We start from the raw sequence: 72,089 nt of genomic DNA on the forward strand, positions 1-72,089 counted from the left end.
TTGAATTGGTTTTAAAATGTTTATTGATATTATTTGATATGTTGATATTTATGTTTGATTGATTTGAAATATTTGGTAATACTTTGTAACCCTACTCCAGCGACAGATACGGGTTAGGGGTGTTACATTCCCATATCAGAGCGTCGTAGCATTTTGTCCAGCATTCTGAGCTCCTCAAGACTGTTGATTGCATGTAGAATTATTATAAGAGGTGCCATAGGAATTGTTACGGATGTTACTGACATAAAAGGCATTCTCTACATGTTGTGGACAATCTTCACAGCTGTGGTTGTCACTGCAAATCTCACAATAAAAGGTAGGAACATCAACTTGTTAAGCGACTTGTATAGGTGCAACGTCACTAGTCCATCGCATATTTTTTATCATATTTGCAAGAGCAGAAACTTGAGCACTGAGTGTAGATATTATGTCCAATTCAATAACTCCAAGAGTAGCTTTTGCTTGTGCAGCTTTAGAGATAGGATATTGATAATTATTTTGAGCAATTCTCTCTAAAATTCCATTAGCATAATTATAAGTACAATCTAGCAAAGGACCATTGGCTAATGCATCAACAAAATTCCTCGTGTGTGAATTCAGCCTATTATAGAAAATCTCAATTTGTGTTTCCTGTTGAATATCGTGCATGGGACAACGTCGAAGCAAAGAATTATAACGTTCCCATGTGGTGTGAAGATTTTCATCATCCAGCAAATGATAAGCTGTAATATAATTTTGGAGATTAGCATTCATTGTCGGCAGGTTAATTTGAAAACAAACTGTGTTGGTAGTGCATTCCAAGAAGTAATTGATTCTGCAGGTAGCCCAAGATACCAAGTACAAGCTCTTCCCTGCAAGGAATAAGGAAATAATTGCATCTTCAAAGCGTCATCAGGAACGCCTTGTTAACTAAAGAAAGCACAAATCAATGAAAATGATTTAAGATGTTCTCATGCATCTTCATGTAGCAGTCCAGCATATTGCTTATTAGAATTCAGCATTTGAAACATTACTGGCTTGAGTTCAAATTTTCTAGCTTGGATTGCTTGCCTAACAACTCCTGATTGTAAGTCATCCAAGATAGGTACTATAAAATCTCGTATAGTCTTGTTTTGTATTTAAGCATCTTGCGGCAACAGTGGGTCACTAGCATTTTGGTGTTGCATCGGGGGTATGACTTCATAGTTTCTTGGTAAACCCATATTCCTTTGTTCTCGAAGACTCCTCCAAATGGTTCTTTCAATTTTTGGATCAAAATCGGCAATAAACTCCAAATTGCTCCAGGTCATACAACACCTAAAATAAAATGTGAAAATAGAAACAAAAAGAAAACAATTTAGTAACAACTAAATATTATGAAATAAAAACAAACAAAAATAAACATCAAACAAACATCATCCCCTGTAACAATGCCAAAACTTGATCGGTTGTTTAACGTCACAGCAATAATGTGCAAGCGTACACTATTGATGCAAGTATAGTAGACAGATATGAGTTCGGAAGATATCGATCCCACGAGGATGGTTGTCTTTTGTCTATCAATGTCAGTGCAATAAATATATAGAAACGAGATAAATTGTTTGTCAAAGCAATAACTTGAAAACAATAAGATAAAATATGATAATGATAAACTGGGACCCCCAAACATGAATATTCAACAGAATACTAAGTGCTCAGAAGGTATAAAAGGATAGGTGATTGTCGATGCACTAAATTGTAATGAATATCTTACCAAGTTTAACTTCTGTATTTAATCTAAGACTTAAACATGCTCATTAACCACACCTTCTAGTGATGGAAATGGAACGCTGCTAAAGAACCTTTACTAAAGCTATGTTCTTATTTCTCAATTCTTTAAGCTCTCGAGCTAAAATTCTGATCAGTTCTTCGTTGTACGACATATAGGTTGAATCTCGACATCTACTGGTGAGATAACATATGAAGGGTCTGATCGGTACCGTCATAACATTGAAACATGAAAAACATTATGAATCTTTTCTAATTCTAACAGAAAAGCTAAATGATAAGCTACTAGCCCAACTTTTTCAATAATCTCATATAGCCCAATAAATTGCAGACTTAGCTTTCCTTTACGACCAAAACGAAGGACTTTCTTCCAGGGCGATACTTTCAAGAACACTTTATCGCGGACTTGAAATTCAATGTCTTTACGTTTTAAATCCGTATATGATTTATGTTGATCCGAAGCTGCTTTCAAACTATCACGGATTACATTCACTTTTTCTTCAGTCTCTCGAATCAAATCAACCCCATGAATCTTTTTCTCAGTGAGCTCATTCCAATACAACAGAGTTCGGCATTTATGACCATACGAAGCTTCATACGGTGCCATCCTTATGCTTGACTGATAACTGTTATTGTACACAAACTCAACCAAAGGTAAATATTTCTCCTAATTGCCTTCAAATTCTAACATACAACAATGAAGCATATACTCGAGTATCTGAATTACTTGCTCGGACTAACCATCAGTCTGTGGATGAAATGTAATGCTAAAATGCAAACACGTACCTAAAGCCTATTGTAACTTGCTCCAGAATCATGGTGTAAACTACAAATCTCTATTCGAAATAATAGAAACTGGTACACCGTGCAATCTAACAATCTCAGCAACATCTAGCTCAGCTAATCTCTCAAGAGAATAATCTATACGTACTGGAAGAAAATGTTCAGACTTTGTTAGGCGATCCACAACCACCCAAATTACATCTTTCTTTCTTAGAGACAGGGACAAACTCAATACGAATCTATTGTAACTCGTTCTCATTTCCATTCCGCTATCATCACTGGCTATAACAAACTAGAAGGTACCTAATGTTCAACTAAACATCTCGATACATAGTCGAAAATCTCTCGTTTCATACCTAGTCACCAGTACATCTGTTTTCAAATCACTATACACCTTATTGCTTCCAGGGTGAGCAAATAAGCTACTACTATAAGCTTCATGAAAAATCTTCCAAATGAGCTCTGAATTCTTCGGTACACAAATTCTTCCTCTAGAAAAGTAAAAATCATCAGATCCAATTTGAAATTATGAATCAAAAGTTGACTCACTCAGTTTTTGTTTAGCTAGCAACAAGTCATCACATTTCTGAGCCTCGCAGATCTGTTGAAAAAACATCAGTCTAGCTTTCAATTCGGCTAAAACTAAACCATCATCAAATAACGTCAGTCGCATATTCATCACTCGCAAAGCAAATAAAGACTTTCTACTTGAAGCATTAGCAACTACATTTGTTTTACCCAGATGATAATAAATAATCAAATCAGTCTTTCAATAGCTTGAGCCACCTACACTGCCTCAGATTCAAATCTTTCTGCTACATTAAATACTTTAAAATTTTATAATCTGTAAAGACGTGACATTTTTAATAATACAAATGGTGTCACTAAATCTTCAATGCAAACACAATAGCTGCTTGTTCTAAATCATGTGTTCAATAACTCTTTTCATGTAGCTTTAACTGTTTAGAAGCATAAGCTATCACTTTGTCTTCCTGTATCAAAACACAGCCTAAACCATTTAAAGATGCATTGCTGAAAAGCACAATTTTTTTACCTGATTCAGGCTAAACTAATATCGGTGCCTCAGTCAACAATGCTTTCAACTAATTAAAACTTTGCTAACATTTCTCAGACCATTCAAATTTCACATCTTTTTGTAGTAGTCTCTTCATCGATGTAACAATCATCGAGAATCCCTTGTTGAATCTTTTCTAGTAATCGGCTAATCCCAGAAAAGTTCTAACTTATGACACATTTCTTGTAGGTTTCCAATCAACAACAGTTGAAATTTTGCTCAGGTCAACTTTGATGCCCTCGGTTGATACAATGTCCTAGAAAGCCAACTTCCCAGAGCCAAAATTCACATTTGCTAAACTTGGTAAATAATTTCTTCTCACATAAGGTTTGCAATACAATTCTCAAATGTTCGGAATGCTCAGGCTCATCTCCAGAGTAAATCCAAATATCACCGATGAATACCACAACAAATTGATCTAAATATGATTTAAAAATTTTGTTTATCAAATCCGTAAATATTGCAGGTGCATTAGTTAAACCAAACGGCATCACAAGAAATTCATAATGTCCGTACCTAGTCTTCAACGCAGTTTTCGGCACATTAGAATTTTTAACTCGTAGATGATAGTAGCCAGAACGAATATCAATCTTTGAAAATACTATTGCACCTTTCAACTAGTCAAACAGGTCGCCAATTCATGGCAATGGATACTTATTCTTGATAGTAACTTTGTTAAGCTAGCGGTAGTCAGTACATAATCTCATTGATCGATCCTTTTTCTTTACAAATAAAATAGGTGTACCCCAAGGTGAAAAACTGGGTCGAGCAAAACCTTTATCTATCAACTCTTTCAACTCAGTAGAAGCCACTTTGTAAGGAGCTATCGATACCAGAAATGTTCCCAATACTAACTCAATGGCAAACTCAACCTCTTTGATCAATGATAATCTGGGTAACTCCTCTAGTAACATATCAGGATACTCACAAACCACTGGCACTGATTCTACCTTCAACTCAGAAATGCTAGAATCAAATACATATGCAAGGTATGCATCACAAGCTTTTCTCACATATCTCTGTGCTCATATAACCGAAATAATAATAGGCAACCCACTCAAAATATCTAATTCAATCTGAAGCTTCTCACCATTCTGAAATTTCAATACAATAAGCCATCTACAGTTCACAATAGCATCATTCAGAGTCAGCCAATCCATGCCCAAAATTACGTTAAACTCATCAAATGGCAATAGCATCAAATCAGCCAAAAAACTATAACCTTGAATCATCAAAAGACAGTTCTTGCAAACCTTATCAATTAGCACATACTGACCTAACGGGTTCAACACTTTAACCATGATTTCAATGGACTCAACAGGTAAATTCTTACTTGATACTAAATTCGTGCCTACATACGAATGGGTCGATCCTGGATCAATCAAAGCAATAACATCAGTATCAAATATAGAGAAAGTACCAGTAATAACATCTGGAGTAGAAGCTTCCTCCTATGCACGGATAGCTTAAGCTCTAGCTGTTGCTCATGCCTCAAATCTTATTGCAGACTCTTTTGTTCCAACACGGCTACTACTCACATTTCCAGGATTACGAGGTGATCTACCTCTCGCAGTAGTGTTGCTCGATCGTATAATCTAAACTTTTTTCTTTCTCTGACTTCTCTAGGCAATCTCTAAGATAATGTTCAAAAGAACCACACCTGAAACATGTCCCGTTCTTCAATATACATTCACTAAAGTGTTATCTTTTACAGTGTTTGCATTCAGTCCTATTACCCCTAACACTACCCACACCCGCTACAGACGTAACCTGAGGCTTTAGACTCCAATGCCGATTACATCTATCTCTACTAGAATACCCCACTGAAGCTATGGAACGATTGTGATGTTTCTTCAATCTCTTCAATGATGACTGATATGACTTCCCAGTTGATTTCTTTCTCGAATCTCTAGCTTCAAAATCAGCTTTTCTTTTTTCTTTGCTAAGCTCATCGACTTTATGTGCTCGATCAACTAAAACAACAAATTCTTTCAACTCAAGAATCCCAACTAGAAGTTTTATATCTTCATTTAACTCTTCCTCGAATCATTTACACATAGCAATCTCGGTTGGAATGCATTCCCGGGCATTTTACTCAATCAGACAAACTCTTTTTTATATTCTGACTCTGACATACGGCCCTATTTAAGCTCAAGAAATTCATTGTGTTTCTGATTATAATTTCTTTCAGAACTCAGTTTGGAAGAATTACCAACTTATACGCTCTTTCGGCATGACTGAAATCAATGTGTTCCACTATTGGTAAGCTAAGTCTTTCAACAGAGATACAACACATTTAACACACTTTATCGGTGAGCAAGATAATTCGTTGAAAACCCTAATCGTGTTTTCTAACCAGAATTACAATCTCTCAGGATCATCTTCAATAGTGGTTTTAAATTCTTCAGCCCCATACTTACGAATCTTATCAACGGGCGGCTTATTAACTAGCAAAGGTTCCAAACCTTGAGAAATAACGAGGACTGATTGGGGAATAGATAGGGGTGGAGGTCATTGAGCAGCCAAGTTCGTACGTACAAACTAGGTAAACAATTTGCTCATCATCTGGAAGAAGACTTCCTTAGCCTTTCCTCTCTGGCCCTCAGATATGGGCCTTGTACCGCTCAACACTGCTTCGTGAATGGAGGCTTGAGCATTACTCTCAACTTCATTGGAGCTAGCTCGGTTGGATGCCATTTCTATATGAAAACATATTTCAAAATGATCAAGAGTTATAACACTACCACAGGTTATATAATGGCATGTATTTCTAGACTCACACACGTTACGTTTAGTTTGAGAATCAGCTAAATCGTAGCTCTGATACCAATAAATGCATCCGTCACTAGAGTAGGGTTATGGAACATTACCGGAGTTTACAATTCAGAACTATCAAAAATTTAAAACATTTATATCACAACATTATTCATATCAAAATTAAGCAATGACATACATATTGTCCTTTGTATGAGCCTTCGAGGCCCTAAAAATACATTAGAAACAAATCAGGACTAAATCGAAAACATATAGAATTTTTAGGAAAAAGTTGAAAATTTTCATACTGCATGGGTCATACGGCCATGTGGCTAAACCGTGTGACTCACATGGCTAAGACATACGCCCGTGTCTTAGGCTGTGTGGGTATTCGAAGTAGGGACACACGCCCGTGTCTTAGGCCGTGTGGGCATTCGAAGTAGAGACACATGGTTGTGTCCCAGTCCGTGTCCGTGCCCGTGTAACTCTCTAACTTTGGTCACACGGCCAAGCCACACACCCGTGTGCCAGGCCATGTACCCTTCGAAATGGCCTCACATGCCCGTGTGCCAGGCTGTGTGCTAGGCCGTGCAACTGCCTAACTTGCAACCTTTTGTAAGCTATAAGGGACATTCAGCCGTGTCGCATGGCCATGTGTCACACACAGCTGAGACACACGCTCGTGTCTTTTGCCATGTGGACAAAAAATAGGTCATTTCCAAGCCATTTTTCTCACCCAAAGCATGCACATACCTACAACCATTTCTCCACATATTCAAGCATTCAAAGTGCCCCAAACCATACATTAACAAGCTAAACCAATAAGGTATTTTATAATACAACCAAGATGCCCAAAAGGCACCTCAATCACAACAACCAACATGTATAATACAATTGCATAATTTAGGCATAAGTTAGCCAACTTGTAACTATGTTTATGCCAAATTTTACCTCTATGTTCACATATCAAAGTCACACTCAATATACCAAAATGACCATATTCAAGCATATCAAAGAATAACTCATGGTATGCATTTTAATTACCATTCCAAACTCTCATCATTTAAGCACCATAAACACCATAATATCAATCATTATAAGGCCACATATACATGCCAACATAACAACTATTTCATTACCCAAAAGACCATAATTACAAGCCAAGTCAAATGGCTATATCATCAAACAAAAACACCTATACATGTCATTATAACCATGAATTAGAAACATCAAATTCTAGCAATTTAGCCGATGGATAGTGTGATAGGTCTCCGATAAGCTTCCAACCCGAACGAGCTTTCGATTCACTATAAAACATGGAAAATAACACGAAGTAAGCATGAATGCTTATTAAGTTCGTATAATGTAAAACTTAACTTACCATTTCATTACATAACATTTAAATTTAGCATGACAAAAATCCAACCAAAAGCTTGGCCAAAGCCTAAGCATCCACACAAACATGTTAGCAGACATGATATAAATCATAGGCAATTTAACATGGATAGCCATTAATCTCAACATGAATCATTTGAGTTTGTCACCTATTTCAACTTACACAATTTCCATGTATCACCATATCAAAGAAGTTCATATATGTACATGTCTTAGTTCATATTGTTCTCTTACCATTTCCTTTCCAAATCATGCCCGTTGAACCATTTAGAATACCGTTGGATACCCGAGATAGCTCACACAAAGTGTGCTAACATATAACCTTAGTTTGTCAATTCCTTTAATTATATGCTCACACGAGCTGTGGGTCGGAGCATAGCTACACAATACTGCTCACACAACCTGTGCAGTATCTACAACACATGCCAGACTTCAGCCATTGGTAGAACATTCAAGACTAGCACCCGAAACATGTAAACCCTAATGACATGTCATTTATATCCTATAGATTCTTAAGGTTCAAACAGGACTCAGTAGTCAATGTAATATCATTGGATATGCGACAATCATATACAAGGTAGTCCATAACACATATATCTTTCAAATAAAATCATATAAATAAAATATAATTACACGAACTTACCTCGATGATAAAACAAAGATACGGTGTCGATTAATACGAAACTTTATCTTTGCCTCGATCTAAAATCGTACGAGGTTTATCTTGATTTAAATGAATAAATTCAATTCAATTCAATAATTATTCCTTTCAATTCGATCCAAATTCATATTTTATCAAAATTGAATTTTTGCCCCTATAGTTTTTATTTTATTTCAATTTCGTCCTTAGCTCATGAAATGAAAATTAATGAATCTCCCATTAACCCATCATAGCCGAATTTCTATAGGTCCCTAGAAACCTATACATTTCATTATTTTCAATATTCCACCCTTATTTTTTTTCTATTTTTCCATTTAATCCCTAATTAACAAATTCATCAAAAATCACTTAACAGCAGTTGTTTATCTATCAACTGTCCATTTTCTTCCATAAAACATCAAAAACCACATATATTTATCATGGAAAAACCCTAACCTTTTAATAGTTTTGCAAATTAGTCGCCAAGCTAGTTAGATTAAGCTACAACGACTCCAAAAACATAAAAATAATTAAAAACGGGGCTTAAAAACTCACTATGAAAGCAAAGGAAGTTGACTAGATGCCCTGGCTTGGTTTAATGAAGTATTTTCAGTGGTGGTATGAAGAAATGAAGAAGATGAACATAATTTACTATGTTTAATTTAGTTTAATTACTCATTTACCTTTTTGCCCTTTTAAAACATTAAAAATTTCATTAATACCAAACTATATACATCCACTAACTTCATTAATGGTCTAACTACCACATAAGGACTCTTACATTAAATTTCTATAGCCATTTGGTACCTTTAGCTACTAGAACTCTACTTTTGCACCTTTTATGATTTAGTCCTTTTTATCGAATTAAGCATGCAAATGGTAAAATTTCTTAACAAAATTTTTATACGACAATACTAACATGCTGTCGACATTAAAATAATAATAAAATAAATATTTTTACGTCATATTTGTGGTCCTAAAACCACTATTTTGATTTCACTGAAAATGGGCTGTTACAACTCTCCCTTTAAATTTTTTACAGTTTTGAATTGTAAACTTCGATAATGCTCTGTAACCATACTTCAACAACGGATACAGGTTAAAGGTGTTGCATGCGTGAACCCATTTACCAAGACTTTACTAGCTAAGAGTTTTGAGAAACACGTAAAGAGTATGAAAATACGTAATATGACTCATCTACTTCACTAGGGCAAGCGGTAATACGAGCTCAATTCGGTGCTGATTCGAGTCGTTTAGATTGCCTGATCGTGAAATTAAGTAAATGTTGAGTTTTAACAAAGTAAGCTAGAAAAGATGAAAAGGTAGGTTCAAACAAGGTCTGAAAGATAATTAAATTGGCTAATGGAGTAATTCGGCCAAAGCCAAGAGTGAACCAATAATGAAGGGAATTGTTGACCCGATTCTTAGATGGCATTTAGATGGAAATGGATAAGAGATAATTTGACTAACCTCAACCGATAGTATGGTCGAACGCCACACTTTGGGAAGTGATAAGTTTGGATAACAAGGAAGAATGACGCCACAAGCTAAGCTTGATAAGTCTTTTCTATCCAAAAAGAACAATGAGAGTCGAATTCTCACAGAAAAAAAAAAAGTTCATATATTTGGTCCAAAAGCCCCTTCAACTATTTGAAAACAAAGTATTTATAGGCATGAGACAAACCCCAGCTGAATAGACATACACACTCAGCTTAATTGAGCTATTAATGAACTTAATTGAGCTAATTAAAAACTACAAGACCCTTGATGAACTCTAACATAAATAACAGCAATGGACAGCATGTTTGCTCTTCCTATTTAGCTAATAATTAACTCTAATGAGCTGAATAAACTTGATTAGAAGGTAAAGGCAATAAATCCATAGGAGTTAAGGGATTGAAACCATATTCCACTTTAAATGGAAAATACTTGGTAGCCGAGTGTACTGATCGGTTGTAAGCGAACTCAATCTGTGGTAGACACTCCTTCCAAGTTTTTAAGTTCTTTCGAATTATGGCACGTAGCAAGGTCGATAAAACTCGATTAACAACCTTCATTTGGCCGTCAGTTTGGGGATGGCAAGTTGTTGAGAACAAAAGGTTGGTGCCAAGCCTACCCCACAAAGTTCTCCAAAAATGGCTGAGAAACTTAGCGTCACGGCCCAAAAAAATGGTCCTTGGAATATCATGCAAACTCACGATTTCCTTAAAGAACAAATTAGCAACATTTAATGCGTTATCAGTTTTATTACATGCAATAAAGTGAGCCATCTTTGAAAATATATCTACTACCACAAATACAGAATCTTTGCCATTCTTTGTTCTAGGAAGGCCTAGAACAAAATCCATAGAGATATCCACCCATGGTGCTTTCAGAATTAGTAAAAGAGTGTATAGACCATGTGGTTGAATTTTTGACTTAGCCTTTTTGCAAGCTAAGCATTGCTCACACACTCTAACCACATTTCACTGCATCTTCGACCAATAAAAGAAAGTATTGGCTATACCAAAGTGGCAAACTAATCCCCAACTATGTGCTTCTTGAACCAGCACATCTCTAATTGATCCATGGGCTATACATAGCTTATTTTCTCGAAAGAGAAATCCATCTTGTTGGAAATACCTGTCATGGGCACCTTGAACACACAACTTGAACACCTCACCAAAATCAGAATCATTATCATATAAATCCTTCAAATATGCAAATCCAAGCAACTTAGCATCCAAATGATTAATTAAAGCATACCTATGTGATAACACATCTGCAACAACATTTTCTTTACCTTGTTTATACTTAATCACGTACGGAAAGGATTCAAGGAATTCCACCCACTTAGCATGGCATTTGTTTAACTTAGATTGACCCTTTAAATGCTTTAAGGCTTCATGATTCGTATGTATAACGAACTCTTTCGGCCTAAGGTAATGCTGCCATGTCTCCAATGTACATATCAAGGCGTACATCTCTTTATAATAGGTTGGATAATTGAGTGTAGCCCCATTGAATTTCTCACTAAAGTAGGCAATTGGTCAGCCATCTTGCGGCAAGACCGTACCGATACCTATCCCTAAAGCATCACACTCCACTTCGAAAGTTTTGTTAAAATCAGGTAGACACAACAGTGGAGCGTTAGTCAAGCAATATTTAATTTTATTAAAAGTAACTTCTTGCTCTTCAGTCCAAGTAAAAGGAGAGTTTTTCTTGGTAATACCTGTTAAAAGAGCAGGTATGGTGCTAAATTTCGGCATGAATCTCCTATAGAAGCTTGCAAGTCCGTGAAAGCTTCTAACTTGGCTAATGGTTGTCGGATGAGGCCATTCTTGGATCGCTTTGATCTTCTCTTGATCCACCTCTGGGCCACCTTTACTTACAACAAAACCTAAGAAAACAACTTTGTCAGTACAAAAACTACATTTGTAAAAATTCACATATAACATTTCCTTTCATAAAACCTCCAAAACAGCATGCAAATGTTCAATATGATTAGCCAATGATTTGCTATAGATTAAAATGTCATCAAAGTATACTACATAAAAACAGCCAATAAAAGATCATAAAACGTGATTTATCAATCGCATAAATGTGCTTGGGGCATTTGTGAGGCCGAATGGCATCACTAGCCACTCATACAAATCGTATTTTGTTTTAAAGGTCGTCTTCTACTCGTCTCCCTCTCACATGCGTATTTGGTGATATCCACTCTTCAAATCGATCTTAGAGAAGAGTTTGGCACCACTAAGCTCATCGAGCATGTCATTGAGTCTAGGAATAGGGTGACGATACTTGAAGGTGATTCTATTAATGTCTTGGCAGTCCACGAACATCCTCCATGAGCCATCCTTTTTGGGCACAAACAGAACGGGTACCACGTAAGGGCTTAAACTTTCCCGTATGTAGCCCTTCTCCATCAAGTCAGCCACTTGTTGTTACAACTCCTTAGTCTCCTTGTGGTTGCTTTGGTAGGCTGGACAGTTCAAGATAGTAGCTCTGGGCACAAAATTGATTTGATGTTCGGTACCACGAAGAGGAGGCAATCCGTTCAGCACTTCCTCCAGAAATACGTCATCGAATTCCTGAAGTAAAGTCACAACAGAAGAAGGCAAAATATTTTTAAGTTCATTAGCATCAAAAAGGAATTCTTTGTACATAAGTACAAGAATGGGTTGGTGCATCAATAAGGACTTTCTTACTTCTCTTTTTCTCGCAAACACATTTATTTTGTCACTCTCATCTTCTTTTCTTTTTCTTTTTCACCTCGTGTTTTTACCTCAATTTTCTCAATTTTCCTTTCTTTTTCTCGATTTTCTTTTCTTTTTCTTTTTATTTTTTTCTTGTTCTTTTTCTTTTACTTTTTCTACAGACTCTTTTAACTTGATTTGATCTTGATACACTTGTTTCGGGGTAAGAGGGGTTAGGGTTACATTTTTGCCTAGATACTTAAAGGTATAACAGTTGGTGTATCCATCATGGATTACACGTCAATCAAACTGCCATGGATGCCCCAAAATAAGGTGCCTCGTGTGCAAGGGAACCACGTCGCACACCATCTCGTCTTGGTATTTTCTTGTAACAGCCCGATTTAGACCCTAGTCGAAAATAATGGTTTTGGGACCACAAATCCAAGTCAAAAAATAATTTAATATCATTTTTTGTGTTTACAGCATGATATGTGTTATGTGTGAAAATTTCGTATGAAAATTTTATCGTTTGTGTGCTCAATTTTATAAAAGGACTTAATCGCGTAAAATGCAAAAGTGGCATTTTTTTGCTAAATGTGTTTAATTGCTATAGTTGATAAAATTAAAGGTCCGTAAGATGTAATTAGACCATTATAGGGTTATTGGATGATAATGGCTTGGTATAATTGTAATTATTAAAGTTCATTAAGGTTAAAATTATAAATTGGTTATTAAAGTTTAATTAAAATAAACAAACAAAATCATAAATTCTTTTCATCTTCCTAAATCGATTTTGAGCAAAAGAAATTAGTCATTTTTAGGGTTATATTCGGCCAAGCTTCATTTGTTGATTAAGGTACGGTTTAGCTCGATTTTTATTGATTTCTATATTTTTGAGCTCGTTGTAGCTTAATCTAGCTAGCCCATACCATCATTTTTGAGTTTGTTATAGATTTTGAATGATGCCATTGTCGAATGCTTCAGTATTTAAATGTTCGATGATGAATTATGAAATTTTAATGATAGATTTTGATGTTTTACAAAGTGATTTTGAGTAAAAATGCATATTAGGAGAAAAGTGTAAATTGAGGGATTGAAATGTGAAATAAATGAAAAATATGGGCTGCTAGGGAGATATAGAGAATTCGGCTAAGCATGGGCTATATTGAATTTTGTGAATTTCTTGTATTTGTGAAATAGGGACTAAATTGAATAAATGTGAAAGTTTAGTGGCTAAAGTGAAAAAATGCCCAAATGTATATTTTTGGATGAGATTAAATAAATAAGTTATTAAATGAGTTAATTTTGAATACATATAGATCAAGAAAAGAGGAACTGAGACTTAGATCGAGGCAAGAACAAAGTACTCAATTAATCGGCTAGTTTCGTTGTTTTTGCTACTGAGGTAAGTTCGTAGGTGTTCATTTCATTATAAATGAATGTGTATTGTATAAAATGTGTTTATGAGATTGCGGATAATGTTTGAATTGTGAATAAGAATATATTGCGGATAATACATTGGCTTCGGGCCATGATATCGGTACCTTGGGTGCGAATAATACCTTGATTTGGCTATGGGCCATGATATAGGTATTTTAAGAGGAGTTAGCTTGATTTGGCTATGGGCCATGGTATAGGTACTTATCGATTGTGATTCATGAGTGATTGATTTCTATCCCTAAGGGTTTAACGAATAAAAGAATGATTTGTTTGAGGAAGAGATTAGTATGACATGGTACAGGTACATACAGAACTTATTTGAGCATTGCATTGAGAAAGATCAATGAGATGTTAACGAATCATGTTTTGAGACATGATAGGAAGATTTGTGTTAATGAGATATTGTTTTGGTAATATGTATAAAATTGAATTATATTGATTTGATGGATTGAATTGCTTAATTACGAACTTACTAAGCTATGAAGCTTACTGTGTGTTATTTGTCTATGTTTTATAGATAATCAAAGCTAGCTTGGACTTGGGGATTGTCAGGAGCATCGTCACACTATCGATCATTTGTTGGTACTTTTGAAGCTTTTATGTATGGTATATGGCATGTATATGCTAGTGTCATTTTGGTATGTTTGAACTATGGTGTTAGCCATGTGATTTAGGCTTGTTAATGATGTAAATGTTGATATGTTTTAGCCAATTAAATTGGCTTAAGTTAAGTGCTTGATAAGTGATATATGTGATGCAAATAATGCCTTTATATGTTGACTTGTTTTGGTATGTTTGCCATAATGGTAGATATAGTTAAATGGATGATGTTTTAGTTAGTTATCAATGTTTGAGTAATGGTAAATTGTGATGATTTTGGCATAATAATTTGGTATAATTTGAATATGGTATGTTATGTATATGTTTTGGTGGGTTTTGGTTGCTTATAAATGACTTGAAATGGTACCAAATAAGTTGATTTATATGCATGATTGTAGGGTGGCAAATTGGCTTTTCAAATGGCCTATTTTTATCCACACGAGTGTGTGTCTCGGCCATATGCGACACACGGCTATTGTTATATGGCCATGTATCCCCTGGGGTAATCCTACAATTTAAAGTCAGTCTCGAGTAGGGCCTAGACACACAGGCGTGTCTGGTGGCCGTGTGAGGCACAAAACCTTGGCACATGGGTGTGTGTGGCCATTTTGAAGGGTACAAGGGTTAGACACACGGGCGTGTGGTTAGCCGTGTGACCCAAGTTAGTTTCGACCACAGCCAAGGTACACTAGCATGTCTTCAGCTGTGTGGTACAAGTCAATATGTATGCCCTGTTTTCACACGGCCTATGATACGAGCGTGTTTGATAATCATGTAAGACACATGGCCTGTTCACACGGGCGTGTGACCTATGATTGTATAATTTTTCTAAGTGTCTGAAAGCTTTTATATGTGATTGGTTTAGTCCCAAACCACTCTTATACATGTTTTAAGGTTTTGTATTACCTTGTAAGGGACAATGTAAATGTTTGTGAATAGTTTACTATAATGATTTCATAAATGTATATGATTGATGCGTAATATCAGGTAATGCCTTGTAACCTATTCTGGCAACGGAAACAAGTTAGAGGTGTTACATTTCTAATTGAGAATGCTACAACAGCTTGTTTGTCACTTTAATCTCTCTTTCGTCGTTCAACCATTGTAACTTGTACGAGTTCGGATGCTTGGTCGTGGTTAAACTAAGTTTTTCAACCAGCATATTACTTGCGATGTTGGTGTAGCTTCCTCCGTCAATAATCATGCTACACACCTTGCCTTAGAAGTGACACCAGGTGTGGAAAATATTTTCTCGTCATTGCTCGGTTTTGGCACTTTAAATGTTGAGGCTCCTTTTTACCACAACGATCTCGCTTTCAACCGGAAACTCAAAATTTTCTTCTTCATCATTGGTTGGTACTTCGAGCTCAAGTTCATTCTTTTCCTCGGATTCGATCTCTCTGTTAGCCTTTACCACCATGATTTACTGATTGGGGCATTGGCTGGCTATGTGTCCCCATCCTTGGCATTGGAAACTCTTTATTCTCTTGTGCGATTTGGCATAGGATCAGTTTTATTTTTGATTGGCTCACCAACAGTGGGATTAGACTTGGCTGCTACAACAGGATCCTTGGTTCGAACAGGGGGTTTATTGGCTCCTTAGCTCCATTTAGTAATTGAAGGATTAGCGTAGGATCGACCAACTCCCTTCTGTTTAAGTTGCTTTTCAACTTTGATGGCCATGTGAACCATGTCCATCACTTCAACATAGTGTTGCAATTCAACTATGTTGGCGATGTCACGGTTTAATCCCATAAGAAACCCGGCCATTTTTGCCTCCTGATCCTACTCGATATCGGCTCGGATCATCGCTATCCCCATTTCTTTGTAGTAGTCTTCGACACTTCGATTGCCTTGGATAAGGCTTTTCAATAGTTGGTAGAGATCTTGGTGATAGTAAGAAGGTATGAAACGCTTTCTCATGATCGCCTTCATCTCAGCCCACGTTAAGATGGGTCTTTCACCATTTCTTATTCGGTTTGTCACAAGTTGATCCCACCACACTATGGCATAATCTGAGAATTTTATGGCCACCAACTTAACATTTTTGCTCTTCGAATAGTTATAGCATTCGAAGACTAACTCGATCTTTTTCTCCCACTCCAAGTATGCCTCGGGGTTGTTCTTCCCTTGGAACGGGGGTATGGGCATTTTAATGTTTTTGAGGCTATCGTCTATATGGTCTCTTTCTCTATGGCCCCGGTTTCTTTGGCCTTGATGTCTTATACTCCGCACAGATGAACGGTAATTTTCTTGGTCACTTGACTTATAAGGATCTTCTTGGTTTTGGATAAGATGCTCACGCCTTTGTCTTGCATTTATAGGGGTGCCCTCGCATTGTTTTCGCACCTTGACTTGATATAATCGATCTTCAATGGGTTCGAGTTTACGATCAAATAGTCACTCTATTTCTCGTATGATTGCTTGAAGTGTAATATCTGGCACGCCTCCATCAACATTCCTTTTAGGACGAAAACCACCTTCTTTGTTTGGATTCCTTTCCAGACTTCTTGACATCTTAAGTTTTCACAAACTAAAACCTTACTATTCCTCTCTAAAGAAAATTCACTCACTTGGCTTTTGTTCACTCGAATAGGCTCACTACACTCTTGCCTTTTTCCACTCAATTCGCCTCTCTAAGTTTTCAATGGACTAATTGGACTTAATAGCATTAGTTGTGGAGTCAGCTTGCAAAAGTAATGATCGATTTAGGTAGATCTTGATGTTAAGACAAGGTTGGCTAACAAACAAAAGGAAGAGGGATGAAAGAATGGTCGATTGGTATGGAAGTAGAATAATGAATTTGGACAACAAATAACTCTCAAGCTAGCTTTCCTTCTTCTTCTTCTTCTTTTTTTAACACCAACAAATTTCGCACTTACAAATATTGATTTCACACTTCGAATTTCAATAGATACTGATTTTTTAAATGAAATTTTTTTGATCAAATTACAATCCAGTAATTGCTATGAACGTCGATACTCACTTTAATTTCACTAGCTCTGATACTAAATGATACGAGCTCAATTCAGTGTTGATTCAAGTCGTTTAGATTGCCCAATCATGAAATTAAGTAAGTTTTGAGTTTTAACAAAGTAGGCTGGAAAAGATGAAAAGATAGATTCAAACAAGGTTTGAAAGATAATTAAATTGACTAATGGAGTAATTCGGCTAAGGCCAAGAGTGAACTAACAATGAAGGGAATTGTTGACCCGATTCTTAGACCGCACTTAGATGGAAATGGATAAGAGATAATTTGGCTAACCTCAACCCACTATCTAGCAAGATAGAAACCGATGGCATGGTCAAACGCCACACTTTGGGAAGTGATATGTAACGCCCCGTACCCGAGACCGTTGCCGGAATCGAACACGAGGTGTTAACGGACTTAACATTACTTAAACAGCTCATGCAATTCATTTTAAAATTTTCCAGACAAGCTGGCTAACTGCATCACAGTCACTTTAAAAATCATATCTCGAGTTCCAAAACTCAAAATCCAATTCCGTAAATTTTTCCTGAAACTATACTCATACATCTATCTACTAAATTTTTTATAGAATTTTTGGTTGGGCCAATTAGTACAGTTTATTAGTTAAAGTCTCCCCTATTTCAGGGTTTGACTACTCTGACCTCTGTGTATTACGAATCAGATATCTCCCTGTATAGAGCTTCAATGACTATCCTGTTTGTCTCTAATTAAACTAGACTCAATAATGAATTTGTAGATATAAATCATGACTTTTAATTATATTTGTAAAATTTATGGTGAATTTCCAAAGTCATACTAGGGGATCCAGAAATTGCTCTGGCCCTGTTTCACAAAAAATTAAACATCTCATAAAATATAGCTCATATACCTGTTTTGTTTCTTCCATATGAAAATAGACTCATCAAGCTTCGATTCCATAACTTATTCATTATTTAATTTCATTTCTACTATTTTTAGTGATTTTTCAATTTCACGTCACTACTGCTGTCTGAATCTATTTTGGGATAAATTTTACCTATTTCATGGTTTCCATGGATTAGCTAGCCATTCGACATACATAGCACCAAATATGATCATGATTAGCCATTCCAATGGCTAATCATTACCAAGCATTTCCATACCACTCAATAACCATATCATAAGACCATATATACAAAATGATTATAATGCTATACTCAAAATATACAAGCCATTTTCGCATGGCTATACAAATATATACATTACCAAAAGATACTTAATTAACAACAAAGGTCAGTCCTATACATGCCATTATCAAAGTTCAACTAAAAGAGTACCAAAAAGGGGCTTAGATAGTGTGGATGACTTCGACTTTGACACTTCCGAGTCCGATAGCTGATGAACGAAATCTATAATACAGAGAATTTAAACAACAGAGTAAGCGTTTCGATGCTTAGTAAGCTTATAAGTAAGGAAATCATTTGAAACAGAAACACAAAAGAAATAGCATTCATATGGATAAATAAATGTCTATGCACAAGATCACATATTCATTTTAATTTACACTTCTATCAATATGTTCACATATTCAAAGTCAAACTTAACTAAATTTCATTTGAATCAATTTCACGTAACTCGAGTGAGCTATAGACTTCATATATCCCTAAGGAATGGCCGGAAGAGCATTATTCGATTACATAATCACAACTTATACTATACAAAATTTTTCTAATGTATATATGATCCATACCTGGTCATATTAGGGATTATGAGCACATTAATCGGAATTATTACGACAGAATCGCACCTTTCCAAACATAAATACTTTCGGAATTTGACTCGGATGTAACAACCAGCACAAATGCCTTCGGGACTTAACCCGGTTATAATAACCCGCACGAATGCCTTTGGGACTTAACCCGGTTATAATAACCCGCACGAATGCTATGCACATATATATATCATAACCCATTAGCATTACTAGAAAACAAGTTCCACATATATATTTCATTTCGTTATTCCACATGAGTTCTTTAACCATTCAGCTCCAAGTCATATAAAATAAAAATCATTTGTTTCACTATGTAATTTATATAGAACCATAAGATCACAACTTATCTACTATGCTTTTATATGATCTCTATAAAATCATAAACTAAGTTCCGTTACTCAAAGACTTACCTCGGTATATTGGAACGGTTGTGGATTGATTACTCTATTGCTTTCTCTTTTCCCCGATCCAACTTTAATCCCCCTTGCCCTTGAGCTTAATGAATACAAGTAGAAGTATTCAATATTTTTACCAATAATGTTTACTTATTAATCACATTCGGCAATCACATATCAACTCATTTTATTATAATTTATCATTTCCACAATTTATTTTAAACTTACAAATTTCATAAATAATACCATTTTATACACCATGGCTACTTTGGCCGAATGTTCATATAATTTAAATAACAATTCATCATTCAACTTTCAAACCAAAACGCCATTATATGACCACATATACATACATCCATATACTTAAGTTCAATAATTATAGTATAACATCAAGTACTCATTTTACTCATGTGGCCGATTATACTTGGTCATACATACACATAATCAAAAATAAATTCCAAAATTTTCACATCATTTATGTACTAAGCCGAATACACTTGCCAAGTTCACATACATTCTTCAACAATTCCTTCTTTAAACAAACACATATTCGGCTAAAACAATGAAAATTTTAGCAACTTTTAATTTAACACCTAATCAATTATAACACATTTAAGCATTCTTTTTATATTATCAACTCCAACCACATACATTACTCAAGTATAACATTTTCATATTCGGCAATAGTATCAAACATAATAGCCGATTCTTCTCACTTTGTATCTATGCATCTATTTGATCATTAGTTTAGTTCAAACACCCATACACACACAGCTTATAAGCAATTTCATCCTTACATTGCCTATAGTTCTCTCGGCCACTCATTCCCTGTAACGCCCCGTATCCGAGACTATTGCCGGAGTCGAACACGAGGTGTTAACAGACTTATTTCATTTATTTACACAGTTCATTTTAAAATTTCCAGACAAGCTAGTTAACTGCATCACAGTCACTTTAAAAATCATATCTCGAGTTCCAAAACTTGAAAACTGATTCCGTAAATTTTTCCTGAAACTAGACTCATATATCCATCCACAAGTTTTTTTCTAGAATTTTTGGTCGGGCCAATTAGTACAGTTTATTAGTTAAAGTCTCCCCTGTTACAGGGTTCGACTACTCTGACCTTCATGCATTACGACTTAGATATCTCCCTGTACAGGGCTTCAATACTTATGCCGTTTGTTTCTAAAGAAACTAGACTCGAAAAGGAATCTTTACATATAGGGCATGACTTCCAATTATCTCTGGTTAATTTATAGCGAATTTCCAAAGTCAGAACAGGGGATCCAGAAATCGCTCAGGCCCTATTTCACGAAAACTTAAAAATCTCATAAAATACGGCTCATATGATCTTTTTGTTACTTTCATATGAAAATAAATTCATCAAGGTTCGATTGCATAATTTATTCACTATTTAATTCTGTTCCTACTATTTTTAGTGATTTTTCAAACATACAACACTGCTGCTGTCAGCATCTATTTTAAGGCAAATTTCACCTATTTCATAGTTTCCTTGTCACTTAATAACCATACCATAAGACCATGATGTTATACTTCAAAATATACGAGCCATTTTCGCATGGCTATACGAATATACATTACAAATGGGTACTCAATTAACAACAAGGGTCAGCCCTATACATGCCATTTTCAAACTGAACTAAAAGAGTACCAAAAGTGGTTTAGATAGTGTGGACGACTTCGACTTTGACACTCCCGAGTCCGATAGCTGACAAACCAAAATCTATAAAATAGAGAATCAGAGAAACGGAATAAGCATTTAATGCTTAGTAAGCCTTAAGCAAAACAACACTCTATATATTAACATAACTTTGAATATCTATCAACTCAAATATCCAACTTAATTCCATGCGTTCGTAATATTATACAAATACAATTTGATAACTTCCATTAATGTGTATATATATATTTATATATAATACATATCATGCCTTTATATTAAACACTTTCATTTCGGCCGAATATATTCATGTACATTATCAATAAACTTTCAATTTCAAAGTTATAAACTCTTGCATCACAAGTCATTTAATTATATTCCTACCATCGCCGAATTTACTTGTATAAAATATAATCATAATTCAATTAATCACATGCTTATAAACATTTAAGACTTAATTCCGCAAATGTTTCAATTTTTCTTTTCATCTCATGAAATTTGCACTATAATCTCAATAACTAATTCACAGTATAACACAAACATAAACTTGCTAAAACATACCTGTTCCCTTTAGCTTATTGTTCATATTCATAAAACACTTCAGCATCAAAACTCTTTAACGTCAATTCCTTATAACTCACCGGCTTTAAGCCTGTTAAGTATCAATCTGAATTCATAACAGCACACAGCCTACTGGCCTGTAGTTTGAATTAATAATTTTAACATTTCAAAATAAACAGATTTTATCAATGACGTTATATTTTTACTTAATCATATACTATTATCGAATGTTCAATCCCCAACTTTACATCACATAAATGTTTACCTATGTAATCATTTATACCATCTCATTTATATCATCACATAAATGTTTACCTAGGGGCCGAATACAAAGAAATAGTAAACGTTCAATGTCATCTTTAGTTTAATTATAATATAACATCCCGTTAACTGAATTTGCACATATATAACTAAGACCGCATGTTCATGTGGCCAAAATTAACATATTATATTTTAACTTCTAAAGCCAAATAGTTATTAAATCTAGTTCACATACATTCAAGTATATAAATTCATGTAATACCATATATTTTCACATACATAAATTAGCTACATAACCAAATACACATTATCACATATACATACAATTAAGACTCATTCAATACTATTCACAAGGCCCAATATACTTAACTAGTTCACATAATAATCTTTACATTGAGTAAATATCAAACTGGCTCATACCTGCCATTCAGCTATATACATGCTAACTATATTACTTTCAATTTATACTTACCATTCGGCCATACAAACATATCTCAATCTTACTTTCATTTCATAGTAGCCAAATTAAACAGTAACGACGTACTTTAATCCAATTGAGTTAACTTGACCGAGTACTCAAAGTCAATTATACCATCATATAATTACTTACATATGTGGCCAAGTATATACAATTCACCATATATATATACATATATTTATACGATATATCCTTACATGAAATTTAATCCTTTAATTAAATGAAACACTTCATATGACCGAATATGCAATTTCTATTCAATTCCCCACATAAACAAATATATCAACTCAATATAGGCTTATATGTTTCACCAATTCAATATAACTTACCTTCAATTGGATATACCAAATCAATATCATTTAAATCATAGCAATCATTCAATCATAAATTACATACAAAAATTCTCATAACTATTCACATGCGTACCTTATTACGAATTAATAACAATTTAACTCATACTTGGCTTTACACTCATTTTTAACTTGTTCAATAACACATCAATTCTTAGTCACTAAAAATCATACCAGCATGTAGCCTGCTAGAATTATAACCTGAATCATATCACCGGCAATATGCCTACTAGGCTTTTAGCCCTATGTTACCATCATTCACTACTTAGCTCATTGCTAAGATTACACATAGTATGAGTCGTAACACAACTACTTTGATACACATCAATTTCATCAATCCTTTCATTTAAAAAAAATACCTTCGGCACCTTGTCTCAATGTCTATTTCAATTCAAAAAGTATAACTACATTCGGCTCAATTTATTTATTCCAAACACACATCAGCATATTATATTTCTATGTCTATTTCGGATTAATAATTTAGCCACATTCGGCTCTAATCATTTCTCCAAACATATATCCATCACATTATATTTATACATCTATATATTCGAGCATTTTACCTTACTATGTTTATTCAAATTCCAAGCATACCGAATTGAATTTAAATTACTTAAGAACTTACCTCGACAATTTCGTACAATAGTGTCGACTACTCGGCTAACTTCGCCTTTCCCGAGCCAAATCTCGGTTCTTTGGGTCTTGAGCTTAAATTTTTAGCTTGCTATATTGCCGAAATCCTCAAAGCATATTTCTTCTTTCTTTCTCAAACATTCGGCAAGAACAAGGCAAGGATGTATAGCTTTCTTTTTTTTTTCTAATACTTATTTCCTATTATAAAACCATGTAGTCATTATAATATTAATACAAAATGCATATATTTTATATCCCATACCATCATGGCCGGCCACTTCCTCTAAAGTGGGGAATTTGACATGCAAGTCTACATTTTTTTCCACCATGCATTATTTGCCCACTACCATTTAACCTATCACATTTCCAAAGTTTCACAAATAAGTCCTTCCTAATTAATTTCACATTTAAAAGACAAAATCAAAGCATGAAATTTTCACACATACACTTTCAGTTATAACAAGCATAGAATATAACATTTAATTATTCTTGTGACTCGATTTTGTGGTCCCGAAACCACTTCTCGACTAGAGTCAAATTAGGGTTGTCACATTCCCCAACCTAACAAAACTTCAATTCGAAATCATTAGCCGAATATCAATTGACTTAGGCTACCTTTAAACTTTTACTTATCACCTCATACCAAACTATCAAAATGAACTAATTATAATTATATATGTACTACCAAAACCGAAACCTATGCATAATATTATTTCTTATGCCCAAAACAAAGACCACATTCGGCAACTTTCATCCACCATTTTACCAAGCACAACCGATTATCCATTCTCTTCTCAAATCTAAATTCGGCACCTCCAAACAAAATAAGTTAAAAATTTCAACTTTTATGCTAACATAACCAGCAACTTAACACATCCACATAACTAACATGCTAATAGCATCAAGGCATCAACTAAAATTTTTAAGCTTCTTAGCCGAATCCTAACTCTCCAACAACCCCAAATCCAACCATGAGATAGATAGAATTTAGACCAATCATCCAAAGGATGTATAAACTTCCAAAAGTAACATTGAACATACCTTAATCTAGAGAACCACCTGGGCCGAATTTTTCTTCTTCCTCTTCCTCTAGTTACGGCAATGGAGGAGCAACATAAGCTAACTTTTGTTTCTCCTCCCATTAACCACTATTATTTTCTTATCCATATTCTTTATTTTATTTTTTTAACACAAAATATTAACATAAAATATTTATAATATATTTTGATCCATAACATGGCCGGCCACTATCTAATATTTGGCTAATTTGACATGCAAGTACAAGCATTTTCTAACATGCATTAATAAGTCACTTCAACATTTGCCTAACACATTTCTAAATTTTCTCACATAAGTCCTATTTAATAATTTCATATATAATTGACAAAATTAAAGTATAAAATTTTCACATATGTATGTTCCTGCACAATAAACATAGAAAATAACAATTAATTATTTTTATGACTCAGTTTTGTGGTCCCGAAACCACTTTCCGACTAGGGTCACATTAGAGCTGTCACATGATAAGTTCGGATAACAAGGAAGAATGGCGCCACAAGTTGAGCTTGATAAGTCGTTTCAATCCAAAAAGAACAATGAGAGTTGAATTCTCACAGAAAAACAAAAGTTCATATATTTGGTCTAAAAGTCCCTTCAACTAGTTGAAAACAAAGTATTTATAGGCATGAGACAAACCCTAGCCGAATAGACACACACACTCAGCTTAATTAAGCTATTAATGAACTTAATTGAGCTAATTAAAAACTACAAGACCTTTGATGAACTCTAACATAAGGAATGGCAATGGACAGCATGTTTGGTTTTCCTATTCAGCTAATAATTAACTCTAATGAGCTGAATAAACTTGATTCAATGCTTGATAAGCTAAAGAGTCATAACAGCCTTTTAATTTCTCCTTGGACAGCCAAATGAGTAGCAGCCAAAAATTAATGTCATTTGGCACATGAACAACCCCCTTTGTGTAAATGCTTGAATAAAAACGGTCAAAAGGTGTGAATGGATGAATTGGAACAACCACCATCATGTGAAAACGTTTGGAAACTGAATGTGCTTGTGTGAACAGCTCCTTGTCCATTGAACTCCTCAAACAGTCATTTGGAGAAGTTCATAACAGCCGCTAGTCCTAAATACATTCCTCTCTTTAATGCCAATCAATGCACCAACTGGTTCAATTAGTTAGTTCACCTATAAACACAATTAAACTTTAATGAGCTTTAGTAACTAAAACTCATTTAATAAGCTAAAACAAATTAAATGGATGTAGCAAATTAATTAACTTAGAACATATTAATTGCCAAATTAATTTAAACAACTAAATAAAATTATAACAACTTAATTACTTAAACTAAAATAACTAAACACATTTAAAGTTTAATCCAGCAACTATTAACTAAAATTCAGCTTGCAATAAGCTGTATGGAGCTCCATGCTTGCTTGATGAGTCCAGCCACCCTCCCCTCCCCAAGCTCGATCAATGTAACTTGCAATGGCGTCTTGAAACTTCTTAGCATGAGACCGAGTAATGGGACCTTGTGGCAACTCAATAGGATCAGCCGTAGCTTCCTGAGCTAGGATCGCATCAAGTAGGACACTATTAGATTTGGTGCCCTAAGTGTAGTATTTTCGTCTATGTACGCTTGTAATTTTTTCAAACAGATTGGTTAATAAAAATAATTCATGGATTACATTTATATACTTTGAATAATTTTCCTTATATGGTTTTTGCACACAAAGCAAAATAGAAGCAAATGTTACACTAGTTGTCTAATATTTAACTAATACTAAGTGGCATTATGTGGTTGGATCCTAATATAGAAAAGCAACTTATATTAATAGATGAACTTAAACATGTCCTTAGTCTAATCGAAAATGAGCAAATTGATTGAAAGACTAATATGTTGCCTATGAAGTCCAATCGAGAGTGATGCTTTATCTTGGGCATCGGAGCAGATGACTCCTAGAAGATAGAGACATAAATGTGACTGACTGGACTAACAGTACTTCGGACTAAATCCAAGGAGAATAGATCCTGAATTCATTTATGGATTTGTTCACTTGTGACGTTCATAGTGTGACATACCTAAATCCTGAGTGGATGACAGGCTATGTGTGCGTGACTCATACACTTTGATGTAAGTAAAAACCTGAATTCAAATAGATAAAGAATCGAAAGCTAGTGCGCTGGGTTTTCGACTTCTGCATTGGGACCATTGGATGTTTGTAGTTTTTTTCAGTTTTTCGCCGTTGGTCCAACGGTTAGAAAATCAACAGTCCAGATTTTCTAATAGTTGGGGATCGGACAATTCATATTTATTTTTTAAAATTTATTTTTAAAAAAATTTTGTACAGGCCACATGCTATCACATAAGCAAAAGCACACAATGTTGGATGCGCTTTTACTTACATGCAAATCACACCCCATAAAAATGACTTATTTTCCTAATCTAAAAAAAGGGCCGAATCACCTAAATTTTTTTCAAATCGACATATTCTCCTAATTTTTCCGTTAATAATAATAAATATAATAATTATTTATACCTAAGATAACTAAAAGAAAGGGTGGTTGTTAATGCTACCCTGTAACTTAATCTATCTATCTATCTCTAATAATTACTATAAAATAAAATCTAAATAAAAATTAACTAAACCTAATGCTCTGTTTGTTCATTAAAATTGGCTTCCGAAAAATAATTTCCGGAAAATGACTTATTTTTTTGGAAAAGTTAATATTTTATAGTGTTTGGATGAATCTATATAAAATATTTTCTATTGTTTGGCAAATTTCTTGAAAATATTTCATAAAAGTTGTTTTCAATGAAATAAACATACATTTGAGATTTTCTTATCTTTTATTTTCTTATCTTTTCATTATTTAATTGAGTTTATTTTATATTTATAAATTTATATTTTACATTGTTCTTTGTAAACAAACATGAGATAAATATATTTGTTACAAAATATTATAGTGCAATTTATTTTTAACAATCGAAATTTATTTTATAATAAGAAAATATTTTGTAATAATCAATGTCATAAATAAACTTAATAATAAATAAATCTTAATTAAAACTTAATTTAAATTACATATATTACATATATGAGAGTACATATTGACACAATAGAGTTGTCAGGGATAAATGAAGCTAAGAATTATTTAAACAAAGATTCATATTTATATAATTAAAATATTCATTCGTTTATACTAGGTTAAAATATGTCATAAGTCCTTGTACTCTTCATAAATTTGAAATTTTGTCCATGTACTTCTATTTTTGGGTTAGTCCTACTTTTTAGATATCAAAATTCAAGTTCAGTTGTTAGCATTATTAAAAATATTTTGTTAAATTCATAATCATTATAACGTCATTTTTTAGTTACATGACTACCGAATATTTTTTATTTAAAAATGTGACATCAATAAAATTGACAAAAAAAAAACAATGTTAACAATTGGACTTAATTTTCAAATATGAAAAGTACATGGTCTAAATTCCAAAATAGTTAAGAGTACATAGACTTATGACATATTTTAACATTTATAGTACAAATCATTTATTATTAAAATATTATTATTGAATATTTTCCAATAATATATGAAGAATATTATTTAAAATGATTATTTCTAAATTTTTTATTAAAATAAATTTGAAATTTGAAATAATTTATTAAAACAATAAATTATATTAATAATGTATTATATGATTAGATATAGATAATTAAATATGTATGTTTAATAACATTGAAATTTATAAATAACATTGAAATTTATAATATTTTATATTAATATTTTATTAATTTTAAATATTTTAAAATAAAAATAAAAATTTATTATTAATATAATAATATTTTATTTATCTTAAGTTAATTTTTATATAAAAATAGAATAACAGGAACTCTTTTCTGAAAAATGACTTATACTTTTCAAAAGGGTAAGTCATTTTACAAAAAAAATGACTTATTTTTCGTTGGCATATAAGTCATTTTTCATTTACCAAGTTGTTTTTCATGAAACAAACATAGGGAAATGCATAAAACATCTTTTGGAACTCATTTTCAGTGAAACAAACGGAGCCTAAGTTTAAAAGAAAGGTAGTTGTGCGCGTATACGCCTTTTTTACACCCTAAATTATATAATATAATAATAACCTAAATTAATAAAATCTTAAAATACAAAGAGATAAGCTTAATAAATACAATAAGTGTTATAAAATTTTCATACTGTGCACCAGTTCAAGCTCTCATGTCAAAATTTTCGTGCAATCTGTATATCCACTCATTTCTTATCATATTGGACAATTATTATATTTATATAATGAAAAAATCGATTAAGTGTCAAATTAGGTAAATTCATGTCTAAAATTAATTAAAATAAATAATAATATATCAATTAAGTGGATTATTAATTGTGGTAAGTTAAATAGTAAAGATAGACATTTGATGTTAAACTACTCTAAATTACTTGTGTCAATTTTTCTTAAGCTGTTTATTTTAAAATTTTCAAAAACTAATTCATCACCTCTTAAATTACATTGATTATAGCACATTATATTTAAAAATTAATAGTTAATTAAACAAATTTAATACATTAAAATCATAATTAATTTTATCTATTATAAATGTACACATACATATTCAATTCAACTTTAATCTCAATTATCAAAATACTTTTTATTTTTCCGAATTTAATATTTTTACATCAAATTTCTGGAGTTTTTTTTTACTTTTATTTAAACTAATAATAAATGTTGAAGTAATCTGTATTTAATTACACTTTAATTATAATTCAAACTATACAATTTAATCAATTATCTTATCATGTTATTTTAAGTTACTTCTTGATTAAAATGAGATTAATTCTATTTTCAACAGGGAAAAACACAAAAAAATGGGTATATATGAAAAATGTAGTATAGAAAGAGGTGTTATTATAAGAAAGACCAGCATAAATAATTTATTGTATAACTAAAAATAACATTATTATTTAATATATTGATGATCTCGTTCATTTATTTAAACTGATTTTGTAGAGATAAAAGAAAAAGTAGAGATTGAAGAATAAAAAGTATAGGTATGTAGTATGTCCATATTTTAAATATTGTATAAAATACCTTCTTTTTTTTAAATATGGTACAATTACTTGATTTATGATTTAAAATTCTTTTATTAGTTATATAAAATTAAAATATTTTATTAAATAATAAAAACATAAACGTGAACATTTACGTGCAACACGTGATATAAAAAATAAGATTGATAAAAAAGATATAATGTCAAATTTAGCCTTCAATTTTACATCTTTTGTTAATTTGGTTCTTTTAAAAAAAATTGACCCTCAATTTTTTAAAAGAGTCGAATTGTTGCTTTTTAAATGAAAATATTGACTAAAACATTAAATTTTTAAGCATAGCAACCCACATGACAATCCACGTGTACTCCCTATTTTTTACTTTTTATTTTTTACTTTTTATATTATTTTTATAATTTTTAAATTATTTATTAGCATACCATATAAAACAAATATTATTATATTAGCAAGAAGTGTACATAAACTACTACCTAAATTATTATGCCAATATTATTGAAATTTTAATATTTTAGAAAATATCTCTATTTAAAAAAGAGAGATGACTTTTTTCTTTTCTTTTTTTATTACTCGTCTCTAAGGGAAGTCGTTATTGTTTGCCTTTTGAAGCTGGCATGGAATGCCTACATCCATTATATTCATGCTATTTGGTGTGAAAAGAATGGAATGTTTTTTTTTTTTGGGAGAGCTCATGGCAGATACACTGCCTTTAAAGATTAAAGAAACAATTAAGATTAGATTGATGGGTAAGTGACACTGTAAATATTTAGTCTTTGTTCTAATTGGGTATTTTGAATTATAGTGATTAGGTTGAATTTGTATAGCATTTGATTTTGGTTGTTTTGTTGTTTTTTTAGCTGCTTTTAAGTAATAAAATTGCAATTTTTATCCAAAAATAAATTGATATTATGTCTAGAAAAATTCCATTAATGATTTAATGGATATGATAAAAAAATTCATTGGAATAAAAAAAATTGGATCTAAAAAAAAAACAGCTTAATGATTCAATCATCAGCGGTGTAATTTACCTGGATTAATCATACCTTGGTGGACGCGACGAATCAATCCTAAAATTCCTACCCTACGTGTACGATCATGATTTAATGATGAAAGCTCACACAAAACCTTATATGCACCGAAAACACACACCCAATTTAATTTAATTTAATTTTAATTGTTTATATAATTAAAAAAAGGAAAGCAACCTTTGGACGAATTCCCGTGAGGAGCGGTATCGGTTGGGTCACATACCTTCTTTAACGGACACGAGACTCTAAGAATAACCCTCAAGACAAAAGTGTCTGTGGTTGCTATCTATCCTTTTGCCCACATATATCACAGACATTCCCTCTTCATGTTAGTTCGTGATTGGAACTCCTTTCCCCACGAAACCTGATTCCAATATATATATATTTATACTTTAAGGAGCATTTGCTAAAACGCGGCTAATGGCTATATACGCCCAGGCCGGCATTTAGCTTTGTCATCCTTGGCCATTCTTCTTTTTCTCACGTATGCAGGAAGCCAGCCCACTGTTTTATTCTTTCTTTTTATAACTATTTTTTCTTCATGCATGTAAATCCTATCAAAATCTAATTCCATTAACATTTTTTTAATATTTAATTTTTTTTATAAATTTTGGTGATGCATGAAAGGTAAAGATTTCTTTACTTAAAAGATTATCTATATCATCTGTGTTTTTCAATCAATATCTTTAATTTTGTCAATTAAAGCAATAAAAATTCAATTTTTTTCTTTCTTCTAATTCAACAAAAAATGGAACCTGAGAGACCAAATTATGGTGCGATAATGGTTCACTTGAAAAAACCGTATTGGGTTTTCCTTATTCTTCTCTTTACATTCGTAGCTGTTCTCACTTTTCAACTCTCCACAAAAGATATCCTTCCTTTCCAATTCTTTGGCGTTACTGGATCACGTAAAACCAGCGTCACATCCGGCTCAGACCCCGTCCCCGACCCCGGAAGTTGCGCCGGGTTGTTGGGAGAGTTTCCTGAGAGAAAACATGTTATGTCGATAAAGGAATTCGGGGGAGTTGGCGATGGGAAAACCTCAAATACAGCTGCATTTTGGAAGGCGATAGTTCACATGCAACGTTTTAGTAATAAAGGCGGGGGTCAGCTTAATGTGCCCAAAGGAAAGTGGTTAACAGGAAGCTTTAATCTCACCAGTAATTTCACTTTGTTTCTTGAAGACGGTGCAGTTATTTTAGGTTCTCAGGTCAGCAATGCTCGGTTTTCACTATAACATATATATTTGATTTGATTTGATTTGATTGGTTGATTTTGGATTCTCCAGAATTAAGTTGGATGATTGCAGATTGTTGATTTGAACATGATAGCTCCTAGTTGAAAGCTTAAATTTCTTTTCTTTTTTTAAAAATCAATTTGAAAACTTAAGTTTTAAATGTATTGCTTCATGCTTTATCATCTCTGTTTGTTTGTCCGTTTCAAGTTGTTTAATTATTTTGGTTTTACATTTGAATTTGAAGAATTAAGTTGGACGATTAATGTGTGTCAAATATAATTTTATTTAGTTTATGTTGTAGAAGAGAAAATAGAGTGGGTTACTTCGTTTATCCTGCATGAATTGTTTCTTCAGTTTTTTTTACCCAAATTCAAGATGTTTCTTCATTTTTCTTACCCAAATTCAAGATTTTGTTCAAGGAACATTGAGCTTCTTACCACATAACCCTCGAACCTTGGCGGTTACTCTCCGTACTTAGCTTTTCTCAAAGAATTCTTTCCCTTTTCAGGCGAAAAATAGGGATTAAAAGAACCTTGTGATAGGTGAAAGAAAGAGTAACTTTATGAATAGAAAGTGGGTGCAAAGTTCAAATAGAATTTAGAAACAGAGCTAGGTTTTCTCATTTTGTGCATGTCATGCTTTGAATTAATTGTTTATCATGAGAAACAAAGTTGGGTGGTGTCGATGTGCAACTTTAACTAAAGGAACCCCCCCCCCACCCAATAAAAAAAAAAGCATATTTTGTTCTCATTTCAGTTCAATTTGAATCTTTTCTGTTTTATCTTTTAGTAGCAACAAATTTAGGTGATTTGTGATTTGTTTGTAAAAATTGAAACTAGATATAGGGAATTTGGTGTAAATAGGGGATAGATATTCTTTGTAAAATTGAGGAGATTGACCGTGGTGATAAAAGGTATTAGCACTGTGAATTTTGGGAATTATTGTCAGCTGACTTTATCCTTTCAATCACGTAGAATTGCATTATCACATTAGCTGTACCAGTAAACTATAAAAAGAGCGTTCATTCCTTATGTTTGGTGTATTGAAGGAACACAAAATTGTTCTTTGAGGGCAAAACAAATTTGTTTTGGAACATTAATTTGTTCTCACTTAGATTTTCTGACGGAATTCATTGAGTGTATGAGATTAAGGCTGCCAAAAATCCTTAGATTGGTTGAGCTTAAATTAGCGCTTGTACTGTGACTCATTTAGTGAATTTATCTCTGGGACAATCTTTGCAAATGTAAGTTATTATTCAATTGCGTAAACATCTTTGGTATTCAAGTATTTCTGTTAGAAGTAGACTGTTTCACATCGTATCGCAGCATTCTAGTGCAACAACGTAACAACCAGAACCTTTCAAGTTGTTTACTAAAATAGGCAAACAATTGCTGTCTAATTATTTTGGTCACCTGGAAACTGTTAATGCATTTCTTTATTTATTTAAATTAGTAGCTGAAGTCTGCTGATCTTTTAATATTTTGTTTATGAGTAATAGGATCCAAAGGAATGGCCTGTTGTAGAACCATTGCCTTCTTATGGTAGAGGGAGAGAGAGACTGGGAGGAAGACACATAAGCCTCATTCATGGAGATGGTCTTACCAATGTAGTCATTACAGGTAATTTTATCAATTTTTTAAATAACATATTTGGAGACATAGTATGAAATTGGAAAGAAGAGTTGCTTTAACTTTGATGATTAATAATGAAATTGGAAAGAAGAGTTGCTTTAACTTGCACACACACGCACGCACACATGTATGCATAAATCAAAAGTTATAATGGCAGCCAGCCATGTGTTACATTTTGCTTTTCTCAAATTAGATTTAATTGACCTTGACTAGGGCTCATGGATTATAACAAAATGAATGCTTTCCCATGCTTGCTGGGTAGAATTTTAAAAAGCATCTAAATTGACACTTTGATATGCTATTTCTACCTGATTTTAACGAATAGTTGGGTTTATTTAAAAGCAGTGAAACAGCTAGATGTCTTTAGTTCCACAGAGCAGCTAGCTGCTATTATCATCCATTACTAACTTGTCTGTGAAGGATTTCTACCTTCTCTAAAGATTGATCAAGTATGTGTGATGAAGAGTTTTAATATTGTAGGACAGAACGGGACAATTGATGGTCAAGGTGGGATGTGGTGGGATTTATGGCAGAACAGAAGGCTCACACACACAAGGGGCCACCTCGTAGAGCTAATGAACTCTCATAACATTCTTATCTCTAACTTAACCTTCCAGAATTCGCCATTTTGGACCATTCATCCTATTTACTGCAGGTTTGACCTCTCTAGCATGCAGTAGCTTGTTTTCTTTCATTTGTTTATCCATTTATTTTGTTTTGCTGGTGTGTGTTTTTTTCGGAGCATGACTATTTATTAAGGTCAAAAGAACTGTGAACTTCTTTTGCACCTTTTGAAGATAAGATGCATGTCTTGGTACTTTTATAAAGGACTAAGATCTTGATAGCTCAACTAATGAATCCTATTATATTTTTTTCACCTGAACATTACCTATGGAAGACACTAAAATTAACTTGAGGTTTTGTTTTGTGTCACATTGCTGTTTTCTTTATATTAAAATTTTTAACATTTCTCTGGAAGATTAACATTAGTTTTCTACCTTTTTTCCTTCAGCAATGTCGTTATTAAGGGCATGACAATATTGGCTCCCCTTAATGCCCCAAATACAGACGGAATAGACCCTGGTATGTTGGTGTCATTCTCCATCTTATGTATTTTATTCTATATTGCTTCTAGAATATAACAACCTAAGCCGCATAGTTGAGACATTTTCTGAAATTCTCACTTAAATTTCTGCAGACTCAAGTACCAATGTATGTATTGAAGACTGCTATATTGAAAGTGGAGATGATCTTGTAGCAGTGAAAAGTGGATGGGACCAGTATGGCATCAGAGTGGCACGACCAAGCTCAAACATAATAGTAAGGAGAATCTCAGGCACTACACCAACTTGTTCTGGTGTTGGCATTGGTAGTGAGATGTCTGGAGGGATTTCTAATGTAATTATTGAAGATATGAATATTTGGAATTCAGCAGCTGGGGTTCGTATAAAAACTGACAAGGGCAGAGGAGGATACATTGCAAATATCACCATAAAAAACATAACAATGGAACGAGTCAAAATACCCATTATGTTCAGTAGAGGCGCCAATGATCACCCTGACTATGGATGGGATCCTAAAGCTATTCCTAAAATAAAGGGGATTTTCATTAGTAACATTATGAGTTTGAATTCAACAAAAGCCCCCATACTCGCTGGTATCAAGGGTGGATCATTTGAAGGGCTATGCTTCAAGAATGTTACACTACTTGGACTTGCCCCAACTGCAGCATGGCATTGTGAGTTTGTTTCTGGTTGTACCAATGCTGTGTTTCCATTGCCATGTCCCCAGTTGCAGAACAATGGCTCCTCAGCATGTTGCATATAGACTCAAGTTTGAAATATATGGAAGTTTCAGGTGAATCATTTCACTAAATAAGTCCGAACTTCAGTTGGTCATGCGATTCTTCCTCTATTCTCCATGTGAGGGAGATATGAAGTTGGGTTTTGAAAAGCCTGCAGACTAGAAGAGTTACTGGCTGAGTTAGCCTCCTGCAATATTGTCAAAATATATGATTCGTGGAGCAGTTAGACTTGCTTGGGCAGTGGACAAGATAGTCTGGTGTATTGATGGCATGCTCTGGGTTTATTCAACCAATGACAACCAAATATCACATGTAAAAAGAACACAGAATTCATTTTATTTTTATAAAGGAATATTATTATTAATATTATTGCTGTTGTCACTCATCTCATTGTTTGTGTTGATCCTTTGAAGATGCGGCCAGATCAGATAATTAACAGTGCTTGTATATCCAGCTGAGGGAGCAATGGTAAGATCATCTCTAAGTTGAGGTCATGCCATTACGAGAGGCATCAAAGCAAAATATATGAAATAAGCATATCATCTTGCATTTTAAACTGAAAAACATAGATTCATCAAACTTTTAACTAATTTTTACGTAATTACTCTGGTTAACATAATATAGTAAGAACGTTCTGTGTATTTTGCTGAGTCAGCAGTGCTGCTGTTTAGATCGGTTGAATGGTTTCTGAGGTTCAATGATAGTCAAACACTCCAATGGAGTATATAATATGTGATTTAACTTTTTAACATTGCAGGAGTTTAGCAATCCCATCAACCATTTATAAGAGAAATATAACAGAACCATAGGGAAAGCTAACAAAACAAATGGATAGGGAAGTCTCCTAAAATGGAAAAATTAGATACATGTTGAGGTAGAGTGGATAGTTTAAGTGAAAAAATACATTTGGATCGCATCACCATTTCCAGAAAACGTTGGAACCACACTTGTATTTGTCCTTCCCTTCACATTCCAAGGCCAAATCATCAGAGATGAATGGTACTTTCTGCATTCAACAAACCGAAAAAGAATATCATTATGAAATCGTCCACAGAACCTTTGACACTAAGACAAGAAAAGGCAGATGTTAGGTTTTGAACCTTTTGCTTTGCAAGATCCTGGCAGCCAGTGAAGTTCTCAGGGAACTTGCAAGTGCCAAATTGAACAGTGTATGCTCTGGAAAAGTTTGCTCCACTTGTTGCCAACCTCTTCTTGTCATTCAATTCCTGCAGCAAAAGCAGGTTAATCTATTACGTTGTTCTGCAAATACAAAAATTTCTCTGCAGCATGATGGTTGATATTTTTTCAGATTTCATAGCGAAACACACCTTGTTAGCTTTGCTCTTTTCAAGGTACTCGTCAATGACCCCAGCATTTGCAGAAGAAGCAACAGCTGTGGTGAAAAGGCCAGCTGCCAAGTAGAGCACAGCAGCTCTTCTTCCTTCACTGGCACCTGATCCTTTGGAATCAGAAAATTTAGCCTGCTGGGCTCTGATCACAGGCAACTTGCGACCACCGCACATAACTGGGGAAGCAACTGATGGCGCTGAAGCAAGTTTGGCATTAAGCTCAGATGATCCAGTGCCTGAGATAGCATAGTTGCATGCCAAAACACTGGAGTTCATGGCTGCCATTGCTGTGAAAAAAAGAACTCTTGTTTACTAGGGAAATGGAGCTCAATTAGCTTTCTCAAAGTAGTCTTGTAGTATAATAGATTTGTTTGTGATGGAGGAGATCTGATAAGGAGTGCTCATGTGGCAAGAGGAGATGATGAATTGGATAAAAGCTTGTGGTTGGAATGTGGATAAGGTTGAGATTGCCTCACTCCTATTGGCAAACTTTGCTGTTCCTGGTATTTTATCTTTGGTGCAACAGTTGTGTGTCAAATGGCAATACAAGCTTGAAAACTGGGTCCACATTGGAATCGAAATTTGTGCTTAGCATCGCACCTCTATGCCACGTTGGGGTTCACCGTCAAGTGGAGCTGAGGGCAGATAACAAAATTTCACTACTAACTTCAATGGCATTCCCAGCCATCAAGCATGGATGGAGACGGGAAGTGAACAGGAGAATCATATTAATTACGCAATTTATCTAGCTTTTAAAATGTTATGTTTTTAATTCTAGAAGTAGGCCCATTGGTCCAACGGGAGTTCACCCGTACCCATGACTAGACATATGAAGTATCAAGAATAGAACAAACTATTTTAGAAGTAATGCACTTTGAAATACGCCTAAACTCTTGAGAATTAACTCTTTTGAAAATTACATTCAAGTTTTGGAATTCGCACTTACCAGTCTGTCCATATAACTTTTGGTTTTGATGTCTACACACCACCAACATATATTGTTCCAGGTTGTCAACCAATCAGAATTAAATGTTGAACTTTCTCATCCATTGACTTGATAGATATCTTCATCTTTACCTTCTAGTAGGCATAATTCATATCATCCAACATCGAGGGTTTTGAGATTAATTTACCTTCCATCTTTATAGTAAATCAACAATAGAATGTTCACTTAATGCGTGAAGTGTCTAACTCTAGTACCAATTGAGAATTTGTTAATTTTGCCTTCCAGATTCATGTTCAATTTGCAATTGGACTTACTAACTAACAGTATAAAAATAAGAGATGGATACAAAAAATTTGTTACGCAATTTGGAAATGTCCTATGTTTGCAAGTCTTGTTTAAAGAGTAATTCACAATAAATCTCCTAGTACAAGACATTATTTAAGTTCAAATAACTCACCAAGTTGCAAGCTTAATTGCAAACTAAACAACAACAAGATATTACTTACAACAATTTTGCACTAAAATAAGTTCCTTACATGAACAAGATAAGCTCTCTTATAATCTCATACATAAAACTATAACAAGCCATCTATTAAATTATCATGTAATGGCTTGGAAAAGTACAAGCAGTATGAATATTTAATTCTTTAAATTTAACTCAACAAAATCTTCAATATGGAATGAATCAGCAGAGGTCTTATTAATATAATATTTTTTGTAAATCAAATCTCTTTAAATCAAATTTGGTCAAAAGATACCAAATCATTACATTGACCTATTAGATGTGAGCTAAGTTAACTCGAGTTACATCTTACGTGTGTAACTATTTTTAAGAAGTTTCATATAAACATTTTAGCATTAAGCTTTCATCCAAGAGAAGCATAGAAAAATGGAGAAAGCAAAGCTAGTTTATTGCGAATCCGAAGATCAGTTGGCGGATTCCAGTCAGTAATTTGGAACTTCTACGGTAGAAAATTAGAATTTTGCAATTCCTAGAACGCGAGTGTTGAATATTTGCTTCAACACTGCAGCATGTTCATACGGCATTTATACTATTTTTATTGCTCCAGTCATTTACTAATAGTGTTCACAGTGAATATGCTATTCGTAGCTTTCAGGTTGTCGGTATCATCTGAAAAAATCACGTGTGCAATCTAATTATGGGGCTGAATAAAATGCACAGGAACGTCAATAAACTTTTCCCAAACTGCTTCATAATATTGCTCCAAACGTGTAGGCGCTTGCTAGGAAATACAAGAAACGTATAGACCATACCATACCACATTGTTCGTAAGACAAAAAAAGAATGCTTAGAGCAAACTGGATTCAGAAATACATAAGAACATGAATATCACTAGAATATATATAAATATAACAAGTTTTTCTACATATAAAGACCCTCCGGAACCCCTTCTTTCTTCTTGAACATCACCTTCTCCTTGGCCTTTTTAAAATCTGCATGTGTCACCTGAAACATGGGGGATTTACAGAATCAGCACTTTAAGCCATTAGCAAATTTAAGTAAAACCTCTAGGTGCATCATGAATCTTAGGTTCAAGTGACAAGCCTAATTTCAAATAATAAAGGACAGCTCAAGACTTTCAACACCTTGAGTAGAATTACATTCTCATTAACAGTCCAATGCAGCTAAGAAGGGCATAGCATTATACAAGTACATTTTATAACCTAGTTATTGATGAAATACCATCAAATGGGGATCACAGAGCGCAGAAAAATAGGAGTTAAAATACCGTCTGCAAGGTGCTACAGTTTGCAAATTATTCATTTACGTTTCTTGTTGAACTGTGAATAATATGCTAAAATGTTCTATTTTCTACTACGGGCGGCTATATCATTCTGCTATGTAATTCCAGACAACATGCAATGACACGCCACTTAACCCTTCTTTTCCTATTCTCTTTCCCACAATAACAATGAGAAATTAGCAAGTTCTAAGGCATCCTACAAAAAGCTGAAAGAGAGAGAATCTGGTGCATATTTATCTGTTTCTACAGCATCTCTAATTCTGCTAGCTATAAAACTGAAAGTTAGCAATTTAAACACCTTCACCTTCTATGAAAAGATGAGAGGTAGAGAGTTCCTTTATTAAGAGGTAAAATGTCTGACCTTCATGCGGCGCTCCCTTAAAGCAAGTAGACCAGCTTCAGTACATATTGCCTTTATATCAGCTCCAGAGAACTCATCTTTGGTCATAACAAATTCTTCCAAGTTGACATCATCAGCCAATGTCATCCTCAAGGTATGTATCTGCAATCCACAGTTTCAAATAGATCAAGCTCTACATACTTCACCCACATAATGAGAGAGATGTATTCAAACGTACAGTTGCAATAATATGCAACTATTTACCTGGAAAATGCGCCTCCTGGTTTTGATGTCAGGGAGAGGAAATTCAATCTTCCCATCAATTCGACCAGGGCGAAGTAAAGCTGGATCAAGACTTTCAATTCGATTTGTTGCAAGAATCACTTTGACATCTCCTCTTGAATCAAATCCATCTAGTTGGTTCAGCAACTCCAACATGGTCCTCTGAATTTCACGTTCACCACCAGAATGGGCATCATACATGAGGGGCATATTAATGAGAAACATTCAAAGTGAGCTTAAATCAAGGCATAAATTTAATGAAAATACCTCTTGGTGCCAACTGCATCTATTTCATCAATAAAGACAATTGAAGGGGAGAGATCATCAGCAACTCTAAAGAGTTCCCTTACTAACTTGGGACCATCTCCCAAGTACTTCTGAATTAATTCACTGCCAACAACACGTAAGAAAGTTGCTGATGTAGAATTTGCCACTGCCTGCATAAATGACATGACATACTCAGAACTATATGAGATAGCAGAACCAACCAGTAAAAGCTAAGCATGTCATAAAAGTGGCCATTACCAAATAAATAAAGGGGATAAACAAGCAGAATATATAAACTATTGTATAAATACTAAGAGAGATTTTTTGCATATGTAATTTCATTTTTTCATAGTAACTCAATTCAAAAAGCATTACCTAGTACCAAGCCACAGAAGGAATTCTAACATTAATGTTATCTTAAAATGATGAAAACTGCAATAAAGTATATCTCATCATGCACATAGAAGTAGCAAGAGAAATAAAAACCCATAAATGTAGCCGGAGACTCAAGAACCTAGCCACACAAAGATCTTTCATTTAACTGATGCGTAAATAATGTATTAACCATGAAACCAGAAAAATAATAATAATAGGACACATTGAAGGATGAAGTCCAAGAAACGGTTGTTAATTCTCGCGAAGTAAGAAGGAAGCTCCCAATATGGATTATTTACAAGGACGCTGTGTATGCTTGAAAGTAAAATTGTATATAATCGACATTTTACGAAGTTCAGTTGTCCTCATACAACAAAATTTATGGCTCCATATGTTGATTTTTGGAAGTTTTCACATGCCCTTTTTCTTTTTCTTTTACAGGGGACAAGGAAAGCACAAAGATAAAAATCATCAACAATTACAATCAATATCCATATAAAGAAGATAGACTGGAAGGTGAAGATAAGAATATAAACCTTTGCCAGCAAGGTCTTGCCAGTCCCAGGCTCTCCATACAAAATAACTCCTTTTGGAGGCTTAATACCAATATCCTCATATAATTCAGGATGCGTAAGAGGCAGCTCAACTGCCTCTTTAATCTCCTGTATCTGAGCATCCAATCCTCCTATATCAGCATAAGACTCCAATGGAGTCTTTTCAACCTTCATTACCGATACCATTGGATCCACTTCATCTTGCAGGAGTCGAACTACAGAAAGAACCTGAGAGGCCACATAAAATAGGAGAGCATAAAACTTTCTTTCCGAGAACAGGGAACCAGCTAGAGGCAAACCATAATATCTTTGAAAATGCTAAAATATTTAACGAAAGCATAGATGCAAAAACCTCAAAAGCAAGAACAGAATGAACTCATTCAAAAACAAGGTGATGTGAAATAGAACTTGCAACCACAGGACTGAAATGTATTCTCAAAGTCTATAATATCATCCAACTAAGAATGCAAACAAGCCAAGTTGATAAGCCAAATACACCACCGGATTGAGATTCTTTCCTAAGATTCTAATCATTTTTTAAACCTAAATTTGATCTCATATAAGAATCGTCATGATTAAAACCCAACTTTCTACCGGTACAATTTGAAAATGAATTCTTTCCTATTCAATAAATCAATAATCGTCAAAAAAGAAAAAACCACTAAATCTAATCTTAGTCTAACAATTGCCAAAGCATTTGACTCAGAAATTGTATATTAAAAAATTGGACACACACAGATCAGTTTTCAACCAACAAGAAAACAATTTAAATGCCATGTCACCATGGACTCTAAATTCCATTTTCAAAAATTCAGGTCACAGTTGTATTTGAATTACCTTATTGTGCATCAAGATAGCACAACCAGGCTCAAGTTGGTCTTTATTAACAAATGATAAAATGCCCACATAGTATTCAGGGCCAACCGAAGAGGAAACAATGGCGTGATTCTCATCGATGAGTTCCTCTAAATTGCCCACACTCATCGGGGAGCCTCTCAAATCATCGACCTTAGATCGGTCTTCCTCGGCTTTCTCTTCCTGGGGCTTAAGCCTTTCCTGATTGGCAACGAACTCTTCTTCCATTAGTAAATAATCCTTGATCCGCTTCAGGGCCCTTTTGTTTTCGTTGCTTCCGACCCACCCTCGCAGGGGGTGCGGCTGGCTCGAACTTCTTTTCCTTCTTGTTTGATCCGTCGCCTTTACGGTCCCCGGGAAGACCTTGCCGGTTCAAACCGCCTGGTGTCCCTTGACCCATGCTTTTGATTTTACTGCTTCAGACTTGAGAGGGAGAGGGAGAGAGAGAGAGAGGCAGTATTTAAGTTTTCCTACGAGTTTCCCTTTTTTGGGTTGGGGGGGGGGGTTTAGAGACGTTTTTGCTTGTTATATTTGTACCTCTGGACCCCTCTGTACAAAAAATACTATAAACGAGTACCATCTGGCTAAAAGAAATGTGGATCCGTGAGATAGAAATGGAGCAAGATATCTGCATTTATAACATAAATATTAAAAAATCAAGAATAAATAACTCTAACCAAACTTATATTTAGCATTATCATTTTGGTCATATAAGTGAGAAGCGCATATCAAAACTTCATAAAGATAGATTTTTGAATTCTTTTGTTTTCGAATAATTTGATATAAGAGAGTCTTACTTGTTGGGCAAAATGACTAAAGCTCCTTTTAATAGTAAAAGTGAGCAAGCTAATAATTTGTTGGGCTTAATACATAATGATGTATGTGGACTAATGAATACACAAGCCATGGGAGGTTTTCAATACTTCATTACTTTCATTGATGACTTCAGTAAATATGAATATATTTATCTCATGCGTCATAAATTTGAAGCCCTTGAAAAGGTAAGGAATTTAAAAATGAAATACAAAACCATTTAGGCAAAAATATTAAGGCACTTCGATCAGATCGATGAGGAGAATACTTAAACTTAAAGTTTGTTGAGCTTTAAAAGGAATGTGAGATTGTCTCACAACTTACACCTCATGGTACTCCACAATGGAATGAAGTTTCTAAGAGAAGAAATCGAACAAATATTAGATATGATTTGATTGATGATGAGTCATGTTGATTTTTAACTTCCTTTTGGGGACATGCACTTGAGACAGTTGCCTTCACACTAAATCATGTTCCATCTAAATTGGTTTAAAAGACATCATATGAGATGTGGATTGGAAGCGTCTTAGTATGTCTTTTATGAAGATTTAGGGTTGTGAAACTTATGTTAAACGTCAGACGTCTACAAAGTTCAAACCCAAATCTTAAAAGTGCATCTTTGTGGGATATCCTAAAGAAACTAAAGGATATTATTTCTTCAATCCCATTAAGAACAAAGTGTTTGTTGCTCAAACAAAAGTCTTCCTTAAGAGAAATTTGTCTCTAGAAAAAGAAGTGGTAAAAAAATTGAACTTGGAGAAATTCGAGAACAACAGCAGATCATTGAACCAAAGATTGAACAATAACAGGTTCCACAAGTTGTTGCGGAACAATCAACTGTTCTAGAAACACAACTACCGCTAAGATATTTAAAGAGAAGACCATGTACATGAGAGATATGAATTTCTCACTACAACACATGGTGATATTTGTAACATCCAACTTGACAAAGTCTTGAGTCTAGGCATGTAGGTCATAGGAAATTTGGTTGGTTTGATCTTACTCGTTCCAGCGCGCTAGTAGAGTGCATAGGCAATAATGAAAATTTAAAGTAAGGAATGTCCTTCATAATGTATATGTACATGTATAAGGAGAAGTTGGCAAAAGATGTCAAAGGTTTCATGAGTGGTAAAGGATGTCGCTAAGGTTGAGGTGTGCCCATTGAGTTTAGCTAATGTGTAGGTTATACACTAATGAGATTTTTAGAAATGAACGATCAGTCAAATAAAAAATATGAAAATATTTTGGATATTTATACACATTTCTTTACAATTGTGAACCACTCATATGGCAGCTTGATTAGGATTGTAACACATGTCAAGTTATCATATGGGCAAGGGTTGTATAAATCTAGGTGACTAGAATTGAAAGGGAGTTTTTCTTTTTTCTCCTATAAGTATTTTCAGTAGAACCAAAACAACCCTCATTCTTTCCCTTCAAGATCCTACTATCTTAAGGTTAGAAGAATAAAGAAAGTATTCTTTATACTAGAGTGGAAATCTTGAGCTTCATAGGTGATTTCTTCATACCAAGGCAGTGATCGCTGCGATCCCTGAAAAGAACTTAGAACTGGAGCCTAAGCTGCTATTAAGGCTGTCAAGTGAGTCTCTAAGACTGACTCTTACATGTATGTTTGTAGTCTAGATATTTCTGTGCTAAGTGACTAAAGCATGAAACTGAAACTAGTAAAGCATGACATTATGAATCTAAGAAGGAAAGAAATGGTAATGCAGATATGTCTGAAAGCATGAACATGTCTGTCATGAGTTAGTCATGGTTTGAATGAGTCTGATATGAAGTGTATTGCATCTGTAATATGAATGTGTCTGTAACGAAGAAGTCTAAAAGGAATAAGTCTATCAAGTTTGAGTTTATATGAAGTGTTTGTGTCTATCTCTGGAGTTGTCTAAAGGGGTCTTTCGGGACTAAAAACATGAATCTATGAAAGAAAAAGTCCATGGCACTCTGAAGAGCATATAGTGTAAGACCATAGCTGGGTTACGACGTAATATGGAAAATATTTAAAAGACGGTTGGGAAAGTACCAGCGATGAGGGGCAAACCTCATGACAGTGATTATAGGCTAATCCCTATGGTAAAAAACACCAATTTTCGTATAAGTGAGCATTTATGGTTGTTTCCGTTAAAGGAATGCCTTTGTGGAAAATCTCTGATAATGAATACATTTGTGGTAATCTGTAAGGAGACACCTTTGTAGCACAACCTGAAGAAGTATCTTTGTGGCTATCTTTGATTAAAGGAAGTCTTTGTGGCGATCTCTGTTATAAAGAAGCCTTTGTGGCAATCTTTGTTAAAAAGAAGTCTTTATGGTTATCTCTGTTAAAGGAAGTTTTTGTGGCTATTGTAACACGTAGGTTTGTGCAAGTGTACACAGTCGTTATCAAGTAATATGTAAGTAAAAGAGTTGTCATCTCCACAAGGACTGCATCTGTTAATCAAATAATTGCAAAATTATGGATTTACAAGTTGATAAAGAAAACACAATAAAATTTGAAGTAATAGATGTTAAAATTAAATTAATTAACTAGATGCAAACTAACCTAAATGCAAATGAGATGTAATAAAATGCAGGGTGATGGTTTAGCAACAAATTCACAAGTTCAACAACAATAACATGAATAAGCTAGAACAATTACAACACTTGACTCAATTCATTTTCATCATGTTTAACAATGTTCAGAAAATATTCCATAGCAACTCCATCGTTCATTAACTAGAAATCTCATATAAGTTCAACCGAATCTTATACTTGGCAAAATATGCGTAAACCAATATCATTATTTAACTAAGGATTCCTTAGAACTTATGTGGAGTAACAAGGACAAATTAGGTTTGAAACAATTTAAGCACATAAACCTAAAGTTATGCAAGGTAATAAGTTCTCTTAGGGTCCGTTTGTTTACATGTAAAAGGTTTTACAGAAAATATTTTTTGCATTTTCCTATGTTTGTTTCACATAAAACAACTTGATCAACGAAAAATGACTTATAGGTCAACATAAAATAAGCCATTTTTCTTGTAAAATGACTTACGCTTGTGAAAAACGTAAGTTATTTTCCAGAAAAGAGCTCCTCTATAAATAATTTTATTTTTATATAATAATTAACTTAAATCAAGCTTAATATTTTTATATTTGTTATGAATATCTTATTAAGTGGATGTCCATCATGATCAAGATAAAGTTTTGATGTACTTTAAATTCTAATAGTTATTAGAATTAGATCTCTACTTCTTTTATACTTCTTATGTCTATAAATAGAGACTCTAATTAGCATTGTAACCACCCTTTTTGATCAATAAAGTTTATTCTCTGTTGCTTTCATATTTTCTTTGTTCTTTATTCTCTCCATCTATTTTTATTTTATAACACGTTATCAGCACGATCTTGCTCAAAGTGATAGTTCCTTTTATCGAGATTAAATTTATCCTCCATAATTTTAAATTTCTTTAACGGCAAGATGCAAAGTTTTTACGGGAAGTTTCTTTTATTTAATGTTTCATATCTGATTATTATTTTTCATTCTTCTTTCATTATATTATCATTTTTTGATTAACTTATTTTACTTTTTTTTTTCTTAAGGATGGTGAAAGATTTGATATCGTTATCCATATGAAATCAAAAATATTTTGGAACTATCTCATACCTTCTAGTGATGGCGAAATGTTAAAGATCTTCAAGATTATTTTACTATGTTTTATTTATTGTTTATTATAATTTGAGACTAATCATGACAATATGCATAGATAGATTTTGATTTGAAATGTTACGCATGTTTGCGATGGTAATTATGAAATAAAGAATCTATTGGGATATTTATAAGTCCGTCCTACTAGATTTGTTGCATTTCCCGAAGTGAATGTAAACATAAAGAAAATAAAAAATATACTCATGGACTACTAAAAGTGCGAACATAGTAATGAATAAGAGAACAATGAGAGTTCTCAAGATAACTTTTCAAAGGGTAAGGATAACTTATGTTATCAATATGATATGATAAATTATTGGCCACATATGTGGTGTATGCTCAAATATTTTGTTTCTGTTAATATTCTTTGAGGAAAGATATGAAAATGTAGTAATGAATTCTATCATTACAAATAGAAAATATTTATCTTATTGGTACTAAAACAAACAAATATTAGTCCAATATTTAATAATACAAAATTAGTTGAAAACTCCAGAAGAGCTAATATATCGCTATCTAAAAAGCACAAAATTTGTGATGGTTAATGCATTACTTTTAAAAGTTATTTGTAATGGATCTCATATTAAGATTGTGAATGATGAAAATATTATATTTCATATGAATAAAAAAAGAGGATTGAATTATTAATTTATAATATTTATGATATTCTTTTGTCATCATTCCTATTAAATGGTTGAAAGCAAAATATTTGACTATGAAAGATCTACTCATGAGTAATAGAATATGATAATTCTATCTAAAGCTTATTATGGTTGGATGCATCTAAAGTTGCAAGTATTTTTTAAAAACTGTGAGTATAACTCTACAGTATTCAGAATAAGTTCTCAATTAAAATTACGTGGTAAAATATTACTGATGAGAACTTGCAAGAGAGAAAACTTATGTATGAAAAGTCATTGGTTATGTATTTGTTATACATATGGAAAATAAGATTCACTCTCAAAGTTTGCTATTAATAGATTTTTTGGCATTTGAAGATTTTGGCATATTCCCTGAAGCGAATATTGCATACAATTATTTGGAAATTATACTTATTGACTTGGTAGCATTATAGATTTCACGTTGATTTAGATATTTCCAGTAGTAAATGTCACAATAGTACTTATATGTGGATACAAATTAAAAGGAATGATAATAAAATTATCAATTTGTTACAATTTAGTACAATTGAAACACATGCCAGAAGTTTACTAACACAAATGTGTTTACTACTTGGCGTGACCAGTTAGACCATCCTAGATCGTATATGATGCAAAAATTAATTGAGAATTCATATGGACATTCAATTAAAGAATAAAAAGATTCTTTAATTTAAAGAATTCTCATTTGTTGTTTGTTCTCAATGAAAATTGATTATTAGAACTCAATAGCTAAAGTTGAGATTTAATGTCTTGCATTTCTGAAATGAATATGGGCTCATTCGTCCACCATGTGGATGATTTTGATATTATATGATTTTGGTAGATGCATCTACAAAATAACCACATATGTATTACTAATTTGCAACTTGTCGTTTGCAAGATTGCTTGTTTAAATAATTAATTTCAGATCATGTAATTAAGAAAATTCATCTTGCTAATGTTGGTGAGTTTACATCCCAAGTTTTCAATGATTATTGCATGTCAATTGAGATAAAAGTTGAACATCCTATAGCTCATGTTCACACACAAAATGATTTAGCTGAATTTGTTTATCAAATGCCTCCAAGTAATAGTTAAATCATTACTTATGATAACTAAAATTTCTATTTCAGCATGAGATTATGTTGATTTATATGTTGTACACATCAAGCCAATAAGTTATAAATACTCCCATTACAGTTGATTTTTGGTCAAGAGCCAAACATTTCTCATCTTTGAATTTTTCTATTTGTGTATATGTTCCAATTGTTCCACCACAACGCACAAAGATGAGTGAATCCTCAAAGAAAGTGGGGAATGTAACACCCCTAGCTAGTATCCGTCGCTGGATTAGGGTTATGAGACATTACCGATCATTTTACAATTCATATCAATATGCATTATATATTACAAATCGAGATTTTAATCACATCAATGCTTATAACTTAATCAAATATTAAATCTTAAATAATTATATCATTCACAACACAGCTTATGTAACACCCTGAATTTGGGCCTAGAAGTTTTGGGCCTTGAGCATTGGAGCGGTTGAATGCAGCTTATAATATTTTGTTATGCGTGTAAATTTCGCTAATGAAGGCTTGTTTTAGTGGTTAAGTGTGTTGAGAAGTGTTGGAGAAGTCCTGGGTTTAAACCTGGACTCTAGCAAAAAAATTTGGTTTAAGGTGAATCAAACCCTGGGTGTAGTAGGTAGGCCTTAAGAATATTGTTGGAGAAATTGTGACACAAAAAGCCTTGTGGTCTAGTGGCAAAGTAGCGCCACATAAGAGGCAGGAAGGTTGCGTTATAGAGGTGGCAAGGAGGTCCAGGGTTCGAAACTCATGGTAAGCGAAGAGCATTTATTTTGCTAACAAGGGGTGGCATCTGTTGGTGTTGAATTTAAACTCTGATAATGGAGGGATCCCACATCGGGAAGCTAACATAAGAGTGGATGTGAAGCTGGCTTTAAATAGAGAGAACCAGGAGGAGAGTAATGTACCTTTCTTAGCTGATCCCTTTCGCTGTATGGCGTGCTCGTTTGGGTTGGGCGTCGGCTAAGAGTGCTCGGAGCGCGGATTAACTCTAGTATCCTATCAGGTGTGTATTTCTCACTACTCTAGCTGTAGGATGGCTACTTCGGGCCGCGATGGGCCGAAAGGGGCCATGTAGGCCCAATGGGCCTACGGGCCCAATTGAATAAGTTGTTTGATTGTGTAGTAAATATTGGACTAGGCTAGGTGAATCTCATATCTGTGGCTAGATTTGGGCTAAAAAAGGCCACACGAGCGTGTGGGCCCATTTGGGCTGAGAAGGGCTTTAGGCCCATTCGTATTGTTATCCCTGTTTAGAATACTTTAGTTTACCAAATTACTAAAATACCCTCGATTTGTAAAATTACTAAAATACTCCTGTAAGATAGAATTACCATTTTACCCTCGATTTACAGAATTATCGTTTTACCCTCGATTTATAGAATTACTATTTTACCATCGGTTTACAGAATTACCGTTTTACCCTCGATTTATAGAATTACTATTTTCCCTCGATTTACAGAATTACCATCTTACCCTCGATTTACAGAATTACCATTTTACCCTCAATATAAAAAATTACTGAAATACCATTGGTTTACAAAATTACCAAAATACCCTCGATCAATAAAATTACCAAAATACCATTGGTTTGTAAAATTACCAAAATACCCCTTCTTTGTAGAATTACCAAAATACCCCTGTAGGGTAGAATAACCGAAATACCCCTGTAGGGTAGAATTACCGAAATACCCCTATAGGGTAGAATGACCGAAATACCCTTGTAGGGTAGAAATACCAAAATACCCCTGTAGGGTAGAATTACCGAGATACCCTTGTGGGGTAAAATTACCATTTTGCCCCTAAGGTGTTAAATGACTATTTTGCCCTTGTGGCCAAGTGACTGACTTAGACTGTGTGGTTGACGAATTTGATTGTGAATATATGTTGGTGATATGAATGACTTGACTGTGACTGTTTGATTCAAATATGGGCAGATATTCTGATTCTGTATGTTGTATGCCATGACATTTATATCTGTTGCATGGGTTATGGGTTATACTGATGGAGGAAGTACTGAAAGTGGCTTGTCCACGTACTGGAGGCTTTGCCTCAACTTACTGATATCTGAGCAGCAATGCTGCAACTGTGGAGTGTAGGGTTGGGTGGGTTGAGCTATTCCCCACATGGAGTGTAGGGCTGGTACGGGTGGAGTGTAGCGGTTGGTTATAGGCTGGGTTGGGATTGCATTCACATTCTGATTTTGATTCTGTTACCTGATACCGATTCTGATTTTGATTATGTTACCTGATACTGATTCTGATTCTATCACCTAATTCTGATTCTGATTCTGATTCTAGTTCTGATAATGTTTCTTATTTTGTAATGGGTTAAAGCCCATCTGGTACTGTCTGTTATAATGGGCTAAGGCCCAATTGGTACTGAAACTGTAAGTAAGGCTGGGGCCAGACGTTTAATTCTTTTATATGACTGACTGTTCCTTTTTATAGTTGGGGATTTCACACTGAGTTTTCGTAAACTCACCCCGTTTATTAACCTTTCAGGTAATTTCCAGCCTTAGACGGATCGGGGCTACGAGGGGCTCGGAGGAAGCCACACACACTATTTATGTTATAGTTTTGATTATTGCTTTTAAATGTTTTTATGTGGGTTGTTGTAAAGCCGTTGTAATTTTCTGGATTTCAAATTTGGAATTTTATTTATTGTTCTTATAATTTCTAGTATTAGAACATGGTTTTCCAAAGCAACTACTGTTGTTCAAAACATCACGTAACCGCAATTGTTTTTAAATTAAGTGTCCGCCACTGCCAGGATTTTTTTTACAAAGTTGTTAAGAATGATATTCAGCTGAGATTTTCTAACAAGGTTTAAAAAGGGTACAAGTTTTTAATTACTAAGAAGGGTTTTTAATGGAAACATGGTTTCCGAAAAACACTTCAATGTGACACGCCAGATTCGAGCCAAACTTCCAGGCCGGGTTTGGGGTGTTAAAGCTTAAATAAAACATTGTAACACCCCTTACCCATGGCCGACGCCGGAACAGGGTACGAGGCATTACATGACTTAAACATACACATTCATGCAAAAACTGGGCCATAAAATCTCTTTTAATTCAAAACATTTCAAACACATGCATGTCGTCCCTTATTTGGGTCTACGAAGCCCAAAACATTCATCGGATTCGATTTGGGACTAAACCAAGAACTTTAGGAAGTTTCAGGAAAACTTAGAAATTTTTCCCACAAAACAGGGTCACACACCCGTGTAGACATAGCGACACGCCCGTATGCCTTTGGCACACCCATGTCCTCAGGCCGTGTAACTCTCTATTAATGACGTTAGCATGCACATCGAACCACACGGTCGGGCCACACACCCATGTCTCCAGGCCATGTCTCTCACACGGTTGAGACACACGTGTGTGTCTCAGCTCATGTGGCCAACACTTAGGATATTTTCCAAGCCTTCATGTTACCCATAATCTTTTACAACCTTATGCACATCAAAATCGCAAATCACGACATTATTTTAGTGATTAAACACTCATTATTAAGACATATCCTTAACATTAACATGTCCTCTTTTATCATTATACTATGCTTACCAACTATTCATCAAGCGTTCATGTTCAATCATTATCATGTTGTATTTATAACGTACAATTACTATATAGCTATGACCACCTCAGTTGGTCATAGAGCATACATCCAACACACATGTCATATTACTAACCATGCATGGCAAACAAACATAATCACATTATAAACATTAGACATGACATGAATAGCTAGGCTTACAAGCCATAATCAATGTGAGCTATATCTCATGGCCATATGCATATAACTCAATATAAGCCAACACATTTGGCCAAAGCAAAATAATGCATGACAATTAATTAAATCCCTATACATGCCACTCACTTTAAAATTTCTAATATATACTTTATTTTTTTCAAAGGTAGCGACTTGATAGTGTGATGCTGCCTCCGACGATCTCCAACTTCGAGCTAACCTGAAAACACTAAAGGAAAGGAAAGGAAGGGAGTAAGCTTTATAGCTTAGTAAGACCGTATGAAAATAATAAGTGACTTATCAACTTGCTTCTCATGGTAATACTACCCTATTTGCATTTTTACTCATATTCCAGTCAAGCTGTCTTCTCGAGTCACAGTCACTAAATTATTTATATCTGGAACTACTAAACTCCAAATTAAGTTTTGTTAATTTTCCCTGAAACTAGACTCACATATCATCTTACCATAAAATTTTCAGAATTTTTGGTTCAGCCAATTAGTACAGTTTATTCCTTAAAGTTACCCTTTTTCGCTGTTTGACAGTTCTAAACCCTCTTCACTAAAAATGTATTATCTCATAATAAAAGACTTGGATGATGTTCCCATCTATTTCTATTGAAAATAGACTCATTAAGAGTTCTAAGCATATAAATTATGACTCATAAATATTTTTTTTACAATTTTCAATGATTTTCTCAAATCAGAATAGGGGATTTGTAACACCCCTTACCCGTATCCAAGGCCGGAACAGAGTACGAGGCATTACCAGACTTAACCATACAAATAGACGAAAACCGGGCCATAAAATTTCATTTAATTCAAAACTTTTCTAAAACATGCATAGACTCACATTTAAAGACATAAAACGTGGCATAAATGAGCACTTACACATCCATAATCATGCAATAACATGTCTTTCATTTTAAACATATTTGCTTACCATCCTGTATATAATATACATTCTTACATTAACTAGAACTAGACATGCTAAATCTTATTCTCATTTTATACCATCATAACGTAGTTACCAATTTGTATATTAAACATCCATATTCAAGGCAACATTACTCATTTCCATTTAATTCATGATCCACTGGCCTACATTTAACTTACCTGATGTATTACCAATCATGCATAACAAACAAAGCTAACTATATCATCACATCAAAACATAGGACATGGCATGATTAATTAAACTTATAAACCATTATGGATAAGGACCACATCTCATGATCATATATGATAACTCAATGTAGATTGATACGTATGGTCAAAATCATAAGAATAATACATATCACAAACCAACTTCCTATACATGCCACTCACTTGATATTTCTAATATTTAAATTAATTCTGCCAAAAATGATAGTTTGATAGTGTAATTTTGCCTCCGACGATATCCAACCCTGAGCCGACCTGCCAATACTAAAGAAATGGAGAGGATGGGTAAGCTTTACGCTTAGTAAGTCCATATGAAATTAATAAGCAATTACTAACATGCTTTTCAAGATAAAACACTATAATTGTACAATTACACATGTTCAGGTTAAGCTATTTTATCGAGTTACAGTTACTAAATAATTCATATCTGAAGCTAAAAAACTCCAAATTTAGTTTTTGTTAATTTTCCTTGAAACTAGATTCATATACCTTTCTCCCATAAAATTTATAGAATTTTTGGTATAGAAAATTAGTACAGTTTATTCATTAAAGTTTCCCCTGTTTTGCTGTCCAACAGTTCTGACCTCTCTTCACTAAAAATTATTTATCTCATATTTCGAGACTCGGATGATGTTCTCGTCCATTCCTCCTAAAAGTAGACTCATTTAAGATTCTATTCATATAAATTATAACTCATAATTAATTTTGAAAATTTTTTAACAATTTTTCCAAGTTAGAATAGGAGATCTCGAATTCATTCTGACACTGTCTCACAAAAATTAGAATATCAAATAATATAGAACTCTTTTGCTCCCCCTGTTTCTTTTATATGAAAATATACTAATTAATATTTAATTTACAATTTTTTTTGAAATTTAATTCAACTTACACAATTTTTAGTGAATTTTCAAAATCACACAACTGCTGCTGTCCAATACTATTTTACTACTAAAATTCACTCTTACATAATTTCACTTAATCCATTTTGTCTTATCGAAGTTCACTCAAATATCGAGCACATTGCTCATAATTTTCATAAAAATATAACTGCACTTATTCATCATATAATCATGTTCACATGTATTTTTACTTAATCGATTTTCCCGTTGAACTCTTCGGAATAATAACTGATACTCAGTTGCCTGCACATATTTTAACACTTGTAGACAAGGCTATCTAGTACGCATAGTAGCCTGCACTTGGTACTATACATGCGACCAATTATCCGATACACGTAGTAGCCTACACTTAGTACTACACACGTGACCTAACCATCTGATACACGTAGTAGCCTGCACTTAGTACTACACACGTGATCGAAGTTATCGCGTATGCATAGTAGCCTGCACTTAGTACTACACATGCGACCAATTATCCGGTACACGTAGTAGCCTGCACTTAGTACTACACATGTGACCTCACAATAGATTATTCATTTCGTTTCTATTCCGAAGGCTCAACCGGGAAATTCCTCACTTTCTAACATGTTACAAATTTATTCATAGTCCTTTTTCAATTTGCAATTTACAACAAATAGTCATTCTATAGGCAGCCACATTTCATATGATAACAAAATAGAATAAAATAAAAAGAATCGATAAATTATTTACGTACAAACTTGTCGAAATCTCATCAGGTACAACCGTGTAGCAATTCATACAACCCAGGTAATAGTAATTTAACACTCAATTCATGTAACAATAATTTGCCATTCAATTTCACATGACACAACAAGCATTACATTTTTCCATATCATACATACCATCCATCAACTTCTCTTAAACATATTAAATCATACAATTTATGCCATATCAATAGAGAATTACAATTCATGCATGGTATTGCATTATTATTAACACACGAACTTACCTCGATCCAGAAACGACAATTTACCATTTTAGTTCATAACCTTGTATTCTCCTGATTTAAGCCCGAATCTCGATTTCCTTCATCTATAATATCACATTTAGCCTAATAATTAGTCACATTATTCATACGGATCCAAAAATCATATTTTTACAAATTTTCATTTTGACCCCTAAACTTTTGCATATTTTCACTTTTGCCCCAAGGTTCGGAAATTAAACTTCATCCTATTTTCTTATGTTTTATGACATGCTGATCATTTTTCCCATCTATGGAAACATCAAATTCTCACTCTAACATGTACTTATGAACATTAAGTATTTTTACCCATTATGCCGTTTTACTTGTTTTCACGTAAAATCACTTAGCAAAAGTTGTTTAACACAATTTCAAGCTTCATATTCTACCATTAAACATTAAAATACATGCATATCATTCATGGGTAAATTTTTAAACACAAACCCTAGCTCAAAATAATGGTAGAAATAGATAGAACATGTTATCGAGACTTCAAAAATGGAAAGAACATTAAAAACGGTGCTCAGGTTCACTTACAAATGAGCTTGGAAAGCTTGAAAACCCTAGCCCTGGTGTTTTTCATGAAAAATTAGGCCATGAGGAAGAAGATGAGCAAATTTGGCTTATTTTGGCATTTTTAATTCATTTAATTATCAATTTACTAAAATGCCTTTAATGAAAAACTTTTAAAAACCTATCATACCATGTCCATTTTTGTCCACAAACTTAAAAATGGTCTAATTACCATTTAAGGACCTTTAATTTAAAAACTAATAACAATTAGACACTTCTAACATGTAGAATCAACTTTTGCACTTTTTACAATTTAGTCTTTTTGACCAAATTGAGTGCCCAAACGTCGAAATTTTTGAGCGAAATTTTCACGAAATCATTCTGTGAAATCGTAGACCATAAATATATAATAAAAATAAATTTTCCTCATCGGATTTGTAGTCCCGAAACCACTGTTCCGACTAGGCCCAAATTTAAGATGTTACATTTCTCCCCCCTTTTAGGGATTTTCATCCTCGAAAATCTTACCAGAAAAGTGGTTTTGGTTTTTCACTTGGATTCCTCAATCCTATAATCGATGTCAAAGAAATTTCACTCAAGCTGTGCTTTTACTGCCTATCTCTTTAAATTCCACATACAAAAATCGTAAGTGGTATTCACTTTACAATAGTTTCACCGAAACTTAATCTGTACCAGAAAGCTCATGTACTCAAAAGTTTGATCCATACCATCATGTTACATATACATTCGCCCCTGAATCTTTTTAAATTCAAATAGCGAAACTAGTCAGTTCATCTCAACCTCATACTCTTTATAATTCCACACAGTCCAATTCAACTCTTAGTTACCTTTCATTTCAAAGCCTCCTCTAGCTTTCCCAAGAAATCATGCTATGAATCCCGGATCTCAATCCGATTTGTGGATATTAAAATTCCATGATATCCAACATTCATAAAGACATGAAATCCTATGAATCTGGTGAGTAGACATTTGGGTATACTAGCATAATTTGCATATCTCATAACGTTTAACAACACTACATATTACTTTCCTCTTTCAAGGACAGGAACGATCCAGACAAGAAAATCCATATTAACCTTTTCTATTTCCATTCTAATTCTGAAACGGCAAAAATAATTCTGATGATTCTTACTATACATCTTTAAACTTTCAACATTTCAAGAATTTGTACCCAAAGATAAACAATGTTCATTTCAACATTTTTAAATACCCAGATTATCTTCACGTTATCAATATCAGATCTTCTAATCACATTCAATTTTTCTTGGAAATATACACTTCTTAATTAGACTATTTGTCTTTTTACCCGTGAAGAAATAAAATCTTATTCTCAAGCATGAACATTTCATTAGATTCTAAACATATATTCCATACAGATTGAACAATCAAGTCAACCTTATTCATCCGTAATTGATATTTCAAGAAATTCTCTCTTCTAGTCAACAGAACGATTCAACATGCATCATTCCAAATTCACTCATCATGCCAATCGAAGACCATAACAAATGCATTAGCATAAGTAATACTGATACCTCAACTGGATACATTAACTCTGATTAACTTACTTGAGAAAGGAAATCCACCATTCACATTGGGACTTGAAATTTCACCACATTATCAGGATCAATTCAGAGGTATAGTCATATTTGTTCTTTATATACATCAATCACAAGCTGAAGGTCATGCTCTAAATGCAAGCTATGATCAACAAGTTACAAGATAAAATATCCAGAAAAACCAAGATAGTGAAATCTGAAACAGAGAAGCCTAGAATAAAGAAATCCAAGATAAAGAAATCCATGATACGAGAATCCAATTTACAGCACTGCATCAAAAGACTGAGAACCAGACTCATAAAAATATGAAAGACCCCAATGGTTTTTCAAAGAAAAGAAATCCAGAATAACATCATTCCAAACCACTGACAACAAATACGACCGAAACTATATGCTTCTCATATATATATAAAATCAATCAGAGCAATGATCGTTAGAAATAAAATCATGGCACCATACACAATTTCTCATCGATTCCCAACAGGCGGAATATAACAAAATATCAGAGAAAAACAGAACCATGCAGATTATAATCCAATTAGACTAACAACACATTCGTCTAACGTTAAGATCAGGGAACATTTCCTTATTTTGAACATTATTCCTTTAACTATTTCTGCCATCCCAAATTCCATAATATTCCCTTCACTAAGAAAACCAGTTCATGGGGGAATTTCAATCAATACATTTCTCGACATTATACTAGGATAGATCGTTTTACCAAAATTAACTTTTTCCCTAACTACGATGTTGCGAAAGTTAAGCAATCTTTCGGTCAATCCGATATCTTTCTAGCTTATGTCTATACTTATCAACCCATTCTCAATATCTAATCATGCTTATAACCATTCCATCATTGAACTCTTTGGTTTCTCACCTGGGAACTCATTCAACATAAATCTCAAGAACTTCCATTATAAAACACCACTTTGGTAAGGGGGAAAGGGTCGTAGGGCCTCTGACTCAACTCTCATATACATATACATGTAACACAGTTTTCATCATAGCAATCATATCTCAATCATGTCATTCATTTCGAGTAACTAACATTCAAATTGATTTAATGCCCACTTTCCAGTTATCTTATTTAGTCAAGTATAATTATGTATGCATTCCATGTTTTCTGGATAACTTTACTTATCTATTCATTTAATCATATAATTCATGCACATGATATCATACATGGGCCAACAAACACAGATAAGTTTATCACAATCCATACTTTTACATCGTACTCTATCATTTAGACATATCGTTACAATAATATGAATCAATCCAAGCAATTTAACACATTTACTTAAGCTATACGAGCTTATCAACCATGATTTTTCATATAAGCATACGTGAATATTCATTCCATCTATATCTTTGGTAAGTTATCTAAACACATGCATTCACTCAAGCAAATCAACCATTTAAATCATAGAATTATCTATTAATCATAGATAAGCTCATTTCATCATTTACACATTTCATGAATCCTCATTCGTACCTTTCCAAGTTTCAGTTCGTCATGACTATACTTTACTCGAATATTTTAGCATCACATTCAACATGGTCGGTGTAGCTCGGTTGAAGAGTACCTTTGTCTAAACAAAATGTCTCTCATACGCGTCGAGAGACATCATACTATCACGGATTGGTGGCATGTATAGCTGGACTTTTACACATGCTAGGTTAGTCCGAGAACTGACTAAACCATAGCTCTGATACCACCAAATGTAATACCCCTTACTCATATCCAAGGCCGAAACAGAGTACGAGGCATTACCAGACTTAACCATACACATAGACGAAAATCGGGCCATAAAATTTCATTTAATTCAAAACTTTTCGAACACATGCATAGACTCATATTTAAAGACATATAACATGGCATAAATGAGCACTTACACATCCATAATCATGCAATAACATGTCTTTCATTTTAAACATATTTGCTTACCATCCTGTATATAATATACATTCTTACATTAACTAGAACTAGACATGCTAAATCTTATTCTCATTTTATACCATCATAACGTAGTTACCAATTTGTCCATTAAACATCCATATTCAAGGCAACATTACTCATTTCCATTTAATTCATGATCCACTGGCCTGCATTTAACTTACCTGATGTATTACCAATCATGCATAACAAACAAAGCTAACTATATCATCACATCAAAACATAGGACATGGCATGATTAATTAAACTTATAAACCATAATGGATAAAGACCACAACGCATGATCATATACAATAACTCAATGCAGACTGATACATATGGTCAAAATCATAATGATAATACATATCACAAACCAACTTCCTATACATGCCACTCACTTGATATTTCTAATATTTGAATTAATTCTCCCAAAAATGATAGTTTGATAGTGTGATTTTGACTCTGACGTTCTCTAACCCTAAGCCGACCTGCCAATACTAAAGAAATGGAGAGGATGGGTAAGCTTTACGCTTAGTAAGTCCATATGAAATTAATAAGCAATTACTAACATGCTTTTCAAGATAAAACACTATAATTGTACAATTACACATGTTCAGGTTAAACTATTTTATCGAGTTATAGTTACTAAATAAATCAAATCTGAAGCTACAAAACTCCAAATTTAGTTTTGTTAATTTTCCTTGAAACTAGATTCATATACCTTTCTTCCATAAAATTTCCAAAATTTTTAGTTTAGTAAATCAGTACAGTTTATTCATTAAAGTTTCCCCTGTTTTGCTGTCCAACAGTTCTGACCTCTCTTCACTAAAAATTATTTATCTCATATTTCGGGACTCAGATGATGTTCCTGTCCATTCCTCTTGAAATTAGACTCATTTAAGATTCTATTCATATAAATTATAACTCATAATTATTCTTTTACAATTTTTAACAAGTTTTCCAAGTCAGAACAAGGGATCTCGAATTCATTCTGACACTGTCTTACAAAAATTAGAATATCACATAATATAGAACTGTTTGCTCCCCCTGTTTCTTTTATATGAAAATATACTCATTGATATTTAATTCCATAGTTTTTTGAAATTTAATTCAACTTACAAAATTTTTGGTGAATTTTCAAAGTCACACAACTGCTGCTGTCCAACACTATTTTACTACTAAAATTCACTCTTACATAATTTCACTTAATCCATTTTGTCTTATCGAAGTTCACTCAAATATCGAGCACATTGCTCATAATTTTCATAAACATATACTAGCACTTATTCATCATATAATCATGTTCACATGTATTTTTACTTAATCGATTTTCCCATTGAACTCTTCGGAATAATAACTGATACTCAGTTGCCTGCACATATTTTCACACTTGTAGACAAGGCTATCTAGTACGCAGAGTAGCCTGCACTTAGTACTACACATGCGACCAATTATCTGGTACATGTAGTAGCCTGCACTTAGTACTACACACGTGATCGAAGTTATCGGGTACGCATAGTAACCTGCACTTAGTACTACACATGCGACCAATTATCCGGTACACGTAGTAGCCTGCACTTAGTACTACACACATGACCTCATAATAGATCATTCGTATCGTTTCTATTCCGAAAGCCCAACCGGGAAATTCCTCACTTTCCAACATGTTACAAATTTATTCATAGTCCTTTTTCAATTTGCAATTTACAACAAATCGTCATTCTATATGCAGCCACATTTCATATGTAACAAAATATAATAAAATAAAAAGAATAGATAAATTATTTATGTACAAACTTGTCAAAATCTCATCAGGTACAACCGTGTAACAATTCATACAACCTAGGTAATAGTAATTTAAAATTCAATTCATGTAACAATAATTTGCCATTCAATTTCACATGACACAACAAGCATTAAAATTTTCCATATCATACATACCATCCATCAACTTCTTTTAAACATATTAAATCATACAATTTATGCAATATCAATAGAGAATTACAATTCATGCATGGTATTGCATTATTATTAACACACGAACTTACCTCGATCCAGAAACGACAATTTACCATTTTAGACCATAACCTTATATTTTCCTAATTTAAGCTTGAATCTCGATTTCCTTCATCTATAATATCACATTTAGCCTAATAATTAGTCACATTATTCATACGGATCCAAAAAACATATTTTTACTAATTTTCATTTTGACACCTAAACTTTGCATATTTTCACTTTTGCCCCAAGGTTCGAAAATTAAACTTCATCCTATTTTCTTATGTTTTATGACATGATGATCATTTTTCCCTTCTATGGCAACATCAAATTCTCACTCTAACATGTACTTATGAACATTAGGTATTTTTACCGATTATGTCGTTTTACTCATTTTCACGTAAAATCACTTAGCAAAAGTTGTTTAACACAATTTCAAGATTCATATTCTACCATTAAACATCAAAATACATGCATATCATTCATGGATAAATTTTTAAACACAAACCCTAGCTCAAAATAATGGTAGAAATAGCTAGAACATGTTAACGGGACTTCAAAAATGTAAAGAACATTAAAAACGGGGCTCGGGATCACTTACAAATGAGCTTGGAAAGCTTGAAAACCCTATACTTGGTTTTTTCATGAAAATTTTGGCCATGAGGAAGAAGATGAGCAAATTTGGCTTATTTTGGCATTTTTAATTCATTTAATTACCAATTTACTAAAATGCCCTTAATGAAAAACTTTTAAAAACCTATCATACCATGTCCATTTTTGTCCACAAACTTAAAAATGGTCTAATTACAATTTAAGGACCTTTAATTTAAAAACTAATAACAATTAGACACTTCTAACATGTAGAACTCAACTTTTGCACTTTTTACAATTTACTCCTTTTGACCAAATTGAGTGCCCAAACGTCAAAATTTTTGAACGAAATTTTCATGAAATCATTCCGTGAAATTGTAGACCATAAAAATATAATAAAAATGAATTTTCCTCATCGAATTTGTGGTCCCGAAACCACTATTCCAACTAGGCTCAAAATTAGGATGTTATAGGATTTCGAAGTCATTCTGACTCTGTCTCACAAAAACTAAAATATTTCATAGTATGAAACTCTTTTGCTTACACAATTTCTTCTATGTGAAACTAGACTCATTAGGATTTAATTTCATATTTTATTCATCCTCTAAATCAATTTCTACAATTTTTGGTGTATTTTCAAATTCGGACTACTACTGCTGTCCAAAACTGTTTTATTATTACATTTCACTCTTTCATGATCATTTTTAAATGGGCATTTATGCCAATCCATTTCTCCTTTCATGTTCATTAGGCGACCAAGTAACAGAATATACATTTCACGTCTCAATTTAATGTGGCCTCAAAGCCTCACACGAATTCATCAAACACATTTCAACAGTCATGATAAGAATACATATTTGTACATCCTAAACATAAAACCATAATCGCAAGGTCATCACAAATTTCATTTTCATAGGCATAACTTACTTATTTGTATCTTTACCAAAGGTGCATCTTTCATGTTCGTAATAACATCTAAGCTTCAAATACATACTTGTACCTTTTCAACATGCTCATATATTTACCTTATCGCTTTCATCACAAGCTTTGAAATATCCGCTGAACCACTTGGAATACCAAAGGATAATAGGGAAATATTACACATATTGATGCCGATGCCATATCCCAAATATGGTCTTACAGTTGTTCTCATACATCGAGGCTGGTGCCATGTCCTAGAAAATGGTCTTACATTGGCTCTCATCTGTCGGTGCCGATGCCATGTCCCAGACATGGTCTTACACTGACACATATCAGGCTGATGCCATGTCCCAGACATGGTCTTACACTAGCTCGCATCTGTCAGTGCCAATGCCATGTCCTAGACATAGTATTACACTAACACATATCAAGCCGATGCCATGTCCCAGACATGGTCTTACACTGGCTCACATAACAGCAATGTCTCGATGCCCGTGTCCTAGGTATTTCCAAAGGTCCAATCGGGATTTCTCAAGGGTCACGTCGCAGCCAAGCTCATTTGAAGAATTAATCATACAATTCACAAGATTTGTCACCATAAGAACTTTCATTTCATTTCATTATCCTATAATTTACTCATCTCAACAAGATGTCATATTTCATCGAATTTCCAATATTTCATAAATACACCAAGTGAAATCGACATATTAAGTTTTCGATTATTTCATAGAGGTATAACATTTTCTCATACACCCTAGCACTAACACATAATTCAATACAATAATAGCAAGAATATTTTCAAGTTTAACAATAATAACATTAATAACATGTTTATTTAATCACACTGACTTACCTCGAATACGAAAATGACAATTTTACCATTAGTCCATAACCTTGTATTTTCCCGAATTAAGCCCGAATCTCGATTTCCTTGATCTATCATGATGAAATTCACTCATTTAATTAATGTACTAATCATTTCAGACCTAAAACATATTTTTGCAAAATTTACATTTTTACCCCTAAACTTTTGTATAATTATGAATTTACCCCAAGGCTCGGAAATTGAAATTTATTAGATTTCTATTAGACATGCTGAACATTTTTCTCTTCTATGGCAACCTCAAATTCTCACTATTTCATGCTTTTATAAACATTAACAACCTTTACTAATTAACTCGTTTCAACCATTTTCAACGAAAATCACTTAACAAAAATCGTTCTCCTAACCTCAAGCATCCTTATTCTACCATTAAACATCAAAATGCACAATTATCTAGTATGGGTCATTTTTTTAACTTCATTTTTCATGCAAATAACTGGTAGAAATAGAAAGGTTAAGCTTTTCGGGTCTAAAAAATACGAAGAACATTAAAAACGGGGCTCAAATGCACTTACAATTGAGCATTGAAAAGCTTGAAACCCTAGCCATGGAGTCATGTAAATTTTGGCAGCCATATGAAGAAGATGAGCAGATTTTTTTTTTGGGTTTTATTTTGTCTTTTATGCCTTAAAACACCCGAATAACTAAAATGCCCTCTTTACTAACCCTTTAAATTTTACCCTTCCATGTCTAGTTTTGTCCATACCAAAATATGATGGTCTATTTGCCATTTAAAGAGCTCTAGTTTAAACCCCCGTTTCAAACAAGTACTTATATTCTAGAACTCATATTTTTCAATTAATGCTATTTAATTCCAACAATAAAATTGGGCACTTTATCAAAAAAATTTACACACAATCACTTAAACATATCATGGACTCTAAAATAGTCATAAAATAAATATTTCTACTTCGGATTTGTGGTCTCGTAACCAATGTTTCGACTAGGCCCTATTTCTGGCTGTTACAATTCTCCCCCTTAGGGATTTTCGTCCCCCAAAATCTTACCAGGAAAGTGGTTTTGGTATTCACATAAACTTCTCTTTCCCATAATCAGTATCATAAGCGATTCATTACTATACTATACCTCGGCTGAATTTCAACATCTACCTACGAGTTCATATACACAAAGGTCTCATCTATGCCATCATGTCACATATACACACATACTTGAATCTTTTCGAATTCGGATAATAAAACTAGTCAATTCATCTTGGCCTTACACTCTCTATTTCACACAATCCATTTAATAGAGACTAGTATTCTGAGAAATTCGACAATCATAAAGACACGAAGTCTCATCAATCTGACGAGTAGGAATTCAGTACATATCGTCATGATTTACAGATCTCACCAAACATTTAACAATAAGTTACATCACATTTTTTTAATATAGAAATAATTCTGATAGGGCCCCGAGAATAATCCTTTCTCATTTCTATTCTAATATCAGCAGTGGAGAAGATAGTTTTGGTAAAACCTGATGTTCAGCCCTAACCCTGTTAACAACTCAAATCTTTCTATGGTATCGAATGCTCTAAGCTATCACATTATCTTATTGTTTTAAAACACATCACAATTCATACAACAGTGCATCACTGAAAATTAAAAAGTCTCTGCCCAAGTGCAGACTATACCACTTCAAATGCTTTGATTAATAATATTCTAATCTATCCAAGTTTTACTAATCATGGATTAAGCCATTTGACTTTTATAAGACGAAAATTTTATCATACAACCATTTGGAATTCACTCATTATACTAAACAAAGGCCATTTTACTTGCATAAACTCAAATAACCAATATATCTCAACTGAAGACATTAGTTTTGATTAACTTACTTTAGAAAAGAAATCTATCTTACCAGTTGAAATTTGAAATTTTCATCATTTATGCATTTGCCGATGTCAAATCCTTACACACAAATTAGAGAAATCCCAAGGTATGATACTATGTCGGAAGACCAAAAATAAACTCTTAAGGAAATATGAAATACCTCAATAATTCCTCAGAGAGAAAAAGTCCAGAAGAAAACATCATTTTATCCCATTGGAATCAAATGTAACAATTAAGGGAAACAGAATTATAGCATAATTTGCACTTTCTCATAAGTTCCCAACAAACTGAATATAACAGAATACTGGAGAGAAGTAGAGTGAAAACATATTATAACCCAGTCAGATCGACAATGCCTTCGTCTGACATTTAGACCATATAGCATTCTTATATAACAAAAATTTTTATCAGAAGATAAACAACCACTATAATACTTCCGAGAACAATGATCTCTTAAAATATATCAAGGGAGACAATCATCATCTACTCACTATGATTTACATAATCAGACATTTCATGTTTTAAATATTATTCCTCTAACCATTTCTGTCATCACAAATCCCATATTGTTACACTTTCTCAACCTCGTAGCTGAGTAATTTGATTTACCAATGTACGTTTCTTCTCTAACTGTGATAGTGCATAATTCACTTAATATTTATGTCAACTTAATATTTTCTAACTCTGACTTACTTATCAACTCATTCTCAATCTCTAATCGTGTTTATAAATATTTCTCCACTGAACTCTTTGGTTTCATACTTGTGAATTTATCCAGTGCAACTCTCGTGAAATTCCATTACAATACATCATTCTGGTAATGGGGTGAGGTTGTAAGGCCTCTGACTTGACTCTCATATACATACACATGTAACACAACTTTCATCATCATAGCAACATCATCAAAATCATATCATTCATTTCAGATAGTCCGACATTCATATTCGTTTTACGCCAACTTTCCAGTTGTCTCATTTAGACAAGTATTCTTATACATGCACTGTATGAATTCTGAGTAACTTTACTTATCCCATTCATTTAATCAAACTAGTCATGTACATATCATACGGAAGCCAATAAACATGGATAAGTATATTCCAATCTGTACTTTCATTTCACACATCATCGTGTGCATATTACTACAAACATGTAAATCAATCCAAGTAATTTAACATTTATACTCAGACTATGTGAATTTGCCAACCATATTTATTCAAATAAGTATACATAAACATTCTTTCTACCTGTATTTTTAGTAAGTTATTTAAACACATGTACTCACTCGAACAAATCAACCATGTACACCATAGGATTATCAATCAATCATAGATAAGCTCATTATACCGTGTGCACATTTTATTTCATGTTTCTCATATCACAAATATGTACATATTCATTTTACGAATTCTTGTTCGTACATTTTCGAGTTTCAACTCTTCATAACTGCACTTTATTGAATACTTTAGCATCATTATCTACGTGATCGGGTGTAGCTCGGTTGGAGAGTGCCTTACCCACACAAGATAATTATTTTTCGTGCCGGGAGACATCACACCATCACAAACTTGTGGCATGTATAGCTAGACTCTTACACGTGCTAGGTTAGTCTGAGAACCGACTAAACCATGCTCTGATACCACTAAATGTAACACTCCTTACCCATGTTCGACGTCGAAATAGGGTACGAGGCATTACATGACTTAAACATACACATTCATGCAAAAATCGGGCCATAAAATCTCTTTTAATTCAAGACCTTTCAAACACATGCATGTCGTCCCTTATTTGGGTCTACGAAGCCCAAAACATTCATTGAAATCGATTCGGGACTAAACCGAGAACTTTAAGAAGTTTCAGGAAAGCTTAGAAAATTTCCCATGAAACAGGGTCATATGCCCGTGTGGACATAGGGACAGGCCCGTATGCCTTTGGCACGCTCGTTTCCTCAGGCCTTGTAACTCTCTGTTAGTGACGTCAGCATGCACATTGAACCACACGGCCGGGCCACATGCCCTTGTCTCCAAGTCGTGTCTCTCACACGGTTGAGACACACGTCTATGTCTCAGCTCATGTGGCCAACACTTAGGCTATTTTCCAAGCCTTCATGTTACCTATAATCTTTTACAACCTTATGCACATCAAAATCGCAAATCATGGCATCATTTTAGTGATTAAACACTCATTATTAAGACATATCCTTAACATTAACATGTCATTTTTATCATTATACTATGGTTACCAACTTATTCATCAAGCATTCATGTTCAATCATTATCACGTTGTATTTATAATGTACAATTACTATAAGGCTATGACCACCTCAGTTGGTCATAAAGCATACATCCAACACACATGTCATATTACTAACCATGCATGGCAAACAAACATAATCACATTATAAACATTAGACTTGACATGAATAGCTAGACTTACAAGCCATAATCAATATGAGCCATATCTCATGGCCATATGCATATAACTCAATATAAGCCAACACATTTGGCAGCAAAATAATGCATGACAATTAACTAAATCCCTATACATGCCATTCACTTGAAAATTTCTAATATATACTTTATTTTTTTTCAAAGGAAACAACTTGATAGTGTGATGCTGCCTCCGACGATCTCCAACCCCGAGCTAACCTGAAAACACTAAAGGAAAGGAAAGGAAGGGAGTAAGCTTTATAGCTTTGTAAGACCGTACAAAAATAATAAGGGACTTATCAACTTGCTTCTCATGGTAGTACTACCCTATTTGCATTTTTACTCATATTCCAGTCAAGTCATCTTCTAGAGTCACAGTCACTAAATTATTTATATCTGGAGCTACGAAACTCCAACTTAAGTTTCGCTAATTTTATCTGAAACTAGACTCACATATCTTCTTACCATAAAATTTTCAGAATTTTTGGTTTAGCCAATTAGTACAGTTTATTCCTTAAAGTTACCATTTTTTGCTGTCTGACAGTTTTGACCCCTATTCACTAAAAATGTATTATCTCATAGTAAAGCACTTGGATGATGTTCCCATCTATTTCTATTGAAAATAGACTCATTAATAGTTCCAAGAATATAAATTATAACTCATAACTATTTTTGTAAAATTTTCAATGATTTTCTCAAATCAGAATAGGGGATTTCGAAGTCATTTTGACTCTGTCTCAAAAAAACTAAAATATTTCAGAATATGAAACTCTTTTGCTTACACAATTTCTTCTACGTGAAACTATAATCATTAGGATTTAATTTCATATTTTATTCAGCCTCTAACTCAATTTCTACAATTTTTGGTGTATTTTCAAATTCGGACTACTACTGCTGTCCGAAACTATTTTATTATTACATTTAACTCTTTCATGATCATTTTTAAATGGGCATTTATGCCAATCCATTTCTCATTTCATGTTCATTAGGCCATCAAGTAACGGAATATACATGAACAGAATATACATTTCATGTCTCAATTTAATGTGGCCTCAAAGCCTCACACTAATTCATCAATCACATTTCAATCATCAAGATAAGAATGCACACATTTACATCATAAACATAAAACCATAATCACAAGGTCATCACAAATTTCATTTCATAGGCATAACTTACTTATTTGTATCTTTACCAAAGGTGCATCGTTTCATGTTCGTAATAGCATTTGAACTTCAAATACATACCTGTACCTTTTCAATATGCTCATATATTTACGTTCTAGCTTTCATCACAAGCTTTGAAATATCTGCTGAACCACTTGGAATACCAAAGGATAATCGGGAAATCTTACACATATCAATGCCGATGCCATATCCCAGATATGGTCTTACACTAGCTCTCATATATCGAAGCCGATGCCATGTCCCAGATATGGTCTTACACTGGCTCTCATATATCGAGGCTGATGCCATGTCCCAGACATGGTCTTACACTAGCTCTCATCTGTCGGTGCCAATGCCATGTCCCAGACATGGTCTTACACTGACACATATCAAGCCGATGCCATGTCCCAGACATGGTCTTACACTGGCTCACATAACAGCAGTGTCTCGATGCCCGTATCCTAGGTATTTCCAAAGGTCCAACCGGGATTTCTCAAGGGTCACGTCGTAGCCAAGCTCGTTCGAAGAATTGATCATACAATTCACAAGATTCGTCACCATAAGAACTTTCATTTCATTTCATCATCCTATAATTTACTCATCTCAACAAGATGTCATATTTCATCAAATTTCCAATATTTCATAAATACACCAAGTGAAATCGACATATTAAGTTTTCAATTATTTCATAGGGGTATAACATTTTCTCATACACCCTAGCACTAACACATAATTCAATACAATATAGCAAGAATATTTTCAAGTATAACGATAATAACATTAATAACATGCTTATTTAATCACACGGGCTTACCTTGAATACGAAAACGACAATTTTACCATTAGTCCATAACCTTGTATTTTCCTGAATTAAGCCCGAATCTCGATTTCCTTGATCTATCATGATGAAATTCTCTCATTTAATTAATGTACTAATCATTTCGGACCTCAAACATATTTTTGCAAAATTTACATTTTTGCCCCTAAACTTTTGTATAATTACGAATTTACCCTAAGGCTCAGAAATTGAAATTTATTAGATTTCTATAAGATTTAAGACATGCTGAACATTTTTATCTTCTATGGAAACCTCAAATTCTCACTATTTCATGCTTTTATAAACATTAACAACCTTTACTAATTAACTCGTTTTAACCATTTTTAGCGAAAATCACTTAATAAAAATCGTTCTCCTAACCTCAAGCATCCTTATTATACCATTAAACATCAAAATGCACAATTATCTAGAATGGGTCATTTTTTTAACTTAATTTTTCATGCAAATAAATGGTAGAAATAGAAAGGTTAAGCTTTTAGGATCTCAAAAATACGAAGAACATTAAAAACGGGGCTCAAATGCACTTACAATTGTGCTTTGAAAAGCTTGAAACCCTAGCCATGGAGTCATGTAAATTTCGGCAGCCATAAGAAGAAGATGAGCAGATTTTTTTTGGGGGGTTTTAATTTGTCTTTTATGCCTTAAAACACCCAATTGACCAAAATGCTCTTTTTACTAACCCTTCAAATTTTACCCTTCCATGTCTAGTTTTGTCCATTCCAAAATATGATGGTCTATTTGCTATTTAAAGACCTCTAGTTTAAACTCCCATTTCAAACAAGTACTTATATTCTAGAACTCATATTTTGCAATTAATGCTATTTAATCCCAATAATAAAATTGGGCACTTTATCAAAAAATTTACTTAACAAAATTTACACACAATCACTCAAACATATCATGGACTCTAAAATAGTCATAAAATAAATATTTCTACTTCGGATTTGTGGTATCGTAAACACTGTTTTGACTAGGCCCTATTTTAGGCTGTTACAAACATAATCCAAAATATATCAAAACAATTTATACATATGCAGAACATATAATACATCAATAACTTCATTATTGGACTATTAGACCTATTTTTATATAAGTCATGTGCATACACAAGATATACATCAATTGAAATAAATTTCAATACTAACCCATTTATTCATATACGCGACATTAATATATTAGTCTGTATAAAATTCATACGTTTTGCTTATTAACACAAATTAAAAACAAACATTCGGTTATATGTAAACCCATTTCATTTCTTTGTCCATTTGGCTAACACAATGCATTTATACATATTCATAAACTCACAAATAACAAACGGATCTATATAGCCATGCACGTATACATGTCAACCATAATATAGGCACATATACACATACATGTAAAACATATAAAAACTCAACTAACATGACATGACCGAATACCAAGTGCACATATCCTTTATCATTAACAAAAACTGTGACAGCCCAAAATTGACCCTAGTCGGGAAGTGGTTTCGGGACCACAAAACCGAGTCATAAAAATAATTGATTTCCATATTCTATGCTTATTATGTGTGTACATGAGTATGTGGAAGTTTCATTCTCCAATTTTGCCAATTGCATGAGAAATTATTAAATAGGGATTGATATGAGACATGGTGAAAATATGATAGGCTAATTTAAAATGGTCTATTAATGCATGTTGTGAAAATGATGGGTTTGCATGTCAAATTACCCAAAATTTGAGCTAGTGGTTGGCCATGCTATGGGTGGAAACATGTTGGGAACATGTTGGCCTAGTGAGGTATGTAGGAAAAAAATAAAATAAGGGGCATGGGCATAAAATAATGAAAAGGAGTATGATGAATACAAAAAAAAAATCAGTGTAGTTGTTTCCCCCCCATTGCCGTGAGCTAAAGAAAAGAAAGGAGAAAATTTTTGTTCATCCTTTCTCATCTTCATTTAGCCGAAACTAGAAAGAAAAAAACAAAGAAAAAAAAAATGCTCATCCTTTGGTTCATCCTTGGCCAAAAATTTTAAGGAGGAAGGAAGAAGAAAGGTTGAAGAGGTTCGGCCATGCATGTAGCTAGGCTAAGGTATGTTTGATGATGTTCCATGAGATGCATGCATGTTTTAGTTGTTAGCTTGA

The 72,089-nt window shown here is 33.6% G+C and overlaps 2 protein-coding genes and 1 pseudogene across 2 annotated transcripts; 1 reads left to right on the forward strand and 2 right to left on the reverse strand.

Annotated features, from left to right (window-relative positions):
- The first annotated feature begins 31,087 nt into the window (after positions 1 to 31,087).
- On the forward strand, positions 31,088 to 35,863 carry LOC107890690 (probable polygalacturonase). The gene is made up of 5 exons (XM_016815219.2): positions 31,088 to 32,032; positions 33,558 to 33,678; positions 34,171 to 34,345; positions 34,703 to 34,773; positions 34,889 to 35,863. Exons 1-5 carry the CDS (start codon positions 31,571 to 31,573, stop codon positions 35,515 to 35,517), a joined length of 1,458 nt encoding a protein of 485 aa, XP_016670708.2. The 5' UTR covers positions 31,088 to 31,570; the 3' UTR covers positions 35,518 to 35,863.
- Positions 35,864 to 36,195: 332 nt separating this feature from the next.
- Positions 36,196 to 37,637, reverse strand: LOC107890700 (photosystem I reaction center subunit N, chloroplastic). Its single transcript, XM_016815228.2, has 3 exons — positions 36,823 to 37,637; positions 36,595 to 36,720; positions 36,196 to 36,500 (listed from the first exon to the last, which is right to left on the reverse strand). The coding sequence occupies exons 1-3, from the start codon at positions 37,126 to 37,128 to the stop codon at positions 36,411 to 36,413; spliced, it is 522 nt and encodes a 173-aa protein (XP_016670717.1). The 5' UTR covers positions 37,129 to 37,637; the 3' UTR covers positions 36,196 to 36,410.
- Positions 37,638 to 38,977: 1,340 nt separating this feature from the next.
- Positions 38,978 to 42,729, reverse strand: LOC107890681 (26S proteasome regulatory subunit 4 homolog A-like; annotated as a pseudogene).
- Positions 42,730 to 72,089: the final 29,360 nt, after the last annotated feature.

The sequence above is a fragment of the Gossypium hirsutum genome, chromosome A11, assembly GCF_007990345.1.
Source record: "Gossypium hirsutum isolate 1008001.06 chromosome A11, Gossypium_hirsutum_v2.1, whole genome shotgun sequence".
Lineage (NCBI taxonomy): Eukaryota > Viridiplantae > Streptophyta > Magnoliopsida > Malvales > Malvaceae > Gossypium > Gossypium hirsutum.

Coding starts and splice junctions, on each gene's coding strand:
- LOC107890690 (XM_016815219.2), top strand. CDS start 31,571: ATGGAACCTGAGAGACCAAATTATGGTGCGATAATGGTTCACTTGAAA. Junction 34,346..34,702: donor ATTCATCCTATTTACTGCAG/GTTTGACCTCTC, acceptor TTTTTCCTTCAG/CAATGTCGTTATTAAGGGCA. Junction 34,774..34,888: donor TACAGACGGAATAGACCCTG/GTATGTTGGTGT, acceptor AAATTTCTGCAG/ACTCAAGTACCAATGTATGT.
- LOC107890700 (XM_016815228.2), bottom strand. CDS start 37,128: ATGGCAGCCATGAACTCCAGTGTTTTGGCATGCAACTATGCTATCTCA. Junction 36,721..36,822: donor AAAAGAGCAAAGCTAACAAG/GTGTGTTTCGCT, acceptor CTTTTGCTGCAG/GAATTGAATGACAAGAAGAG. Junction 36,501..36,594: donor AGGATCTTGCAAAGCAAAAG/GTTCAAAACCTA, acceptor TGTTGAATGCAG/AAAGTACCATTCATCTCTGA.